We start from the raw sequence: 61438 nt of genomic DNA, 5'->3' as shown, positions 1-61438 counted from the left end.
TCCAATTTTCGCCATGATAAGGCCTTGGTAAACCCATCAGCAACTTCATCACCTGTGGGTATAAACCGAATGTCCAGTAGCTTGCTAGCTACTCTCTCTCGAACAAAATGATAGTCAACTTCTATATGTTTAGTTCTTGTGTGAAACACTGGATTTGCTGACAAATATGTGGCACCAATGTTGTCACACCAAAGACGAGCAACTGGCGAATGAGCAACTCCAAGTACACGCAGACGAGTTTGGACCCAAATAATCTCAGCAGTTGCATTGGCTAATGATTTATACTCTGCCTCAGTACTTGACCTTGAAACAGTAGCTTGCTTACGTGCACTTCAAGAAATCAGGTTGGGACCAAAGAACACACAGAAACCTCATGTTGATCTTCTGTCATCAGGACATCCTGCCCAATCAGCATCTGAGAAGGCACTAACAATGTTGCAAGCTGACTTAGTGAATTTTAGGCCTGTACTCATATTACCTTTGAGATATCTCAAAATCCTTTTAACTGCTGTCATGTGTTGGGAGGTAGGAGAATGTAAATACTGACAAACTTTGTTCACTGGGAAACAAATATCCGGTCTTGTTAATGTCAAATATTGCAAAGCACCTACCATACTTCTATACCTTGTTGATTCTTCGGCCCCCAAAGGTTCTCCTTGTTCCTTTGATAGCTTTTCAGAAGTTGAGAGAGTCATGTTTGAAATCTTGCAGTTTGTCATGCCTGCACGTTTCAATATATCCATGACATATTTTTCTTGGGTGAGAAGGATGCCATCTTTTACCTTCTTAACTTCAATTCCCAAGAAATAATGTAGATCTCCTAGATCCTTCAAGGCAAAATCTCTTCTCAAATCTGCCAACAAAGCTACAGTTGCATCTTGTGATGAGCTAGCAACAATTATATCAGCAACATAGACTAACATAAACATAATAGTCTTTCCTCTTCTAAAAAAGAATAGAGAGGTATCCCCTCTTGATGGTTTAAAACCAAGTGCTTGAAGTTTGTCACACAACCTGGAGTACCATGCCCGAGGTGCCTGTTTTAGACCATACAACGCTTTGTCAAGTTTGTAGAGATGATTTTCCTTGCCTCTAATTTCATAGCCAGGTGGTTGTCTCATATAGACTTCTTCCTCTAGAACGCCATGGAGGAACGCATTCTGAACATCCAATTGCCTGAGGCTCCAGTTACTGGATACTGCAACAGAAAGAACAAATCTGATAGTAGCTGCTTTAACAACAGGACTAAAGGTATCTTCATAATCTATATCGTATCTCTGTTTGAAACCTTTTGCTACTAGCCTTGCCTTGTATCTGTCAATTTGACCATCTGCCTTTCTTTTAATCCTATAGACCCACCTACAATCAATGATATTTTTATTTTTTATTGGTGGGACTAAGTGCCAAGTCTTATTTTTAATAAGAGCATCATACTCATCATTCATAGCCCTCTTCCAATTTGTATCATTCAAAGCTTCTTGCAAGTTATGAGGTTCACCAGTAGTTGTCAGACCACCAAAACGAGGTTTGAGCTTGTCATACCTAATTGTGCCATCTGTACGAATTTGAGGTTTTAAAATGCCATGTTGTGACCGTGTTCGCCGGGTTGGCACATCATGAGCTGCAGGTGCATGCGGCACAGAAAATCCGCCGGAGGAGGGAGGATCCGCACGCGATCCCATGTCAGCGCGCGATCTCGTAGCGGATCTGTCGCCAGCGACAAAGGATATCTCATCCTGTCGGGGCAGGTCGACGTGGGAGCCCGTGCGCACGTCTCCCTCGCTTGGTTGGCCCACCTGGCGGCCCGCGAGAGCGGAGCCGATTGGCCCACCTGACGATGCGCTGTCGGGAGATTCAGCGGGCGGCCCAGCGCGCGCCACGCGTCATTCCCGTGGCGGCATCTGCGCAGTGGAGGCAGATTCGCCCCCTGGTCCACCTGCGTCGCCTGCGCCTGCTGACGCTGCAGGCTCGGGATCGCTGCCCGCAGCACCTGAATCCTCCTCGTGTTCTGCAACAGTTTCGTCTTGTTCTGGCTGCATAAAATCATGCACAAAAACTGGATTTTCTCCACTGTTAGCAACAGGATTAGGGCGAAAATTAGCCTGTTGATCAACTACAGGTTCGTCCCCATGATCAAAAGGTGTACACTCAGGAAGTAAAAGGACTTCTGACCGGAGAGGGGTGCCTGCATTACGATTTAGATTTGCAAAGGGAAAAACAGTCTCATCGAAAATAACATCACGGGATATGTATACTCATCCAGCAGCAACATTTAGACATTAAAAACCTTTGTGAAGATTGCTGTAGCCAAGGAACACGCACTGTTTGGAACGAAATTCTAACTTTTTGGAATTATAAGGGCGAAGATTCGGCCAACATGCACATCCAAAGACCCGAAGAGAATGATAATTGGGTTGTTCTTGAAACAAATGTGTCAGAGGAGTTTGAAAATTAATCACTTTGCTAGGGGTGCGATTTATCAGATATGTAGCAGAGAGGAAAGCCTCATCCCAAAACTTCAAGGGCATGGAGGCATGGGCTAAGAGAGAGAGAGAGCCCTACATCAACAATATGTCGATGTTTTCTTTCTGCTGACCCGTTTTGCTGATGAGCATGGGGACATGAGACATGGTGAGTGATTCCTAATTGACGAAAAAAGGAATTTAGACGTTCATACTCGCCACCCCAGTCTGTTTGCATAGTGATTATTTTCTTATTGAACAACCTTTCAACAAGGGTTTGAAATTCATGAAAGACTTTAAACACTTCGGATCGGTGCTTAAGGAGATATATCCACGTGAATTTGCTGTAATCATCAATGAAAGACACATAATAGTTTTTCTTATTGATAGAATCATGGGCAGGCCCCCATACATCGAAGAAAATTTGCTCTAAAGGAGCTTTAGACACACTGTTTGAACTAGGATAAGGAAGTTGGTGACTTTTGCCCATTTGGCATGCATCACACACTCCTTCTTTATTCAACTCGCTACTAGAAAAGGGAATATCATTCTGGCTAAGAACATGACGCACTATGGTAGATGACGGATGCCCTAGCCGACTATGCCACCTTTCAACAGGTAGTTTATTGGCACCAAACGCTTGCTTGCTTGAGCTAAAGGAAGCCGATGATACGGGGTAGAGACCTTGTCTACACCTGCCGCGCAGAAGAATTTTCCTCGTTCCCTGTTCCTTGACGAGAAAAAAAGTTGGGTGAACTTCAAGGAAGTATGATTATCAGTGGATAAGCGATGGGCGGAGATAAGGTTTTTGGCGGCATCGGGTACATGCAAGATGTTCTTAAGATGAAGATCACGAGTAGGGGTACGAACGGTAGTGTGACCAATATGACTAATTTCCATACCTTCTCTGTTTGCAGTGTGGACTTGATCGTTGTCGTGGTACTTGTTGTGGACGGTCAACTTGTCGAGTTCGCTGGTGATGTGATCGGTGGAGCCAGTGTCCAGATACCAGTTGGTATCTACTCCATAGGACGAGGTTGTGGCAGATCTGGCGCTCTTCTCGTTCTTGGTGTAGGAGATGTCGAAGCGCCGGTAGCATTCGAGGGCGGTGTGATTCGGTCTCTTGCAGATCTGGCAGACGACCTCAGGAAGATCATCGGCTCCTCCGTTGCCGTTGCCGTTGCCGCGACCTCCATTGCCACGACCACCGCCTCCATTGCCACGGCCTCTGTTTCCGCGGCCACCTCCTCCATTGCCGCGGCCACCGTTACCGTGGCCAAAGCCACCGCGGCCACGAGAGATAGTGTTGGTGGAGGACTGGGAGGAGTGGTTTCCACCTTCGAACATAGCAAGACGCTTTTCAAAACCGATCAACTGAGAGTAAAGTTCAGCTACCTTGATTGGTTCAGTCCTCGCGGCGCAGATGGACGAGACAAACGAGATGTAGTCGTAGTCTAGTCCGGCAAGGATGTAGGAGACCATGTCATCATCGTCGAGCGGCTTGCCTGCTGAAGCCATCTCGTCGCCCAGCGCTTTCATGCGCCCGATGTAGTCGGCGATGGTCGCGGTGCCCTTTTTGGTGGTGGAGAGGGCGATCCGCGTGTTGACGATATTGGCCTGTGTCTGGGAGAGGAACATCTCCCTGATGGCGGTCCATGCCGCGGCGGCCTTGGTGCAGTGGGCGACTTGGATCATCACAGGTGGCGAGATCGAGTTGAAGATGAAGCTGAGCACCTGTGAGTCTTGCGCCACGGTGACAAGATACTCCGGGTTTGGCGCATCTGTCGGCTTGCCGTCTTTATCGGCGAGTTTGGACTCCGGGAACGGGTGATCAGGGTTGAGGAGATCGACCAGCTGTGCTCCACGGATGGCTAGGGCTTGCGCGCGCCAGACCAGGTAGTTGCCCCGGTGCAGCTTGTCAGCGATGGGAATGAGGGCAAAGGCGGCGGTGGCGGCGGAGCTGGAGCTAGCCATGACTAGGTTTGGATGTTGGAGAGGAAGTTGGCTCTGAATACCATGAAAGATTGGATGAAGCGTATGCCTCTGGCAGGGACGCGTTGCATGTTATATAGGCAAAGAGGTTTACAATATTTGGTAGTTAGGTTATGTTGGATTGATCCTCAAGAAAGAAACACAAGATGAGGATGAATCCTAACAACCACAACTACCGGTTACAACACCACGCAACACGCTAGCCTACCGGGCATACCGGGTGTATATACGGTTTATACTTATACCGTATATACATGTTACAATGTATTCTAACAAGGAGAAGGAACTTCAAGCCATCAGAGGGGTGGCCAGAACAAAGGAAACAAGATGCAGCTGATGACTCATAATATAAGTTGTGTATTTATTTTTCTACATCTGACAAATTGTACTTGACACCTTTTTTTCCTCTTATTTTGCGATGAGTCTCCATATATGCTTTACCAATTACCCAACTAGCAAGAAACAAAAGGAGAGTTGGCTTAGCTAGCAAGAGTTAAATTACATGTTACCACAGATACAAACAAGAAATGCTAGCTTCAAGATTAGGAGACACCGGGAAGTAGGATGATGCAGCTGGGTCTGCTGGTGCAGTTTTTTGTTTGGTGTCAGACCGCTGTCTACTGGCTAGTGGCAACGGCAAATTGCATTTGTACTGTGCGAAATTAGCAGTGGACGTGATCGACAGAATTTTTGTATGCATGTGTGTTGAGCATCGATGCGGGTGTAGACTACTGGGCCGTATGTCCAACCGAAATTGAGATGAATCATTTCTATTCTCCCGATACGGAGCCGCGGTGTATATGTTTATCTCGTGCAATATCGTGCCAGGAATGTTACAACATAAGGGTTACAATGTGAGGATCGAAGAAGATAAAAGAAAACCAAAATAGAGTCGGTTTGGTTTATATCGCACCAAATCTTGTTTAACATGATGAGAATAACCTTCTCAAACATCCTCCCTCAATCATAATTTGTGCAAGTTGAGATTCTTCAATGCTCGGAGCCAATGGATATAGTCTTTGGGTTGCTCCTCTTCGACCGTGTTCCGTGCTAATACCAATTTGTGCTTCATGAATCTTGGCCCAATCCCTCATCCATTGTCGGTTCAACAAGATCAAGTAAATGTTAAATATGAGGTAGAATAACATTCAAAGAAAATATGAGGTAGAATCGTTGAACCGGGCGACCTTTCTTGGCTAGCGACTTTTCAGGTGCTTTAAGGGAGATCTCTATTTTCTCTCCTTCTATTGATTGTATCTCTAGATAGTCGGCGAAAATGGCACCCAAAGTAGCATCAACAAAGTGGGATAGAATAGGTTGTTTGCTTACTTTTTATGTCCTTGTTTGTTTGGATACAACTCTAGTATACAACATGTCGTCTCAGTCGGTATGAAAAAGCCCATTGTTGGTGAGTAATCATGCCGTCTAGGTTGGGGGTCAGTGATCCTAGGGACATTCACAGTTGGGTGAAGAGCCGATCAAGAAAGCAATATGTCAAAGGGATCACAACAAGAGCCTGTAGTAATAACCTCCATCACATGCGGCTTTTGGTGAATATTCGTCTGTGAAATAAGGAGCATAGTCTGTTATATGTGTATCAACCATCTGCTTTATGTTTATCGCAGATGGATCTTACAAGCATGAATATATCACATTCATATATATATATATATATATATATATATATATATATATAATGACATATCACGTTCATTTGATTCTCAATCTCTGGATTGGTGGTGGTCTAGTTGTGAATATTGAGCCTCGGAGATCATCATATTTGTCACAAAGTCAACTGAATTCCGGACCGGCAGTCTCTTCGGTGAGCAATCCATGGTTGGTTTGAAGAGTATGTCGTCTTTTGGTCTTTGATAGGTACCCCTTCTATGGTAGTGTGATCTTTTAGTTGGTTTTCTTTGATTTGTGTTCCACAAAATATTGATCTTTGCTTCATCAATCCCAGTTCAATAGAATGTTCATATTAGGATATCATTATTGAACGAACCACCTTTCTACGCTACCAACTTTTGCAAGTGCTTCTAAGGGGCATCTCTATTTTCTCTCCTTTGAGCATTTAGGTGTCTAGGGCCTGTGACAGTTATGTCTAGAGCAACTCCATTTATGAGTTGGCTCAACAAATTAAAAATATCAGTGTAAGTCTAGGCAATGCTTAAATAGCTTGGAAGTGGAAACTTTTGATGAACACGTACATAAAAATTTCACCAACAATGCTTTACATGGCTAACAATTAATGTACACGTATACATATACACAACCATCTGACGATTGTGTGTTTTTCAAACTCCTCACATCATTGAGTATCAACGTCGTAAGTAACCTTCTCCTACACCAATCATCAGAAGAAATGATGCAAGAAAGAAGAAAATAAATACTGATAAAGAGAATAGGTAGGTTGAGAATAGGAGACACCAGGAAGGGAACACTTCGAGTGCATTAAGCATGCTGCACTCTAATATGTGTTGCTCCGGCACGAGATCATTTTATACTCTCTGAGAATCAACATAGAACCTTGTCAAGTCAGGCAACTGAAAGCGATGACATCTGTGTGGCAAAAAGATGCACAATGACTTTTTACTGTTACAATTTTCTCTTGGGATTGAACTATGAGATGTCGTACAAGTCTCGGAATTCCTCCCACCAGGGACGGGTTCCTACCCAAAGATCTGTCCAGAAGCGGGCTGACCGACCGTCGCCAACCGAGAATTTAGCCCCCATGACAAACGCCGACTTGATCGCCTGGAGGTCATTCCAGAAAGGTGAGCCCCTAGCTCTACACTCAAAGAAATAACTAGAATACTAGGCTCGTAAGGGTTCGATTTATCTGGTTTTTTTGAATTTTTTTCACGGTAGCTGTAAAAATTACGCGTGTGACCGAAGTGCTTCGTTTGCCACGTTTCTATCCTAGAGTGTGTACTTGACGCGTGTGACGCATGGTAGAGCCTTCTCGAGGCTGTAGCGTTTTCCACGTGTGTTTTCTTAAGCGGTTTGCATTTTGACCGGGTCTTCTGGGCTGTACGTGTCCTGCCCTGCCATTCTGTACATATTTTTCTTGTCGCTCTCGAAACCTCGAGCCAAATCCCGTGACACCGCTACGCCGCCCTTTCCCGATATAAATGGGCATCAGACGGACTCTCGCCTCATCTCTCTCTCTCGGTGCCCGCTCCGGCCGCGTTGCATCCCCATCCCCTTTTCTCTTCTTTGCGGATGCGCCCGCCCAGGTCGCCGGTGACCCTCATCATCGGAGACCTCCCCCCAGGTCGTCGCCGGAGGGAGTTGTCTCTTTGGCTAGGCTAGGGTCGTTGCCGAGTCGTGGAGGCGCCCCAGTTCCCCATCTCCCCTCCTCAATGATGGAGAGGTGCGAGATGGATGTGGGGAGGAGCGGGCATGGTGCAGCGGCCGAAGGAGGCGTTGGCCTGGCGGCGGCGGCGGGAGCGGTTGGAGGCGACCACGGGCATCTGGTCGTCACGGCAGGGGGCGATGTGGCTGCTCGAGGTCCGGTTCATCTTGGATGTCACGGAGGTAACCTATATCCGAGCAGTACTTCACTCCAATCGCATGACACGCTGCTCCCACAAGTGAGGCTAAATCCCCATATTATCCATCCAAATCTGTCGTGTTCTTTTAATGATGTGCTGTGAGATTCATGGTTGGGTGCAGACTCCTGCTTAAAGTTTTCGATCTACACAGTTTCCGGGATGGATGAGTGGTGTGACTAATTTGTTTCTGAAAATTCCAAGGTTTCCATGTGGTTTCAGTAAAATTTGTTGATTGGGATAAGTTTGATTAGTCTGATGATTTTGTTGTTTCTTACTGTCAAGAAAAGGTTGATCTCATGTTGTTTATTTTTTAGTATATGGGATTTATTTTGTAGGACAGAATTTTGCAGTGGGCACGAGTGGTAAGAACTGACAATTAATTGACTTAATTAATTACAAGTGTTTGCATTATGTATCAGTTCAGTTTTTATGTATGCCTACGTGCAGTCCTTGCCTCATTGGACATGTTTTCACTCTCATATGGTGAGCCTCAGTGGCCTGTAGCCGCCAGCGTGCCCTCTCGGTGCCTGCCGGTGCAAGCAGGCGTCAACGGGGCAGATGGCGGCCATGTACACTGGTTTGTGCCTGCTCTGCCTGAATTTTGAAAATAAATTTTCATGAGTTCTTCAAGTTCAGTAGATTTCGTGTATGGATTTCTTTCCATTTAACTTTTACTTGTGTTTATTCGGTTTGTATGCAAGAGTTCTAGAGCCATGGATGCAAGAAAATAAATTTGGGTCTGGTATTCCAATATGAGTCGTTTTGAGAAGTGAAAAATGAAGACTCTTAATTGCAAACCAGTAACGGAACAAGAAATAAAATTTTATTGATCCCAAATGACAATGTATCTGCTCTCTGTTCCTATAAGTTCATTTCCTTCTGCAAGCTTCTCCAATAATTACCTATAATTTTTCAGATATAGCATTGCCAATCGTCTGAACTATCGCTTGTGAACATTGCAGGCAGCGCCAATATTCATGCACTTGAAAAACCTCGGACAGTGAAGAACATTGGAGTGCATGGGTACATTCTTTATTCTTGATATAATGGTAGGAAGTATGTAAATAATGTTTTTTGTATTGACACTGACAAAGCTTATGCATGAGATAGAGCTTCATTGTACATTACTTTGCAGGTTTCAAGCCTTTTGATGGAAGCTCATGTATCTTCCTAGGCTGATGGACTCTGGTGCTTGATGAATGTTGCCCAGCCCTAGACCTCTCTTAAGTTTTGCATAAATACATCATCTGGGCTAATCAATTTATATGAAAACAAATCAGTAGTGATTTCGTCAAATATATGGGTTATTTTGATGACAGTTAGCTCCTCTCCCTAGCTGATCAAATCAACTATTTTAATCTCATTGAACAACTAGATGAATTGAGGTGCTAATTAAATTAATATGCGCCCACCAGTTTATTAGGTACTAATTGAATTAATATGCTCTCACAGGTTTATTAGAGGATAACTAAAACGAACATTCTTTGGCTGACATTTGAAGTAAGATTTAAAACAACCTACAGAACAAACTGGAGAGGGTACACATCAGATGGCTCCCTCCCATGGAGAATGAACTGAAGATTAATATTGATGGCGCTTTCCACCCTGAACCAAACACCGGTGGTTGGGGTGCAGTCATCAGGAATCATAAAGGAGAGGTAAAAGTACGTGGATTAGGGAGATTGGAGAATGTTATTAACCCCTTACATGCCGAGATCAGGCTGTTATACGGGGTGCCTAGCTAGGAATTGATAAAGGAGTGAGAGCCATTGGCCTTGAAACAGATTCAGTGCTGCTGAAGCAAGGGGTAAACAATAATGAATGTGGCCTCTCTGCTGTCTACCTAGGCTTAGAGGAGCTCAAGGAATATCTGAAGCAAAAAACTTTGAAGTGTGTCGTTTTACTTCTGCTAGGAGGAACTGTAAATAAGTAGGCCATTGTTTTGCTAGCTATGGTAGTACCTTAAGCATGTATGATCATCTTCAAACAGATCATGTAATTCCACTTGTATCGGACCTGGTGGCGACTCTTCTCTAATTTCTGCATACATCTCCCCTAGATATGGACTACCCCGCTTTTGCATTACCTGTTTTCAAACAAGAAGAAACTTAGTTCACTAAATTCATAGAACTAATATGCCAGCTAGAATGCGCGAGTATATGCACCCTTTGCTTTTAAATAAAAGTTGTGTAAAAAAACTGATGTGTAAATTCTAATTTGTGTTAATTAAGTACATATGTACATTATTGAGGGGGTGGTCTAAGGTAATGAAGTGTAAGGGGATTAAGTAAAGTTTTACTGTATTTAGTAGTTGTGATCTGTCAGAGGTAGTGAAAATGACAATTGCTCATGCATTGTTTTCATGAAAACAAGATTCGCATCATGTCATCATTTTGACATTCTGCTTCGGTATATGTCGATGCAGACAGAAGGAGCACGAGCACCTGGCTGATGAAATTGCCTGGCTAGCGGGTATTCTGAGTTATTGTATTAAAGATGCAGATAGTTACCTCTTCAGTTCTATATGCACATCCGCGTAGGTGTGTGCCAGTATTGGATCAACATTTCATTGAACATTCTGTTTGCAAGATATATGCTCATGTGATAATTGTTTCAAACTACTAACGCAGTGGCTGTCAATCTAATTATATGTTGTTGTCTAATATCATCCTCCAGCGAGCGCAACATAAGAAAATGAGCAGGCCTTCAGGCGTTAATGGGCCATTTATGTCGATGGGCTCTGGCCCAAGTTATCTCAGCCCAGTATAAATGATTTACTTTTCTGGTTTTAGCTACTGCACTGGGCTCTCTAATGGGGTTGCCGTGGGTATTTTGGACTAAAATATTACTGGCATTTTTCTGTCTTCCGGTACATTTCAAGTTCTTTGCCCAAAAAAGTACATTTTATGTTTTTGCACTGTTTTATATATAAATTGCCGAAAATACCATGGACTAAAATTGTCATTTTTTGCATCAAATTAAACAAATGAGATATTTTATTCAGGTTTTATGAAGTGTTAATTAAATTTGATGTTTAATTCGAGAATTAAATGACAATAAATTTAATTTTAAAAAATGTTGTTTTATTTTTATTAGTCATTACATGAGTTTGCACAAGCTCTTTGCAGCACTAATCTGGCAGGTGGTCATAAAAATGATCTGGATCATCAAAGATCACCAAATCAGCAAATTTGGTCTTTTCTATTGAAATGTAGTTACCATTGTATGAAATGTATCTCTTGTTTTATGTAATAAAATCTCTCTTTTCAAGATGCCTTATTGTCTATCCTAGCTTAACTCCACTATAAGATATCCATCCAAGTTCTCCATCATTTACCATGGTAATTCTGCATCCAGTACGACTATCACTACATGATTTACATCACTTATGCATGTATCAACTAGATGTACCATCTTCTTGTATGAACTACTTTGCAATGAGTCAAATCTTAAGCATTACAAAGAAACTTAATAGCTTATCAATTCATGTGGCGCGGCGTGCCGCCGTGCACTACCCGCTAGTTCCCATTAGGGAAGTACTTGGCCCTAAGAAAATCAGCCCACAGACCTGTTGCCCCTGGACAATTTTTCAGATCCACTTACACATCATAGCAATGTTAAGCAGTCTCGAGTTGGTGATCCCAAGGCTCCCCAAGTCTTTGGGTTGACACACCTAGGCCATTTAACCATATGGTATTTATGGTTTGGGCTAGTTCCTTCCCAAAAGAACTTAGCGTGGGGTGTGTCAAACTTTGCATGCACCCTCTCTGTAAGCAAAAACAGGCCCATAGTAAACATTGGCAAGGAGGAGAGACTAGAGTTCGTGAGAACTAGCCTGACCACTTTTGAAAGGAATTTACCCCTCCAAGGGCAAACCCTCCCCCTCACCTTAGCACATAGAGGTTCCCAATCCTCTATCGTGGGCCTTTTGGTGTCAACTGGGAGGCCGAGGTATGTGAGCGGGAATTTGCCCACCTTACAATTGAGCAGATCGGCAATGCGCCTACCTTCCTCCAGCTCAACCCCCATCGTGAGCACCTCGCATTTGTGAAAAATTATTTTGAGCCCCGACATGAGCTCAAAACAAAGAAGAATCGCCTTGACCGACGCAATGCTGTGAAGGTCTGGGCGAGCCCGACATGAGCTCAAAACAAAGAAGAATCGCCTTGACCGTCGCAATGCTGTGAAGGTCTGGGCGAAACAATAGCAGCGTGTCATCTGCATATTGTAAATGCGTCACTCCTCCTGGAATGAGATGGTCTACCAACCCTTGGATGTGACCAGCCGCGGCCGCCTTCCGAAGCATAGCGGACAGCGCGTGCACAACAAAATTGAACAGGAGAGGGGACATTGGGTCCCCCTGCCTGAGCCCGCGTTTGTTCCGGAAGAAATGCCCTATTTCTCCGTTCACCGAAACTGCAGTTTGACCTCCCGACACCAATTGCATAATTCGGTGTACCCAAACAGCGGAAAAGCCTCTGCTAGTAAGCACCTGCCGCAAGAAATCTCAATTCATGCGGTCGTACGCTTTTTCGAAGTCTAGTTTTAATAAGACAGCCGGTTCCTTCGTGCGTTTAAGTTCATGCACAATCTCTTGAAGGGCGAGCCGGCCCTCCAAAATGTTGCGACCGCGAATGAAAGCGGATTGGTTTCGATTAATCGAGCGGTGAGCGATCGGTCCTAGTTGAGTGGCGCATGCTTTAGTATAGATTTTAAAAGGCACATTAATGAGCGCAATCGGCCGGAATTGTCTAATGTTATCTGCCCCTTGGATCTTCGGAATGAGCGTTAAGACTCCAAAATTAAGGCGCGCTATATCTACCGTCCTATGCATAAAACCATTGTAGATCTCGAAGATTGGTCACTTAAGGAGAGGCCAAAAACGCTTGAACATAGCCACCGGCCACCCGTCTGGGCCTGGAGCCGTGTCCACTTTCATACCTGATAGTGCGGTGTCTATTTCTTTCGGCAGGAACGCGAGCCCCAACTCGTTGTTCTCACATTCCAGCACTCGTTGTGAGGCCTCCCAAATGTCCGCACGTAGACCCGCTCCCTGGGCCTCACACGTCCCCATCAAGTTGATGTAAAACTCATAAATGTGACAGGAAATGTCCTCTTGACGCAACAGGAGCCCCTGCTCTGATTGCAATCTTAGGATAGAGCACTTCCGACGACGCCCGTTAGCATAAGCGTGGAAATACTTAGTGTTGGCGTCGCCCTTCAGTGTCCACTTCAGACCACTTCGCCGGCGCCAGTATTCTTCCTCCGCGCGAAGTGATGCTTCGACCTAACCCTCCAGATCATAGCGATGAGCCCATTCCTGCTCCGAAAAGGCCCGAGCATCTGCCATATCATCAATCCTTGCGATTTCCACTAGGATCGCGGCTCTGTGCTCTTTATTGCTCCTCCCAAGGTTTGCGCCCCATCCCTTGAGGCTTGCCATGAGCCGTCCCCCGACAACATTCCAAAACTCCATCGGGCCCCTCTGGGGTCCAATCGAATTAACGCACGCCCATCATTTCTCCCCGAAAATCTCCTCGAAGCCTGCTACTTCAAACCAAGCTGTTTCGAAGAAAAAGTGTAAGCTGTGCCGCACCCGTTCCTCCCTTGAGGAATAGACGAGTGGTACATGGTCAGAGCCAATACGTGTCTCCGCGACCAATGTACATAGAAGGAAGCCCATTTCCCACTCCGGCGACATGAACACCCGGTCCAGCACCGATCGAACCGGATCAAGCTGTTTGTTAGTCCATGTGAATCTCGCGCCCGACCTGGCCACCTCCCTTAGGGTCATGGAAGCAATTGCGGTGTTAAACATGGCCACCCGCGGCCAGTTTATGTTGCTATTGTTTTTATCGGCTCCCGATCTGATCAGGTTGAAATCTCCACCCACCAGGACTGGGACCGCAGCCGCGGCCACCGTGGTGACTTTAGCTTGAAGTTCTCCCAAGAACTCCGCCGAATGGGAGTGATCGGCCGGTCCATAGACTTGAATGACTACTAACTCGTGAAGCGAGGCCCGTATGCGAAAATGTGCAGCGATAAAAAACGAACCTATATCCCAGGTGATAATCTCATATAAGGCTCGACTCAAGCCTAGCAACATACCACCTGAGTGCCCTACAGCAGGTACATGCTGCCACTCGAAACGCTCCAACGGGTCTAGCGCAAGCAGTTCGTGAAAACGAAAGTCCACCTTGATCGTCTCCTGTAATGCAGCTGATGACTCATAATATAAGTTGTGTATTTATTTTTCTACATCTGACAAATTGTACTTGACACCTTTTTTTCCTCTTATTTTGCGATGAGTCTCCATATATGCTTTACCAATTACCCAACTAGCAAGAAACAAAAGGAGAGTTGGCTTAGCTAGCAAGAGTTAAATTACATGTTACCACAGATACAAACAAGAAATGCTAGCTTCAAGATTAGGAGACACCGGGAAGTAGGATGATGCAGCTGGGTCTGCTGGTGCAGTTTTTTGTTTGGTGTCAGACCGCTGTCTACTGGCTAGTGGCAACGGCAAATTGCATTTGTACTGTGCGAAATTAGCAGTGGACGTGATCGACAGAATTTTTGTATGCATGTGTGTTGAGCATCGATGCGGGTGTAGACTACTGGGCCGTATGTCCAACCGAAATTGAGATGAATCATTTCTATTCTCCCGATACGGAGCCGCGGTGTATATGTTTATCTCGTGCAATATCGTGCCAGGAATGTTACAACATAAGGGTTACAATGTGAGGATCGAAGAAGATAAAAGAAAACCAAAATAGAGTCGGTTTGGTTTATATCGCACCAAATCTTGTTTAACATGATGAGAATAACCTTCTCAAACATCCTCCCTCAATCATAATTTGTGCAAGTTGAGATTCTTCAATGCTCGGAGCCAATGGATATAGTCTTTGGGTTGCTCCTCTTCGACCGTGTTCCGTGCTAATACCAATTTGTGCTTCATGAATCTTGGCCCAATCCCTCATCCATTGTCGGTTCAACAAGATCAAGTAAATGTTAAATATGAGGTAGAATAACATTCAAAGAAAATATGAGGTAGAATCGTTGAACCGGGCGACCTTTCTTGGCTAGCGACTTTTCAGGTGCTTTAAGGGAGATCTCTATTTTCTCTCCTTCTATTGATTGTATCTCTAGATAGTCGGCGAAAATGGCACCCAAAGTAGCATCAACAAAGTGGGATAGAATAGGTTGTTTGCTTACTTTTTATGTCCTTGTTTGTTTGGATACAACTCTAGTATACAACATGTCGTCTCAGTCGGTATGAAAAAGCCCATTGTTGGTGAGTAATCATGCCGTCTAGGTTGGGGGTCAGTGATCCTAGGGACATTCACAGTTGGGTGAAGAGCCGATCAAGAAAGCAATATGTCAAAGGGATCACAACAAGAGCCTGTTAGTAATAACCTCCATCACATGCGGCTTTTGGTGAATATTCGTCTGTGAAATAAGGAGCATAGTCTGTTATATGTGTATCAACCATCTGCTTTATGTTTATCGCAGATGGATCTTACAAGCATGAATATATCACATTCATATATATATATATATATATATATATATATATATATATATATATATATATATATATATATATATATATACGTTCATTTGATTCTCAATCTCTGGATTGGTGGTGGTCTAGTTGTGAATATTGAGTCGCGGATATCATCATATTTGCCACATAGTCAACTGAATTCCGGACCGGCAGTCTCTTCGGTGAGCAATCCATGGTTGGTTTGAAGAGTATGTCGTCTTTTGGTCTTTGATAGGTACCCCTTCTATGGTAGTGTGATCTTTTAGTTGGTCTTCTTCGATTTGTGTTCCACAAAATATTGATCTTTGCTTCATCAATCCCAGTTCAATAGAATGTTCATATTAGGATATCATTATTGAACCGAACCACCTTTCTAGGCTACCAACTTTTGCAAGTGCTTCTAAGGGGCATCTCTATTTTCTCTCCTTTGAGCATTTAGGTGTCTAGGGCCCGTGACAGTGGTGTCTAGAGCAACTCCATTTATGAGCTGGCTCAACAAATTAAAACTATCAGTATAAGTCTAGACAATGCTTAAAATAGCTTGGAAGTGGAAACTTCTGATGAAGACGTACATAAAAATTTCACCAACAATGCTTTACATGGCTAACAATTAATGTACACGTATACATATACACGACCATCTGTCGATTGTGTGTTCTTCAAACTCCTCGCATTATTGAGTATCGTCATAAGTAACCTTCTCCTACACCAATCATCAGAAGAAATGATGCAAGAAAGAAGAAAATAAATACTGATAAGAGAATAGGTAGCTTGAGAATAGGAGACACCAGGAAGGGAACACTTCGAGTGCATTAAGCATGTTGTACTCTAATATGTGTTGCTCCGGCACGAGATCATTTTATACTCTCCCAGAATCAGCATAGAACCTTGTCAAGTCAGGCAACCGGAAGCAATGACATCTGTGTGGCAAAAAGATGCACAATGACTTCTGGACGTGTAGTATGGACCTTTCGCATGTTTACTTACCGTTGCAATTTTCTCTTGGGATTGAACTATGAGATGCCTTTTTAGGGTTGCCTTGCCACATTGATTTCATTGATGTTATAGACACACATAAACCACATGAGAAAACACGCACGGACAATTTGTCGGAAACTAAAAAGGTTTTAAAATGTGAAGACACGCGCTTGTAAAGGAAAAGTGTGCGGGTGGGTGGGATGATTTGCTTGGCCTCATTGATGTCTCCTCCTGCTAGCAGGCATGTTGCCATCGACCACCTCGCATGCCTGAAAATTGCGTTTGCATATTCCGACCTTCCTCTGCACCTTCACTTTTCACCTCAAGCTTTGCCCATAAGATACACCCCCCACGCTCAATTGTTAACACAGGCTCTCGCAGTAGAGATGCTCGCCAAAGTATAGTAACTAATCAACATATAACTAAGTGAGTTGGCTCTCCAATTTGAAATGACAAGCATAAGTTTGGGCCAAGCTTAAAATAAAAGGCATCCTCTTGCTCTTCATCTCATCACATTGGATCTTGAAAAAAAAACATTTCATAAAATCGACATGAGATGAATATTCTCACCAACCACGTATTTGTATGACTTACACAAATAATACGAACATCGGTCAAATGGGTTCTCTAATTGTTCCGTGAGTCATTTAGTTTCACCACCACAATTTATATACCACACGAAAAATTCTCCTACACTGCCGCAAAAAAGACAAAAAACAACAATGCAATTGAAGAAAGAAGAAATAGAAAAAAAAGAGGCATTGAGACACCGAACATTTTAAAATAGACATGGGGGAAACCTAGAGATTCGTGCGGAATAACTTGAAGATTCGTGCGGATGCTTAGCTGCCATGTGACTGAGAGGTTGTGACGGGATAACTCCGAGAAAAAAAAAGGAATACAAGAGGACATGCTGTGCTCGGCCTCGTCGCCGCCTCCTCCCGCCGGCGGGCATGCCGCCGCCGACCACCACGCGCGCCTGAGGTCCGCGGCCACGCGCTCCGACCTGCCGGGCGCGCTCGCCGCCTTCGCCGCCATGTCCAGCTCCGCGTCCGCCAGCCCCGTCCTCCGCACCTTCACTTCCCTCCTCAAGCTCTGCGCGGCGCGCGCCGACCTCGCGACCGGCCGCGCCGTCCACGCGCAGCTCGCCGCGCGGGGGCTCTCCGCGGAGTCCCTCGCCGCCACGGCGCTGGCCAACATGTACGCCAAGTGCCGCCGGCCGGGCGACGCGCGCAGGGTGTTCGACCGTATGCCCGTGCGGGACCGCGTCGCCTGGAACGCGCTCGTGGCCGGGTACGCGCGGAACGGGCTCGCCGGGGCCGCCATGGAGATGGTCGTCCGGATGCAGGAGGAGGACGGGGAGCGGCCCGACTCCGTCACGCTCGTGTCTGTGCTGCCCGCCTGCGCCGACGCCCAGGCGCTCGGGGCCTGCCGCGAGGTGCACGGGTTCGCGGTCCGCGCTGGCTTCGACGAGCTCGTCAATGTCTCCACGGCGATCCTTGACGTGTACTGCAAGTGCGGGGCGGTTGAGGTTGCCAGGGCTGTCTTTGATCGGATGCCGGATAAGAACTCTGTTTCTTGGAATGCCATGATCAAGGGGTATGCTGAGAATGGGGATGCTACTGAGGCTCTCGCGCTGTTCAAGAGGATGGTGGGGGAGGGCGTTGATGTGACGGATGTATCTGTGCTGGCAGCATTGCACGCCTGTGGTGAGCTTGGGTATCTTGATGAGGGGAGACGTGTCCATGAGCTACTCATGAGAATTGGGCTGGAGTCAAATGTGTCAGTGATGAATGCGCTGATCACCATGTACTCCAAGTGCAAGAGGACCGACCTCGCTGCCCAGGTTTTCGATGAGGTGCGCTACAAGACACGGATCTCCTGGAACGCCATGATCCTCGGGTGCACACAGAATGGAAGGTCAGAAGATGCAGTCAGGCTCTTCTCTAGGATGCAGCTGAAAAATGTGAAGCCTGATTCGTTCACTCTCGTCAGTGTCATTCCTGCACTTGCCGACATCTCAGATCCACTGCAGGCAAGATGGATCCATGGTTACTCTATCAGGATGCACCTAGATCAGGATGTGTATGTTCTGACAGCCCTTATTGACATGTACGCAAAATGCGGCCGTGTCAGTATAGCTAGAAGTCTCTTCAACTCAGCAAGGGAGAGGCATGTTATCACATGGAATGCGATGATCCATGGGTACGGCTCACATGGTTTTGGCAAGGTTGCAGTTGAGCTGTTTGAAGAGATGAAAAGTTCTGGCAGAGTGCCCAACGAGACGACATTCCTTTCGGTCCTCTCGGCATGCAGTCATGCTGGTTTGGTTGATGAAGGGCGGAAATATTTTTCGAGCATGAAGGAGGACTATGGGCTTGAACCTGGGATGGAGCACTATGGTACCATCGTGGATCTTCTTGGCCGAGCTGGGAAGCTAGATGAAGCATGGTCTTTTATCCAAAAGATGCCTACGGATCCTGGCATTAGTGTTTACGGTGCAATGTTAGGCGCTTGCAAGTTGCACAAGAATGTGGAATTGGCAGAAGAATCAGCGCAGAGGATCTTTGAGCTAGGGCCAGATGAAGGTGTGTATCATGTCCTCCTAGCTAACATTTATGCAAATGCTTCAATGTGGAAGGATGTTGCAAGGGTTAGAACTGCTATGGAGAAGAAAGGCCTCCAAAAGACTCCTGGATGGAGTATTGTGCAGCTCAAGAATGAGATTCATACCTTCTATTCTGGAAGCACAAATCACCAGCAGGCAAAGGACATTTATGCAAGGTTGGCTAAGCTAATAGAAGAGATCAAAGCTGTGGGGTATATGCCGGACACTGATTCTATACATGATGTAGAAGATGATGTCAAGGCACAGTTACTCAACACCCACAGCGAGAAACTTGCCATTGCATATGGACTCATCCGCACATCCCCTGGTACAACAATTCAGATAAAGAAGAACCTCCGCGTCTGTAACGACTGTCACAATGCAACCAAGTTAATATCTCTGGTGACAGGACGGAAATAATCATGAGAGATATTCAACGATTTCACCATTTTAAGGATGGTAAATGTTCATGTGGAGACTACTGGTAGTGAAGTGTTGAAGGCAGTCTGAATATGGATTTTGAGATGATAAAACTTCGCACAGCTACTATACAAGTAAGCCTATGAATTCGGACTATAATGTGGACTAAACTAATTGGAAGATATATTAAGGCAGTCGCTAAGTTTTATTTGTGGCACACTTTTGTGTGACCATAATTTCAGATCATAATTTGAGATCTGAATTACCTTGCCATACTTTGTCACGGGTCTAGCAGGTGCCTTTTCTATTGGCATCATGGCTAAAATTCTGAAGCACCAGGCAGCTCTTAGCCTCTTATGGTCATCTAACCTTCTCAGCGAACATTCTGTAGATCCAGTCCATTTACATTGGTATTGTAATGCATTTAACAATTATGATGTTTCTACCTTCATTTGAAATAGTGCACATGGAAGTTGTTGACCACAGAAAACACTTCTATTTTATTCTCGTCTGGAATCAGATGATGTACATGATGAGTGCAAACTGTTGATAACTAATAAACACTTAGTCTTACCATTTTGCATACTTGAGACTGTGAGATGAGTATGTAACAACATCTTGTATTCTGTAATGAAAATCAAGGACTGTAACAACATTCTGTCTTTTATTCACCATTTTGTTCCCGCATTATCCCAAAATCCCATTAAAAATGGATTGACATATCCATGTTTACAATTGAGTATACATTGAATACTTAATTCTTCCGTTGAAAGTTTTGTGTACTTCGAAGCTAAGGATCACTTCTCAGTCTGATTTTAGTTTCCAATTGCTGTTTAAAACTATTCTACTGTTCTGCTCCATGGACATAACAGCTCTCTTTTGCCTCAGTTTTTTGAACTTTGTGCTGATGGTGTTGACATCTGCCTGCCAATTGTAGCAATGAACTCCACTGCCACTTTGAGTGCATTAATAGATGCCAGGTTCATCAGGCTTGTTGATGACCATGTTGGTTCCCCTCCAGCCAGATCCGATACTCCCCGGAACACAATCACAGGTACGCCAGGAGATGTTGTTGTCTGTTGAAATATTAAGTGCACTTAATTAGTGATATCTTAGATTTTATGATTGAGTCGATATTGTGGAGCGCAAATGTTGCCACATATATTTAAGTAAAGACTATGAGAGATAAGATATGGAACCCACCATCACCACTGCTGCGCTTTCCTCATCTATTGTTGACACTGCAAATTCTCTGAAAAGGAACTTCCGGTATTCTGCATTGTCTAGAAACATGTCAGCTGATGCTCCTTTTAGCCCATGAACCACTTGTGGCGTTTTAGGTAAACAAAAAGTATCATTACACCTTTCAAGGTTGACCTACAGAAATTTACAAGTAGTACAAATTTTAGGCTGTGTTTCTATGCATAAGCCTGTACTTGCTATACAGCTGAAATATAGTGGTATCTCTCACCTTAAGTCCTTCTGCTATTTTGAACCATGCTGAATCTACAGGTAACCAGAAAACTTCTTCCATGGGCTTGCCAACTGAGTATAGCTCCTCATTTCTGTATTTCAGAGACCCTAGCAGGTTCTCTCCTCCATTCGGGACGTTAAATTGTCCAAAGTTTAGTTCTGTTGACTCTTCTTTAAGTGATTTGTACTTCTGGAAAAATCAAAATCAAAATACCAGAGGTCTTGTTAAGTAGTGAGTTCAAATGTGAGATGGTTGATGGTAAATTATCTTCTAAATTCTAATGATGTGTGGTTCTTAAATTATCTTCTCTTTGGAGTCCAGATGTGTTTACATTCTACTAGTGTGATTCCCCTTGTTTTAGTGTACCACACAGTTTAAACTGCACATATGCTTTTAGAAGAACTATTTACTTGGTTTCTTCTTCTTTGAACTAATTAACTTATATTTTATCTCAGCGCAATAAATTTTGTGTCCTCGCAAGGAAACTGGATTTAAAGATGACCAGATTCCAGTTTTTATCTGTATCTGCAGTTCTGCACTCACCAGTATTGCAACATGAAATGGGGAATTAAAGCTAATTACAGTAGGAGGGTACCTTCCATGTCCAAGCGCCTGTATAAGCAACTAACTTGGGGACACTGACATCTCCAAATGACATTGAATCATTAGAGCTGCCTGCTGTGCCATAATGGACAATACCAGACACGGTAAAGACATCGAGGAGAGTTTGTACAGTGACAGCTGCATTCAACTGGAATAACAAAGAAACAGTGGTTACGGGTAAGCACAGTACAATTCGTATTTGAATTCCTACGATGTTGCTTTACTGCCTACAAGTGTTTTTTTCCTTGATTTCCTTTTATAAATGAAAAGGAGCTCCTCCATATAACAGCAGGAGTGATAAATGCAGAAGTTCAGGTTTTAGTACCCTGCGTTGTCCTGTCAATGCGTATATAACATTCACACCTCGAATACTCCCGATGTGAAACCTCCGTCCTGAAATAATATGAGGTGAGACTACTCATGAGACCATAGGAAGATAAATACATATATGCATTAAAGACTGAAATACTTAGTCATGGAGCTTGAATGAGAGCTCAGTCCTATCAGGAGAATAGCAAAATCAGTTAACATGTAAAAAGGAATACGGTACAGTGGAGAACTTGTTTCTGATTGTATCTTCCTTTTCCATTTTCTTTTTCTAATGGAGTATATGTTATCTTCTTGTCTGTCATGTTTTCCTTCTAGTCGCTTTCTGGACCCCCCCCCCCCCCTCTCTCTCCATAGGTGTTATCCAAAATGTGTGAATGGGTCAATCTGCATTCAGGTATGGTTTGTCATGTGCACACAGCTTCAGGCATCTCTATAAAGACCACACTATCATGTCTACCTGTTGCCCCACTCTGTTCTGTGGTGTCTGGGTTCAGTTAGCAGCAGTTCAGCACTCAGTGCTAGCTGTCTTGTAACAACCAAAAAGTCAACTAGGAATGCCCAAACTCACCCACTGTTTGCTCAATCTACAGGAAAGCCGAAAGCGATTCGGATCAGAAACGGGTGGCGGAGACTCACCGTAGAGGTCAACGAAAGGCTGGACACGCCAAGGCCTGAAGTAGCCGGAGGCCTGGAGCGCGGTGTCCTCGGCGACGTACGACATGACGAGACCAATGGACGGGCCGTGCCTGTTCGCCCTGTCGACCTGCTGCCGCACCCGGTCCATCCCGGCCAGCGCCGGCAGGGCCGTCGTTGACGAGCTGGCCAGCAAGCAGAGCAGCAGGACCAGCGGCAGGCGGGAGAGCTCCATGGCCATGGCTGGCGTGGACAGGGAGCAAGCAAGCCAGCAAGGAGCAAACTCAGAAGCACAACGGTACGAGAGGATGGATGGGGCAGTTTAATTAGCTCCGCCGGTCTCTGGTCCGCGATGGTGATTGGGTTGTGTTGGGTTGGTGGAGAACGTGATGAGCGTGCTCCCATTTTTTATACTCGGATGTGATTCCGGATGTCTCTGTCCAAGGATTTGGGCCACCAAGCAAAATCACGTGTTGAATGTTGTACTGGGAAAAACATGGCAAAACAGAGGAGGGATATTCATAGTTTTTATTTGTTTTTGTTTTTGTTATTTATTTTTGTTTTTGGGTACCTGAGCACTGTTTATTTCTGTTAGTGGAACCGGGGTTGCCCTTGCTTAAGAAAATGTAAATATTGCTGAAAATCATTCGTGGAGTTGGTTTTCTGGATCACAAAGTCCGACATCTTATCTCGGACTTCACGAAAAGTGAAACAGAATGGTAGAATATGCATGTGTTTAAATGGAAGCCGGGCCGCCTATCTCTACCCGGTGCATTTTATTAATCTCCCCACCTACTTTCACGTGACATATCGACATGCCTAAAGTACACGGACCCGCTCCTACATATTTCACCCCCATGTTCGCATGAACGCGTAGGAAAGCCCATCATCTCGTTCATCCATCCATGCATTTTACATTTGCACATTTCTCTTTCACCATTTTCATTCAATAAGTAGATTTCAATACACATAAACATAGGACATGATGGTGATGATGGTGGACACATAATCAAGATGATGTTAGCAAACACGTATGACTGGGAGGCATCAGGAAAGAAACAGATATGTGAATGTATTGTTCTGCACCAAATAGTGATCATGTTGCCACGTCCAAGGAGAGCACTCCTCCATTGATAGTTGGACTGGAAACATGGGAGCTCCTAACTGGCGCCTTTAGCCCCGGTTAGGCCGCGTTCGGTTTGTAGGATTTTCGCAGGAATCTAGACGGAATACTGTTCATGAAGGTTTTTTTTATGATGTTCGGAATGCAAGAATCTCCTACAGTAGTTCTGAGGAAATCTGCCCTTTCAATGCTCATTCCAGAGGAAATGGAACATCTGCGTGGATCTCATTTTTTCGCGGAAGACCGAGGCGAGATGCCTCAACATTGGCAGTTAGCATACCCCAAATGCTACACGTACCAACTGTTACATGACCGCTACGGATCCTTCCTTAACTTCTCTTCACCGCCCCCTGATTTCACCTGGGTGGGGGCCAGCCCTCACCCTTAATCCAATTAAAACATGACAACTCAAGAATCAGCCTGTAAACTTAAGTAAACATTCGTACGACGTGTAGCATTTCTCGTTAGCATACAAAGCTAATTAAAATAAGTTGATCTGTGACGCAATGAGGTGAGAAACAGAGATAAAGCTGCCCTTGTTCACCGCTGTTGCCATGCTTTCTCATCGTTTTTCTATGGCCACTCAAGGGTGATCCGAACAACCTACTCCCTCTGTCCAGAAATAGATACATCCCCTTTTATCCATTTTGATAACAAGTATTTTCGGACGGAGGGAGTACTTTTTTAGATTCCCATGTTCCTAGACCCTCTAGGTTCTCTGGTAACCTTCAGCCCTATTTCTGTGAAGAGTTTTTTTTTCTTTGTCTTTTCTCCCTACGTACCGAATACAGCGTTAATAGTTACATCGCATAGGGGCACGCGGGCATGGGCCAGCCCATGAATCGCCAAGTCTGTTCCTCACTCGCACGAGTCGCACCTGTTTTCCTTGGTTTGCAGAGCGGCACAGGGGCATAACTTGCCTTTTTTTTCACTCGTTCTCTAGAAATCTATTGGTCTAGGGAGAAAAAGAAGAATAATTTTCTAGTATTTAAAAATTTGTGAATAGAAAAAATGTTCGTGGGTTTGAAAACACTCAAGAATTAGAAAAAAGGTTTGTGAATTTACAAAATTCATGATTTAGAAAAAAGTTCATCAATTTTGGACTTTGTTTTCAGAAATTTGAAAAAAGTTCATCAATTTTGAAAAAACTTCACCGATTTTGAAAAAGAGTACTGTATATCAATTTTGAAAAATCTCATCAATTTTAAAAATAAATTGCTAGCTGTTTGAAGACCACCAAGAAGTCAACCTAGTGCTTCATTTGCACAATCTACAGGCAGGCGATTTGGATCAAAAACGGGAGGCCCAGACTCACCATAGAAGTCAACATAGGGCTGGACCTGCCAAGGCCTGAAGTAGCACGGTGTCCTCATCGAGGTACGACATGACGAGCCAATGGACGAGCCACGTTTGTTCGCCTTGTCGACCTGCTGTCTCACTCTGTCCATCCCAGGCAGCGCTGACAGGGCTGGTCGTCGACGATCCCGTCATTAAGCAGAGCAGCAGGACTAGTGGCAGGAGAGCTCCTTGGCCGATGCTGGCTTGGATAGGGAGCAACCAAGCCAGCGAAGAGCAAACTTAGAAGCACCATAATAGGAGAGAATGGGGCAGTTTAATGCCTTGTACAATGGTAGGTGCCTACAGAGGTGCATAGATAAAGAAATCGAATTTTCTGAAACACCAGTGCCTATTTCTATAGAAGAGACATCTAATTAAGGACCTATCATCTACAAATAAGTATCAATGCTTAAATAAAGACTACTTAATTTCTCTAAGCACCTCGCTCAGCGTCATGCATTGTACAAGGCCTAATTAGCTACGCTGGTCTGTTTTCTACGATGGGGATTGGGTTGGTGGAGAACGTGATGAGTGTCCTCCCATTTTTTATACTGGGATGTAATTGGGGATGTCTCTGTCAAAGGATTTGGGTCACTAAGCAAAATCACGTGAGTGTTGTACTGGAAAAACATTTTCGAAACGGAGATGATTATTTGTTGTTTTACCTTTTCTTATTGTTTTGTGGTAGCTAAAATACTGTATGTTTGTGTTAGTTAAATTAAAGCTTGGGTGGTTATTAATGTGAGATTTTCTAGCCTATTTTTTAATTCTATTTTTCTTTTAGTATATATACATATCTAATTCTATACCTACTAATAAAAAGAGAACCATTTCTTATCACCGTAATTTCGTCCGTCAGTTGCTCATTTTTTTGCGCATGTATGTAAACCGGTTTGTTTCTTCGTTATCTTTCCAGCTCGGCCAGCCGTTTTGGGCCTGTTGTACGGCCCAACCCATGCAGCCCAGAAAAATAAAATAGGCGCTGCGTTCCATGATCAAACGAGAGGTCCTATCGGACGCTCGCAAGCGGCAAAAGAGCAGAGCATTCACGGAAGAGCGTGCATAAAGGGCCGGCCCATTAGTAAGCACTGAACGTAAAAAATCAGTGAAACTAAAAAGCAGGCGCCTGGACTCTAACTCCTGACCGCACGCTAGAAAGTACAGTTCGTAACCGATCGAGTTAACAACTGTTGTTGGCCGCAGCGCAGCGCAAGTACTTAGTAATAGCTACAACAGTTTTTTAAGGAATACCTACAGCGGCAGACCCGTTTTCTAAAAAAGCTTTCAACATTTCGTGGGAAAATGTGAAAAAAATTCCTTATAAAAAGCGAATATTGTTTGAAAATGTAAAAAATAATCAAAATTTGAACAACTTCTAAAACTCGAACAATAATGAAAAAGTGAACAAAAATTGAAAAAAGTGAAAAAAAATTATATACGACGAATTTTTTTAATACACATTGAACACTTTCGTAATATACGCCGAACAATTTTTAAAAACAAATTTAAAATTCTTGTGATATACACTGATTTTTTTGCCAAAATACAGAATGAAAATTTTGTAGTATATGCAGGACAATTTCTTGATATATGATGAACAAGTTTCAAATACAAGGTGATAATTTCTTAATATATGATGATTTTTTTGTAATACATGATGAGTATTTTTATAATGCATGGTGAACTTTTTAATAATATAAGGTGAAGATCTTCTTAATATATTATAAACATTTTTAATAGACAATGAACTTTTTATATTACAAAAATAAATACAGAGAAAAGAAACTGAAAAAATAAAAAATAAAATAAAAAAAAGAAATAAGAAGAAAAATTAATAAAACCGGGTTAAATAACAAAACAGGAAAAACATGTTCATTCTCGCAAAAAAAGGAAGGACCGGTTCAGGGAACCTTCTACCAAAACCAGCCAGCCCCCAAACAGGGATCCCGCAACGAAGAAACAGGAGCGAAGCCGAATCGTGGGCCGGTCCAAGTGGAAGCGATGGGGTTGCTCGCTCTCAGCGAAGCTGTGATGATTTGATGCTAACAGACGTCATATAGGAACCACCGGATCGAACTCTTGACCTGCGTGGTTCCCCAGAGCTACACCATCTTTGTATGCATACCACAAGATTCGTGCATCTATGAAATAGTCCCACCTCGCTAGCTTACACCACCAACCCATTGATTTAGATATGTCTGTGATTTGAAATTAGTAAGCAGCCTCAAGAATCAAAGTAGAGGGTAAGGAATCTGTCCCGTTTGCTCACAAGTAATATATGAGCACCAAGGAAGAAAAGGATCTAAAAGGAAAAAAAAAAGCTTTCAAATGTGCATATGGACTGTATGGCGTCAGTTGGGGCTGGAGGGCACTCGTATGGAACTGGAAAGCACAAACAAACTCAGCCGCGGAAGGGCGCTACATAGTGTAGAACTAACTGAGAGGTGATCCATTTCCACTGATGTCCATCATGGGAAAGGAATTTAAGCTGGCAGGCGCCGGCCAGCTGATCACGCACCGGACGCTCCATACTCAGTGAGTGAACGTCAATCAGTAATAAAGCCTCATGATTAACCCTAAAAAAAGTACTACACTCCAAATCCAATTAATACGTTACTCACAGGAAGTGTCCACCAGTTTCAACTTTTTGTGTCATCTAAAAATTGTTTGCTTTTGAAAAATGTTAGTATGTAATTTTCAAAAGTTATTCACGCATTTTTAAATGTCTGTATAGTTTTAAGAAAAGTGCTCACATATTAAAATAATGCTCATATAACCTGAAAACTGTTTACCCTTTTCTCACAAAAAAATTTATGTAATTCTAAACATTGTTCACATGCTTAAAAATATACCTTTCGTTATTTAAAAAATATTTGTAAAAGTACATGTGTAAGGGCATATTTATCCCTAAGGTGTTTTGGTGATTGATGACAATGCGTTTGCGGACTAATCGTGTGCCTTGAGTTTCCCAGACGTTTCATCGCTAAGCACAAGACGGTTTAGTGCCCCTCGAAGATTGTTGAAGACGGCGTCTTTTCTACGTTTCTTTTTGGTGGATTTGAGTCGTAGGAAAGCCGTACTATTAAGAGGGGGTCCGCGTCGAAAAGGTTTGGGTGGAATCATCACGTACACGTTTCTTTCTAGTCCCCTCCTTTTCCCTGCACCTTGGAGCATCCTCCGTTGTTATCTCTTCACTTTGTTCTGGCTGCTGTGGTGGCTTGCGGTAGTATTGCTCCCAGGTGAGCGGTAGTACCGTAGCCACCAGCGGTAGTACCGTGCTATGGCGCGGTAGTACCGCTCCTCTGGAGCCGCACTACCGTGGCCCCCAGGCCAAGTACCGTTTCCTCGGGGTAGTAGGGGCGGATGTAATGTTTTACATCCGCACTACCACGGTAGTACCGCAACCCTTCCGCAGTAGTACCGTGCTCAGCTGCCAGGCGGTAGTACCGCCCGTCTGCGGTAGTATTGTGTCGGGTTTTTGCGTCTTCCGTTTTTCAGCGGAAGTAGGCATGGATGTACCCTTATCCGCGCTCTTCCCAGGCTAGGGGTTTCCTGCCTTGCGGTAGTACCGCAAGGGGGAGCGGTAGTACCGCGCCCGCGGCAGTACCACTCTCAATACTTGTGCTAACAGGTCTGCCCTTGCTGCTGCTTGTGCTGCGGTAGTACCGCGGGCCTGCACGGTAGTACCGCGTGGCCTTGCGGTAGTACCGCTGATCAGCAAGCGGAAGTACCGCGTGGACCTGCGGTAGTACCGCTGTCCTGGAGTGGTAGTACCGCTGGTTGCGGGCTGGTTGGTGGACAATGGTTGGATTGTTGCCCCCACTATAAAAGGGGGTCCCCTTCTTCCCCGTTGACTTATCTCTTCCAACTCTAAGCTCCATTGTTGCTCTAAGCTCCATTTTCGCCCGATCTCAGTCCCTAGCCAATCAAACTTGTTGATTTGCTCGGGAGTGGTTGAGAAGGCCTCGATCCACACTTCCACCAAGAAAAATTTGATTCCCCCCACTAATCCCTTGCGGATCTTGTTACTCTTGGGTGTTTGAGCATCCTAGACGGTTGAGGTCACCGCGGAGCCATAGTCCATTGTGGTGAAGCTTCGTGGTGTCGTTGGGAGCCTCCAATTGAGTTGTGGAGATTGCCCCAACCTTGTTTGTAAAGGTTCGGTCGCCGCCTCCAAAGGCACCAATAGTGGAATCATGGCATCTCGCATTGTGTGAGGGCGTGAGGAGAAAACGGTGGCCCTAGTGGCTTCTTGGGGAGCATTGTGCCTCCACACCGCTCCAACGGAGACGTACTTCCCCTCAAAGGGAAGGAACTTCGGTAACACATCCTCGTCTCCACCGGCTCCACTCTTGGTTATCTCGTGCCTTTGCTTGTGCAAGCTTATTTGTGTTATATCTCTTGCTTGCTTGTGTTCCTATCCTTGTTGCATCATATAGGTTGCTCACCTAGTTGCATATCTAGACAACCTACTTTGATCAAAGTTTAAATTGTTAAAGAAAAGCTAAAAATTGTTAGTTGCCTATTCACCCCCCTCTAGTCAACCATATCGATCCTTTCAATTGTTATCAGGGCCTCGTCTCTTTATTAAGGACTTTACCGTCCGAAGAGTATGGTTGATACCGTAGACGGTGTGGAGGAACACTCCGGTGTGAATCCGATCTCGTCTACGGGCAATGGGGGAACCTCGGTCTCTCGTGAGGAGTTCAATGTGGCCTTGGAGACATTGAAAACCTCCATGACGACCGAGGTTGAAAGCATGTTTACTAAATTCCTTGAAGGGCTTAAACTATCCACCGCACCGTTGAAAGTGGGTAATCCCACCGACAAGGTGACGGATACTACCTCCGATAAGGGGGAAACTAGTAGTGAAAAGGCTCCTTCTTCTAGTGGTAAGAATGGCACCGACATCTTTGCTCATGTGGAACCACCACTTGTTTATGGTGGACCGGTTCCTTCCACTCATTTGAATCATGCCGGTCCTCCCCCTAAGATTGTGAAAAATGAGGACTTTGATTCTTGGGTTTACCGCTTTAAACGTCATTTAAATCATGTGAACACTAATATTTGGAGAATCATTGAAGAAGGTTTCTATCCGCATGATCCAAGCACCTTCACTCCTCGAGAAGCCGCGGATAATCAATTCAATGAGAATGCTCTCTTCATCATTCAAGATGCAATTCCACCCGAAGACCTACCTCATCTTCGGCCCTTCGCCTTGGCCAAATACGCATGGCTTTGTGTTGTCTCTCTCTACCGGGGAAGCGCAAGCATTCAACGCTCCAACTATGAAGTGGTGCAAGATGAGTCCGATGAGTTTGCAATGAAAGAAGATGAAGAACCTCGTGAGCTTTATCGGAGAGTAACCAAACTCGCGGTCTCACTCCGAGATCACGGGAGCAAGGACACGGATGACAATTGGATCAAGCACAAATTCCTCAAGGCAATGATGCCCTACCACAAGGCCATGTCCTCCGTCATTCGTCAAAGGCCGGACTTCCACACTTTGACCTCAAGAGAAGTGTTGGATGAGTTTGTGGCCATGAACATTTTGGACAAGACTGCCAACAATGCGGTGCTTCGTTCTCAAAGGGCAAAGAAGCCCAACCTTGCATTGAAGGCCAAGCTCTACGTTGAAGAAGAAGAAGAGGAAGAAGAGGAGAGCAACCCCGAAGATACAAAGTATGCATATCATGAACACATGGCACTCGCTTCAAGGCAATTTTGGAGCAAGAAAAACTCGAGGCCAAACTTTAACAAAAACAACTCAAGTGGCACGAAGAGCAAGCAACGTGTAAGGACTTGCTACAATTGTGGCAATGTGATTCATTTTGTTGCGGAGTGCCCGTATGAGAAGAGGGAAGACAATGGTGGCAAGATTATCCGAAAGGACAAGGCCAGGTCGTTCCCCAACAAGAGCAACTTCACCAAGAAGACTCCTCCCAAGGCATTGGTGGTACAAGAAGAGTACAATGAGGATGATGATGATGATGAAGATGGTGAGTTGGCTGCCATGGCCTCAGTTGCCATTGCAACGACTCCACGGGTGTCTCTCTTCGACTCACCCAATGAGAGCATCACCGCCAAGTGCCTCATGGATAAAGCCACCAACAAGGTAACCCCCAACATCAAAACTACCATCATTAATTATCCTTCTTCAACGGATAGCACTGATGAACATGAGGGAGCTAATGTGGAGGCGAATGAGTTTGATGCCTTTATGGGCAAACTTAAGGGTAAATCCAAGAAGCACTTTGTTGCTCTCTTGGAACAACTTGGTGAAGCCAATGACATGATCGAGGCTCACGAAGATACCATCACTAAGATGGAAGGGCATAGTCGTGACTATGCCGATGAGATTTCAGATCTTTCCAATGCTCTTGAGGAAGAGCGTGGTCTTCGTTTGGCTCTTGAGGAGTCACACAACGTTGATCATGCTTAGTTAAAGAAAGATTATGATCATGTTCTCATTGTTTCTCATGTGCTAAACTCCGAGAAGGCCGAACTTGAGGTTGATCTTGCTAGACTCAAAGAGGAGTTTGATCTACTTGACAAGGCTCACAAGGTCTTGCAAGGTGCTCATGCTAGCCTCAAAGAGTCTCATGATCAACTTCAAGGAAAGCTAACCAAGGAAAAAGCCACTTTTCCTCGTATGATGTTAATTGATAATGCAAATGCTACTAACCCGTGTTGTGAGCATGTGCATCTTGTTGAGGAGAATACTAAGCTAAAGGTGCAACTTAAGAGAGGTCTTGCGACTTGCATACAAGGCAAGAAGAACCTCAACGACCTCTTGATCAACCAAAAGGGAGTTGTGGCCAAGGAAGGGGTTGGGTACGTGCCCGAGTCCAAGAACAAGAAGAAGAATGACAAGACCAAACGACCTCCTCCTCTCATGCAAACATTTGTGAAGGAGGGAGAGAGTGCTTCCAAGGAGAAGAAGAAAAATGCGAAGGGTGGCGTTGTCAAAAAGGGCAATGCCACTCCTCTCATCAAAGTCGGCGACTTTAATCCTTCTTATATGTTATGTCGTGCTAGTGATGGGCATGTCTATGCCAAATTCGTTGGTTCTCCTCATGAGTACATTGAATGGTCTATTTGGGTTCCAAAGACCCTTGTTACTAACATCAAAGGACCCATTACAAAATGGGTACCTAAAACCAAGCATTGATCTCTTGTAGGTGTTTGCTTCCGGTGGGGGATCATGGTTGCTCGATAGCGGAGCTACAAATCATATGACCGGAAGCAAGGACTTGGTGGTGGACATGCACAAGATTCCATCCATGCCCACCAATGTCGAGTGGGGTGACGCCTCATCTTCTAAGGTATTGGGACTTGGCAAGGTAGTCATCTCTCATGATCTCACGATCGAGAAGGTCATGCTTGTTGAGTCCCTTGCATACAATTTACTTTCCGTTCGTCAACTTGCAATCATGGGCTTTGCCACTTTCTTTGATATCGATACCGTGGCCCTCTTCTGGAGCAAGACTCTTAAAGTAGCCTTTGTTGGGCATGTCGAGAACGGTCTATATGTGATTAACTTTTCGGAGCGGCTCACTAAGACCGCGACATGCCTAATGGCTAAAGTTGATGTGGGATGGCTTTGGCATCGCCGTATAGCCCATTTCAATATGAGATCTTTGCAAAGTCTTCTCAAGGGGGACCATGTCCGTGGACTAACGAATGTTAGTTTTGCTAAAGATCGTGCTTGTATCAAAGGGAAGCTACATGAGAAGGCTCACCCTCCCACGACTATCATTTACTCAAAGAGGCCTTTGGAGATCCTTCACTTGGATCTCTTTGGGCCTCCATCCTTCGATAGTCTTGAGGGTAGGAAGTATTGTTTGGTGATTGTGGATGACTACTCAAGATACACTTGGGTGTATTTCTTCAAGAGGAAGAGTGAGACCCAACAAACCGTCACTGACTTTGCAAATGAAGCACAACGTCAACACAATGCAAAGATCTTGACTATAAGAAGTGACAACGGCACCGAGTTCAAGAACTACACCTTGGATGAGTTTCTTAGTGATGAGGGGATCAAGCATCAATATTCCGCACCTTACACCCCTCAACAAAACGGTGTTGCAGAGAGGAAGAACCGGACGTTGATGGATGCGGCAAGGACCATGATGGCGGAGTTCAAGTCTCCATACAACTTTTGGGCCGAAGCCATCAACACCGCGTGTCATGCATCCAATCGGCTCTACCTCCGCAAGGGCTTGAACAAGACTCCATATGAGATACTCACCGGTAACAAGCCCAACCTCAAGTACTTTCGGGTGTTCGGGTGTAAGTGTTTCATTCTCAAGAAAGGTGTTCGGTTGTCTAAATTTGAGGCTAGAGCTTATGAGGGCATTTTTGTTGGTTATGCTACAAACTCTCATACTTACCGTGTCCTTAATAAATCCACGGGACTTATTGAGGAGACGTGTAACGTGGAGTTTGATGAGAATAACGGCTCCCAAGTGGAGCAAAGTGGCACTTGTGATGTAGGTGATGAAATTCCTCCTCAAGCCATAAGAAGAATGGGTGTTGGTTTTATCCTACCCATTGAGGAACCCCTTGTGGACGAAGGAGAAGGACAATGCTCCACTCAAGTGGAGCCATCACCAACCCAAGGCCCACACGCTTCCGAAGAACAACATGAAGGCCCTCATCCTCAAGAACAAGACCAAGGGCAAAATCATGCTCAAGACGGTGTTGACACACCAAGTGATGCCCAAGGTCAAGTTCTCTCCTCCGAGCAAGTTCAAGAACAAGAACAAGCTCAATACGATGCTCAAGATGATCAAGTGACCACTCCTCGTCTCACCCCCGAGGAGGAATTGGAGCGTCGTGCCACCAAGGTTGCTTCCAAACTCTCCACCAAGGATCATCTCATGACGAATATACTTGGAAGCTTAAGAAAGGGGGTAAGCACTTGTAGACAATTAGCAAACTATTGTGAGCATCACGAGTTTGTATCTTGTGTCGAACCCCACAAGGTCTATGAGGCGCTCGAAGATCCGGATTGGCTCAATGCCATGCATGAAGAACTCAACAACTTCGAGCGCAACAAAGTGTGGAGATTGGTGCCAAGACCGACGGGGAACCACAATGTCATTGGAACCAAGTGGATATTTAAGAACAAGCAAGATGCCCATGGGATTATCATTCGCAACAAGGCTCGTTTGGTAGCACAAGGCTACTCCCAAGTCGAGGGTATCTACTACGGTGAAACCTTTGCTCCCGCTGCTCGTCTTGAATCCATTCGCATGTTGATTGCATATGCTTCTCATCATAACTTTAAGTTACAACAAATGGATGTGAAGAGTGCTTTTCTTAATGGTCCTATTAATGAATTGGTTTATGTCAAGCAATCCCCCGGGTTCGAGGACCCCTACTTTCCTGATCATGTGTATCAACTCGATAAGGCACTCTATGGCCTTAAACAAGCCCCACATGCATGGTATGACCACCTTACCGAGTTGTTACAAGACCGTGGTTTTGAAGTTGGGCTAATCGACCCCACTCTTTTTACTAAGAAGGTCAAAGGGGAGTTGTTTGTGTGCCAATTATATGTTAATGATATTATCTTTGGTTCCCCTAACAAAGGTTTCAATGAGGAATTTGCCGCTCTCATGACCTCAAAGTTCGAGATGTCTTCCATGGGAGAGTTGAAGTTCTTTCTAGGGTTCGAAGTGAAGCAAAGAAGAGAAGGAACCTTCATCAACCAAGACAAATACACTAAAGACATGCTCAAGAGATTCAAGCTAAGTGATGTCAAGCCGGCTTCCACTCCAATGCCCACCAAGTGCCAACTTGACATAGATCCCAATGGTAAAGCGGTGGATCAAAAGGTATATCGCTCCATGATAGGCTCCTTGCTTTACCTTTGTGCATCTAGACCGGATATCATGTTGAGTGTGGGAATTTGTGCACGATTTCAAGCCGCACCTAAGGAAAGTCACTATGTGGCGGTCAAACGAATCTTTTGATATTTGGCTCATACCCCAAACTTTGGCTTATGGTACCCAAGAGGAGCAAACTTCAAGCTTGTAGGGTATTCAGATCCGATTGGGCGGGAGACAAAGTGGATAGGAAGTCCACTTCTGGAGGGTGCCAATTCCTTGGTTGCTCTTTGGTAAGTTGGTCTTCCAAAAAGCAAAGTTGTGTGTCTCTCTCGTCCACCGAAGCGGAGTATGTGGCGGCCGGTAGTTGTTGTGCACAACTCTTATGGATGAGGTAAACTTTAAAGGATTACGATGTCATTTGTGACAAAGTGCCTCTTTGGTGTGACAATGAAAGTGCCATCAAGATCTTGTTGGAAATATGCCCTAGAGGCAATAATAAAAGCATTATTATTATATTTCCTTGTTCATGATAATTGTCTTTATTCATGCTATAATTGTGTTATCCGGAAATCGTAATACATGTGTGAATAACAGACACCAACATGTCCCTAGTAAGCCTCTAGTTGACTAGCTCGTTGATCAACAGATAGTCATGGTTTCCTGACTATGGACATTGGATGTCATTGATAACGAGATCACATCATTAGGAGAATGATGTGATGGACAAGACCCAAACCTAAACATAGCATAAAGATCGTGTAGTTCGTTTGCTAGAGTTTTCCAATGTCAAGTATCTTTTCCTTAGACCATGAGATCGTGTAACTCCCGGATACCGTAGGAGTGCTTTGGGTATACCAAACGTCGATGAGTAGGAGTGCTTTAGGAGTGCTTGCAACAAAAATTAGAGGACGTCTAACTTGTTTTTGCAGCAAGTGCTTTGTGATATGATATGGCCAAAGTTGTGATGAATGATGAATGATATATATGTGATGTATGAGTTGTTCATGCTATTGTAATAGGAATCACGACTTGCATGTCGATGAGTATGACAACCGGCAGGAGCCATAGGAGTTGTCTTTAATTTTTGTATGACCTGCGTGTCATTGAGAAACGCCATGTAAATTACTTTACTTTATTGCTAAACGCGTTAGCCATAGTAGTAGAAGTAATAGTTGGCGAGCAAATTCATGGAGACACAATGATGGAGATCATGATGATGGAGATCATGGTGTCATGCCGGTGACAAGATGATCATGGAGCCCCAAGATGGAGATCAAAGGAGCTATGTGATATTGGCCATATCATGTCACTATTATTATTTGATTGCTTTTGATGTTTATCATGTTTTGCATCTTGTTTGCTTAGAACGACGGTAGTAAATAAGATGATCCCTCATAATAATTTCAAGAAAGTGTTCCCCCTAACTGTGCACCGTTGCGACAGTTCGTTGTTTCAAAGCACCACGTGATGATCGGGTGTTTGATTCAAAACGTTCACATACAACGGGTGTAAGACAGATTTACACATGCAAACACTTAGGTTGACTTGATGAGCCTAGCATGTGTATAGACATGGCCTCGGAACACAGAAGACCGAAAGGTCGAGCATGAGTCGTATAGAAGATACGATCAACATGAAGATGTTCACCGACGTTGACTAGTCCGTCTCACGTGATGATCGGACACGGCCTAGTTGACTCGGATCATGTTATACTTAGATGACTAGCAGAGGGATGTCTATCTAAGTGGGAGTTCATTGAATAATTTGATTAGATGAACTTTATTATCATGAACTTAGTCTAAAATCTTTACAATATGTCTTGTAGATCAAATGGCCAACGTAGTCCTCAACTTCAACGCGTTCCTAGAGAAAACCAAGCTGAAAGACGATGGAAGCAACTATACGGACTGGGTCCGGAACCTGAGGATCATCCTCATAGCTGCCAAGAAAGATTATGTCCTACAAGCACCGCTAGGTGACCCGCCTGTCCCACAGAACCAAGACGTTATGAACGCTTGGCAGACACGTGCTAATGACTACTCCCTCGTTCAGTGCGGCATGCTTTACAGCCTAGAGCCGGGGCTCCAAAAGCGTTTTGAGAGACATGGAGCATATGAGATGTTCGAAGAGCTGAAAATGGTTTTCCAAGCTCATGCCCGGGTCGAGAGATATGAAGTCTCCGACAAATTCTTCAGCTGTAAGATGGAGGAAAATAGTTCTGTCAGTGAGCACATACTCACTATGTCTGGGTTACATAACCGCTTGACTCAGCTGGGAGTTAATCTCCCGGATGATGCGGTCATTGACAGAATCCTCCAGTCGCTTCCACCAAACTACAAGAGCTTTGTGATGAACTTCAGTATGCAGGGGATGGAAAAGACCATTCCTGAGGTATTTGCAATGCTGAAATCAGCAGAGGTAGAAGTCAAGAAGGAACATCAAGTGTTGATGGTCAATAAAATCACTAAGTTCAAGAAGGGCAAGGGTAAAAAGAACTTCAAGAAGGACGGCAAAGGAGTTGCCGCGCCCGGCAAGCAAGCTGCTGGGAAGAAGAAGCCAAAGAATGGACCCAAGCCCGAGACTGAGTGCTTTTATTGCAAGGGAAGTGGTCACTGGAAGCGGAATTGCCCCAAATACTTAGCGGACAAGAAGGCCGGCAAAACAAAAGGTATATATGATATACATGTAATTGATGTGTACCTTACTAGTACCCGTAGTAGCTCCTGGGTATTTGATACCGGTGCAGTTGCTCACATTTGTAACTCAAAGCAGGGGCTGCGGAATAAGAGGAGACTGGCAAAGGACGAGGTGACGATGCGCGTCGGGAATGGTTCCAAGGTCAATGTGATCGCCGTCGGCACGCTACCTCTATATTTACCTTCGGGATTAGTTTTAAACCTTAATAATTGTTATTTAGTGCCATCTTTGAGCATGAACATTGTATCGGGATCTCGTTTAATTTGAGATGGCTACTCATTTAAATCCGAGAATAATGGTTGTTCTATTTATATGAGAGATATGTTTTATGGTCATGCTCCTATGGTGAATGGTTTATTCTTAATGAATCTCAAGCGTAATGCTACACATATTCATAGTGTGAGTACCAAAAGATGTAAAGTTGATAATGATAGTCCCACATACTTGTGGCACTGCCGCCTTGGTCACATAGGTGTCAAACGCATGAAGAAGCTCCATGAAGATGGACTTTTAGAGTCTCTTGATTACGAATCATTTGACATGTGCGAACCATGCCTCATGGGTAAGATGACCAAGACTCCGTTCTCAGGAACAATGGAGCGAGCAACCAACTTATTGGAAATCATACATACTGATGTGTGCGGTCCAATGAGTGTTGAGGCTCGCGGTGGCTATCGTTATGTTCTCACCCTCACTGATGATTTGAGTAGATATGGGTATATCTACTTAATGAAACACAAGTCTGAAACCTTTGAAAAGTTCAAGGAATTTCAGAGTGAGGTTGAGAATCAACGTGACAGGAAAATCAAGTTTCTACGATCAGATCGTGGAGGAGAATACTTGAGTCACGAATTTGGCACACACTTAAGAAAATGTGGAATAGTTTCACAGCTAACGCCGCCTGGAACACCTCAGTGTAATGGTGTGTCCGAACGTCGTAATCGCACTCTATTAGATATGGTACGATCTATGATGTCTCTTACCGATTTACCGCTATCTTTTTGGGGCTATGCTTTAGAGACTGCCGCATTCACTTTAAATAGGACTCCGTCGAAATCCGTTGAGACGACACCGTTTGAATTATGGTTTGGGAAGAAGCCTAAGATGTCGTTTCTAAAAGTTTGGGGATGCGATGCTTATGTCAAGAAACTTCAACCTGAAAAGCTCGAACCCAAGTCGGAAAAATGCGTCTTCATAGGATACCCTAAAGAAACTGTTGGGTATACCTTCTACCTCAAATCCGAAGGCAAGATCTTTGTTGCCAAGAATGGATTCTTTCTAGAGAAAGAGTTTCTCTCGAAAGAAGTAAGTGGGAGGAAAGTAGAACTTGATGAAGTGTTACCTCTTGAACCGGAAAATGGCACAACTCAAGAAAATGTTCCTGAGGTGCCTGCACCAACTAGAGAGGAAGTTATTGATGATGATCAAGATACTTCTGATCAAGCTCCTACTGAAATTCAAAGGTCCACAAGGACACGTTCCGCACCAGAGTGGTACGGCAACCCTGTCTTGGAAATCATGTTGTTAGACAACGGTGAACCTTCGAACTATGAAGAAGCGATGGTGGGCCCGGATTCCGACAAATGGCTAGAAGCCATGAAATCCGAGATAGGATCCATGTATGAAAACGAAGTATGGACTTTGACTGACTTGCCCGTTGAACGGCGAGCCATAGAAAATAAATGGATCTTTAAGAAGAAGACAGGCGCGGATGGTAATGTGACCATCTATAAAGCTCGGCTTGTCGCTAAGGGTTATCGACAAGTTCAAGGGGTTGACTACGATGAGACTTTCTCACCGGTAGCGAAGCTGAAGTCCGTCCGAATCATGTTAGCAATTGCCGCATTCTACGATTATGAGATATGGCAAATGGACGTCAAAATGGCATTCCTTAATGGTTTCCTTAAGGAAGAATTGTATATGATGCAGCCGGAAGGTTTTGTCGATTCTAAGAATGCTGACAAGGTGTGCAAGCTCCAACGCTCGATTTATGGGCTGGTGCAAGCATCTCGGAGTTGGAACATTCGCTTTGATGAGATGATCAAAGCGTTTGGGTTTACGCAGACTTATGGAGAAGCCTGCGTTTACAAGAAAGTGAGTGGGAGTTCTGTAGCATTTCTCATACTATATGTAGATGACATACTTTTGATGGGAAATGATATAGAACTCTTGGACAGCATCAAGGCCTACTTGAATAAGAGTTTTTCAATGAAGGACCTTGGAGAAGCTGCTTATATATTAGGCATCAAGATCTATAGAGACAGATCAAGACGCCTCATAGGTCTTTCGCAAAGCACATACCTTGATAAGATATTGAAGAAGTTCAATATGGATCAGTCTAAGAAGGGGTTCTTGCCTGTGTTGCAAGGTGTGAAATTGAGCTCAGCTCAATGTCCGACCACGGCAGAAGATATAGAAGAGATGAGCGTCATCCCCTATGCCTCAGCCATAGGTTCTATTATGTATGCCATGCTGTGTACCAGACCTGATGTAAACCTTGCCGTAAGTTTGGTAGGAAGGTACCAAAGTAATCCCGACAAGGAACACTGGACAGTGGTCAAGAATATCCTGAAGTACCTGAAAAGGACTAAGGAAATGTTTCTCGTTTATGGAGGTGACGAAGAGCTCGTCGTAAAGGGTTACGTCGACGCTAGCTTCGACACAGATCTGGATGACTCAAAGTCACAAACCGGATACGTGTATATTTTGAATGGTGGGGCAGTAAGCTGGTGCAGTTGCAAGCAGAGCGTCGTGGCGGGATCTACATGTGAAGCGGAGTACATGGCAGCCTCAGAGGCAGCACATGAAGCAATATGGGTGAAGGAGTTCATCACCGACCTAGGAGTCATACCCAATGCGTCGGGGCCAATCAAACTCTTCTGTGACAACACTGGAGCTATTGCACTTGCCAAGGAGCCCAGGTTTCAAAGAAGACAAGGCACATCAAGCGTCGCTTCAACTCCATTCATGAAAATGTTCAAGATGGAGACATAGAGATTTGTAAAGTACATACGGACCTGAATGTAGCAGATCCGTTGACTAAACCTCTCCCTAGGGCAAAACATGATCAACACCAGAATTCCATGGGTGTTCGATTCATCACAATGTAACTAGATTATTGACTCTAGTGCAAGTGGGAGACTGTTGGAAATATGCCCTAGAGGCAATAATAAAAGCATTATTATTATATTTCCTTGTTCATGATAATTGTCTTTATTCATGCTATAATTGTGTTATCTGGAAATCGTAATACATGTGTGAATAACAGACACCAACATGTCCCTAGTAAGCCTCTAGTTGACTAGCTCGTTGATCAACAGATAGTCATGGTTTCCTGACTATGGACATTGGATGTCATTGATAACGAGATCACATCATTAGGAGAATGATGTGATGGACAAGACCCAATCCTAAACATAGCATAAAGATCGTGTAGTTCGTTTGCTAGAGTTTTCCAATGTCAAGTATCTTTTCCTTAGACCATGAGATCGTGTAACTCCCGGATACCGTAGGAGTGCTTTGGGTATACCAAACGTCACAACGTAACTGGGTGGCTATAAAGGTATACTACGGGTATCTTCGAAAGTGTCTGTTGGGTTGACACGGATCAAGACTGGGATTTGTCACTCCGTATGACGGAGAGGTATCACTGGGCCCACTCGGTAATGCATCATCATTATGAGCTCAAAGTAACCAAGTGTCTGGTCACGGGATCATGCATTATGGTACGAGTAAAGTGACTTGCCGGTAACGAGATTGAACGAGGTATGGGGATACCGACGATCGAATCTCGGGCAAGTAACATATCGATTGACAAAGGGAATTGCATACGGGATTGCTTGAATCCTCGACATCGTGGTTCATCCGATGAGATCATCGTGGAGTATGTGGGAGCCAACATGGGTATCCAGATCCTGCTGTTGGTTATTGACCGGAGAGTCGTCTCGGTCATGTCTACATGTCTCCCGAACCCGTAGGGTCTACACACTTAAGGTTCGGTGACGCTAGGGTTGTAGGGATATGTATATGCAGTAACCCGAATGTTGTTCGGAGTCCCGGATGAGATCCCGGACGTCACGAGGAGTTCCGGAATGGTCCGGAGGTAAAGATTTATATATGGGAAGTCCTGTTTCGGCCATCGGGACAAGTTTCGGGGTCATCGGTATTGTACCGGGACCACCAGAAGGGTCCCGGGGGTCCACCGGGTGGGGCCACCTATCCCGGGGGGCCACATGGGCTGTAGGGGGTGCGCCTTGGCCTACATGGGCCAAGGGCACCAGCCCCAAGAGGCCCATGCGCCTAGGGTTTCAAAGGGGAAGAGTCCTAGGAGGGGAAGGCACCTCCTAGGTGCCTTGGGGGGGAGGGAAACCTCCCTTGGCCGCCGCCCCCCTAGGAGATTGGATCTCCTAGGGCCGGCGCCCCCCTTGGCCCTCCTATATATAGTGGGGGAAGGAGGGCTTTTCATCCACGCCTTTGGTTGCCTCCTTCTCCCTCTCCAACACCTCCTCCTCCTCCATAGTGCTTGGCGAAGCCCTGACGGAGTACTGCAGCTCCATCACCACCACACCGTCGTGCTGCTGCTGGAGCCATCTTCCTCAACCTCTCCTTCCCCCTTGCTGGATCAAGAAGAAGGAGACGTTACGCTGACCGTACGTGTGTTGAACACGGAGGTGCCGTCCGTTCGGCGCTAGGATCTTCGGTGATTTGGATCACGTCGTGTACGACTTCCTCATCCCCGTTCTTTGAACGCTTCCGCGCGTGATCTACAAAGGTATGTAGATGCAATCCAATCACTCGTTGCTAGATGAACTCATAGATGGATCTTGGTGAAACCGTAGGAAATTTTTTGTTTTCTGCAACGTTACCCAACAGATCTCTCTCAACCCGGTGCAACACTTCAAGACGAAGCATATTGAGATTCAGTATCACTTCATCAGGGATCACATTAGGCGAGGAGAGATCGAGCTCAACTATGTCAACACTCATGATAACCTTGCAGATATTTTCACGAAGCCCTTGGATGAAGCAAGATTTCGCGAGTTAAGGCATGAGCTAAATATCATTGATTCGAGCAATGTTGCTTGAACCCTTGCACACCCCACCATACTCAACTTGTTGTCTTGTTTATATGTAGGCATGGACATAGGGGAGTGTTGTTCTCTCAATGAACTCTCCCTCCCCCCATTATGCATAAATTGATCAAGTCTTTCACATTAGCCATGTTTGATGGTACTTGTGCTTCAAAGACGAGTTTTGGTCATGGGCCCAAGGATAATTCTTCGCGGTGCCATACCAATTGACTCAAACATAGGTGGCTCCGGCCACCGCCTTCTCTTTGGAGAGGTTGTGTCTCGTGGTTGTTTCGTGTTGTCGTTTGCCTTTCTGCCTTCGTGTGTCGCGTGGTCTTGTGGTGTCGTGTTGCCTCGAAGTTTTCGTGCAAAGACCTCTTTTTCGTGTGCTTGAAACATGCAACATCTTGAGCCCACGGTACTACCGCGTTGAGAGGGCACGGTACTACCGCGCCGGCGAGTGGTACTACCGCTCAGGTGTGGTACTTCCACCGAGCGGTACTACCGCGATGATGCACGGTACTACCGCGCCGTCGAGTGGGCGTGGGGGTTATGACTCGGGCAGGGGAGTTCCAACTCCCCATACCCATTCACTTGTCTCTCGCCCCATGTCTCTCTCTCTCTCGCTCAAGAACGACGCCGGAGGTCCTCGCCGAATCTCCTTCTCTGGCAACTCTCCTCGGATTCCGACCGGTGGGATCGTTCCCCACCACTTCCTCTTGCCATGGAACAAGGTTTTTCCCCAAATCCCTCTCTTTCTTGGTTGTTCTCTCGCTTCTAGGTTTTTGGGGAGATGCATGTTGTTCTTGAGATTTTCGGCCAAATCTGTGCAAGAGTAGGATCTAGGAGAGTCGTGTTGCGGAGGAATTATACTTGATATGTTGCCCTGTGATAGATTTGTCCAACCATAGTGCCGCCGTGGTTTCGCGGGCTTTCTCAGATTTGAACTTGTTCGGATCTAACGTGGTGCAGTACTACCGTGTCTCATGTGCGGTACTACCGCTCGTGCGGTACTACCGCCCATCAGGTGCGGTACTACCGCGCTAGCTGTGGCACTAATATCCTACTACCGCTCCCAGACCCGGTACTACCGTGACCTTACACGGTACTACCGCGACTAGGAGCGGTACTACAATCTTAGTACCGCAGCACTTGGCAATTCTACCGTAGGGGTCAAATCTCTCTCATGGCAATTATCTTGTGTGCTTCCTACATGTTTCTTTTGCTTTGTTGTGGTCTTTGCATTGATCCTTCTTGCTTGTCATGTGTGTTTTGCACTTTGTGTCTCAGGTGGTGGCTCTCGCCGTTCCAATCCCAGTCGTGACACTGGATCCAAGCATCTGCGCAATCCCCAAGATGAAGTACCGGAGGGCTCCAATGCCCCCAAGCGCAATGTCAAGACCACTGCCAGCAAGCAAAAGGAACCTGCTAAGGGCATGGACGAGATTTCCCTCAATGAGTATGTCGAACGCCGGAAGATCAACCCCTATGTGAATCCTCGTGCTGTCCTCAGAGGCACTGAGTTGTTTTGGACCAAGCAGCAGGCTCTCATTTATCTGGATGTGATCAAGAACAAGAAGAATACCTTCGTGGATGTCAAGTGGATAGACATGAATCACATGAGGAAGGACAAGTTTCGTGACTATTTTGGAGAAGCTCTGGACTTGGTGGAGCAGTTTGCTATTGAGCCTGTGACTCTGAGCTTGTTTGTCAGTTCTTTGCCTCAGTTTACTTTCACCCCGGGGATGAGCGGATGATGACCTGGATGACCAACGGCCGTCAGCTGTCTGCTACATGGAAGGAGTTTATGGATCTGCTTCACATTCCTGATGACGGGCTTCACACACCCGTTGGTGTTCGCCCCCACGCCAACTCTGAGTCTGCTAACAAGAACTTGCTTCAGCCATTCCTTGTTGAGAAGGTGCTCCCCAATGGCAAGTCGACTTGGGTGCTGAACTCCTTTCTAGATATCATGCATCGCATCTTCCGCAACACTCTGTTCCCACGCATTGGCGACAAGGACAAGGTTCATTCCTATCTAGTGTACATGTTGCTCCTGTGTGCGGAGGCACGTTCGTCTCAAACTTAGCCACTTGATGTCTCACACATCATGTGGTGTGAGCTTCGGTTTGCGGTGTTCACCCGCAAGGTACCTATCTATGGACCATACCTGTTTCTGTTGCTCTCCACAACTTGGGAGAAGATGTACCCTGATGATGAGTTCCTTGCTCCAGACTGGATTCTGCATGAGTCCATCAGTCTCCGCGTCAAGCCCAACTGGGCCAACACTACTACCCGTGTTGAGGCTTCTACTGCTAGGAGGCCTGTTGGTGAGGAGGAGGCTGGTGCAGAGAATGTTGCTGAGGACCGTGCTGCTAGATCTACCACACCTTTCTCTGAGCCGTCGTGGGCGAAGAAGTTAAAGGACAAGATGAAGACTCTGTTCTGCATGCAGGCAAAGGGACAGTACAGGACTCACGTGGCAGACAAGGAGAGTCGCCGCCGCGATAAGAAGGTCATGAGGCTCTTTGGAGAGGATGTCTCTGGCAGTTCTGAGGATGTCATCACGCCAGAGGCTGCATGGATGGCGAAGCAGGGGTGCAAGTGGACTAGTTCTGAGGAGGACATCGAGGAGACCGTCCCCGTCGCTGAGTCTGACGAGGAGCACGAGGAGCAGTGGGATGACTTCTCTGCCTGAGCCACCTCGTGTGTGTAGGTGTCCTCTCTGTCTTTTTGGCGTCTCGATGCCAAAGGGGGAGAGAGTGTAGGGATTTGCGTTGTGTCCTGCTTGGTGTATTTGCTTTGTCGTTTGAACCTCATTTGCCTTTGTTTGGTTTGTGCCTTCGAGACTTATCCTACATATGGTGTAAGACATATGCACTCTAGTCTATCTTAGTTAACTTATGTTTGTGCTATCTTGTCTAGTGTTAACCTTTCTATTGCAACATATGCCTTGTCTCTATAATATAGGGGGAGCTTTGATCCTAGTATTTGTGCCGTGCAGTCCAAATCACCCATCTAATTGCACACATCTAGGGGGAGCCCGTCTATATTCTAGAGAGGAGGGGTTTGCATTTGCATAATATTTTTCTTCCCTTGTGCAAATCCCGTATTGTCCTCAATCCACCAAAAAGGGGGAGATTGTAAGGGCATATTTATCCCTAAGGTGTTTTGGTGATTGATGACAATGCGTTTGCGGACTAATCGTGTGCCTTGAATTTCCCAGACGTTTCATCGCTAGGCACAAGACGGTTTGGTGCCCCTCGAAGACTGCTGAAGACGGCGTCTTTTCTACGTTTCTTTTTGGTGGATTTGAGTCGTAGGAAAGCCGTACTATTAAGAGGGGGTCCGCGTCGGAAAGGTTTGGGTGGAGTCATCACGTACACGTTTCTTTCTAGTCCCCTCCTTTCCCCTGCACCTTGGAGCATCCTCCGTTGTTATCTCTTCACTTTGTTCTGGCTGCTGTGGTGGCTTGCGGTAGTATTGCTCCTAGGCGAGCGGTAGTACCGTAGGCACCAGCGGTAGTACCGTGCTATGGCGCGGTAGTATCGCACGTGCCTGCGGTAGTATCGCTCCTCTAGAGCCGCACTACCGTGGCCCCCAGGCCAAGTACTGCTTCCTCGCGGTAGTTGGGGCGGATGTAATTTTTTACATCCGCACTACCACGGTAGTACCGCAACCCTTCCGCGGTAGTACCGTGCTCAGCTGCCAGGCGGTAGTACTGTGTCAGGTTTTTGTTTCTTCCGTTTTTCAGCGGATGTAGGCACGGATGTACCCTTATCCGCGCTCTTCCCAGGCTAGGGGTTTCCTGCCTTGCGGTAGTACCGCAAGGGGGAGTGGTAGTACCGTGCCCGCGACAGTACCGCTCTCAGCACTTGTGCTAACAGGTCTGCCCTTGCTGCTGCTTGTGCTGCGGTAGTACCGCGGGCCTGCACGGTAGTACCGCGTGGCCTTGCGGTAGTACTGCTGGTCAGCAAGCGGAAGTACCGCGTGGACCTGTGGTTGTACCGCTATCCTGGAGCGGTAGTACCGCTGGTTGCGGGCTGGTTGGTGGACAACGGTTGGATTGCTGCCCCCACTATAAAAGGGGGTCCCCTTCTTCTCCGTTGACTTATCTCTTCCAACCCTAAGCTCCATTGTTGCTCTAAGCTCCATTTTCGCCCGATCTCACTCCCTAGCCAATCAAACTTGTTGATTTGCTCGGGAGTGGTTGTGAAGGCCTCGATCCACACTTCCACCAAGAGAAATTTGATTCCCCCACTAATCCCTTGCGGATCTTGTTACTCTTGGGTGTTTGAGCATCCTAGACGGTTGAGGTCACCGCAGAGCCATAGTCCATTGTGGTGAAGATTCGTGGTGTCGTTGGGAGCCTCCAATTGAGTTGTGGAGATTGCCCCAACCTTGTTTGTAAAGGTTCGATCGCCGCCTCCAAGGGCACCAATAGTGGAATCACGACATCTCGCATTGTGTGAGGGCGTGAGGAGAATACGGTGGCCCTAGTGGCTTCTTGGGGAGCATTGTGCCTCCAGACCGCTCCAACGGAGACGTACTTCCCCTCAAAGGGAAGGAATTTCGGTAACACATCCTCGTCTCCACCGGCTCCACTCTTGGTTATCTCGTGCTTTTACTTGTGCAAGCTTATTTGTGTTATATCTCTTGCTGGCTTGTGTTCCTATCCTTGTTGCATCATATAGGTTGCTTACCTAGTTGCATATCTAGACAACCTACTTTGATGCAAAGTTTAAATTGTTAAAGAAAAGCTAAAAATTGTTAGTTGCCTATTCACCTCCCCTCTAGTCAACCATATCAATCCTTTCGACATGCAATCTAAAAAGTGTTCATATGTTTTAAAAAGAATGTTGATGCATTTTGAAAACGTATACACAATTTAAAAGGGAGTGGGCTTATAGACTACATGTAGGCTGTAGCTCGGGAGGCGAGGCCATCACACCCAGTTCAACTAGATTAGTTTTAAAATTATTAGCCGTTCACTTGTGATAATATGTTCAATGATAGGTGTACCTGTGGTCCAAGATCATCACCGTGCGATTGACCACATTCGAACGCATTGCGATCAGGTCGACACCATGACCTATTTTCCATGAAGGCGAGGATGACAAGTGACAAGACGAATTAGGTGCTATGTTGATATAGATAATGTGGACCTGTGGAGGGGTCTTGAGTTGTGCTTAATGTGCTAGGATAATGCAATTAGTTTTCTTCCATTGCAATGCATGGACATGTTTGCTAATACTAATATAATGGATAGATAGAAATAGAATAGCTTGAGATCAACTAAAAAATAAATGAGCTGAGTTTGAGCTCCTTACGTAGCTTGATCTAATGACAAGCTGATCTCTGACACCTCCATGGCTAACATAGTATAATTATGTATAATGATCTCGTTATATATACTAAAAGGAGCCAGACATCGTGTACGTATATTTATTACACCTACGGTGTAGGTTGTTAAAGTAATGCTCATATAAACTGAAAATTGTTTCCCTTTTCTCAAAAAAATTATGTAATTCTAAACAGTGTTCACATGCTTAAAAATACACTACTCCCTCCATTCCAAAATATAGTGCGCCCGCGCTTCCCTAGGTCCAACTTTGACCATAAATTTAACCAACGAGACCAACTGCGGCGAGAGAAAAAATTATATAATTGAAAACTTTTTTCGAATACGAATTCACTGATATAATTTTTGCTCCCGCCGCAACTGATCTTGATAGTTGAATTTATGGTCAAAGTTGAAGCACGTGGATAGAGGAAGCACTACATTGTGGAATGGAGGGAGTATTCGTTATTAAACATATTTGTAGAAGTACATGCAATCTAAAAAGTGTTCATATGTTTTGAAATGAATGTTGATGCATTTTGAAAACGTATACAATTTAAAAGGGAGAGAGCATATGAGGTTTTATAGACTACGTGTAGGCCGTAGCTAGGGAAGAGTGGCCATTACACCCAGCTCGACTAGATTAGTTTTAAAACTATTAGCCATTCACTTTGTGATAATATGGTTCATTGATAGGTGTACGTGTGGTCCAAGATCATCACCATGCGATTGACCACATTCAGACGCATTGGGATCAGGTCGACACCATGACCTATTGTCCGTGAAGGCGAGGAGGATAAGCGACATGAGAATTAGGTGCTATGTTGAAACAGATAGGTCTTGAGTCGTGATTATTATGCTAGGAGAATGCGTTTTTTTTTCTCTCGTTGCAATGCACGGGCATGTTTGCTAGCAGTAATATAATAGATAGATAGATAGAAATAAAATAGCTTGAGATCAAATAAAAAATAAATGAGCTGAGTTTGAGCTCCTTACGATAGCTTGATCTAAGATCTTTGACACCTGCATGGCTACAATAGTATAATTATGTATAATGATCCTGTTATATATACTAAATGGAGCCAGACATCGTGTACATATATTTATTACTCCTACGGTGTAGGTTGTGTATGTATATTTTCTCTCCCTTTATATCTGAGAGCAAACATGGAAAGTTAATTAAGCATAGAGAAAATTAGGTGTCAATATGGTATGTGGTTAGGACATATGCTAAATATCATGTTGTGGTCTATCAAATATAGGAAATTAAGTTGTAAAATTTCGATCGTCTAATTTGAATTGAAACTAGCTCGAGATCTGACTCGCAATCATTGTATGTGGTTTGGGTCATTCAGCAAAATCAATTTGTACTAAATATAATTTGTACTCATGGCAACTTTTTCTAATTTTCTTGGCAACTTTTGGTTTTGTACTTAATATAATTTGTACTCATGGCAACTTTTGGTTTTGTACTTAATATAATTTGTAAAATCAATTTTTTTGATCACAATGCCAGAATGTGAGACCCCATGAAAAGTGAAATAGAACTGTAAAATTTGCATGTGTGTCTGTAAGAAACCAAGCTGCCACCTCTTCCCAGTGTATTTTATTAATTTTGCCACCTACCTTCACAGGCATGCAACATCACTTTGCATCTCCTATATATTTCACCTCATTTTCTCGTGAACACACAGACAGAGCCATCATCTCTCATTCATTCACCGTTACACTTGCGCATAACTTTGTCTTGGTTATCTTCCTATAATTGGTACATCTCAATACACACAGGCAAGGGAAACGATAGACATAAAACCAAAACTGTCAATAAACACATATGACTAGGAGGCATAGGGAAAGAAACAAATACGTGCATGATCCCTTTGACAACCATAAACAGCCATGTTGCCATGAGTGAGAAACACACTCCTGCATTGATGGTTTGGATTGCGACCTCATCGGCTATGCTTAGGGCTGGATGAGCCGAGCGGGCTTTTGGGCTCAGCCCAAGCAAGAATTAGCTTGGTGCAGGCATGGCTCTTCTTGAGAGATATGAAGGCCGAGCCGAGAGTCAGCTTGTTTGACTTGTTCCTGCCACGTGCCGAGCCCAATTCAACCTGAGCTAGCTAATCAGCTTTTAGCCTGAGTGCAGCCCAACATGCCAAGACTCGAAAACTTGTAGGTTATGTCTTCAACACCTTGTAGGCTACGTCGTTATACATTGTATCACTTAAAGTATGTTCATGGGTAAGGTCTACTTCTCTCTTTTGTTCTTTCCCACCACAAAGGTCTCGATGTGTGGTGTTTTGGTAAAATCTGGCGATTACTATGGATTTGTGTACGGGTCATTTGCCTGTTTGTGCAATTTGGATCCGGGGTAAATGTTTCATTCCAAACCAACATGAGTGGCTAACAATTCTTATATATATACCGTTGGCCCATTTCAACACACTGATCTACTACACAGACAATGCAAGGTAAAAAGAAAGTTGACTTAAGAAGGGGGAGACATTATGAAGTATCTGTAGTATCAGCAGTCTAAGTGTAGTAGTGTGTGACTTGTGATGAACATGTACTGGTTGTCTCTTATTTTGTAACTGAGTATGTCACCCTCCCACAACTTATTCGTTGTAATAATAATTTCATGAATAAAGTATGCTTGAGCTCAAAATAATCAAATATAATACTGGATCGATTAATCATTATTGGATTGTGGAGCATATGTTTTCGACTCATAGCTGTTCATGAGAGACGTCGGGCCGCGTTGGCCGGTCTTCTGGAGCAAGCCAGCACGGAGGATGGTATTGCTGAGAAGATTTATTCCAACCGGGCGTAGCCTGGTACCCATGCAAGCGATGAGTTGTTGACATCTAAAGGCATTTCTACTCAATCCCCAAAAACCGATTAAAAGAGTAAAAAATTCGGTTTACTCCTTTAACCGGCACCTGGCCATAGTGGTAAATCAAATAGTGAAATAATTATTTTACTCCGAGCGGCCACCGAGGAGCAAAACACTCGCCTAACCACACCACTGCCCAAATCCACCACCGCACGTCTCCTCCTATGGCTGGATCCGGCCAGCGCGGCTCGCAGCCACCCATCCGTAGCGTTTGGCCAGCGGATCGACGCCGGCAGGGATGAGCCCGCGAGTAAGCAAAGCAGCAGGACTAGCGGAAGGCTGGAGAGCTCCATGGCTGTGGCTGGCATGGACAGCGAGCAAGCAGCCAACAAGGTGCAAACTTAGGCCCTGTTCAGATCTCCTCTGCTCCCCAACTGCAGCTCCCGGAGGGGAGCGATCGCTAGCACAAAAGCAGAGAGCGGCTCGTATCCAGCTCCTCGAGCGAAGCGGAGTTACGAGACAAGAGAGCTTCCGAACAGGCAGTTAGAAGCACAACAATACGAGTGGATGGAGCAGTTTAATTAGCTCCGTCGGTCTGTGGTCCGCGATGGTGATTGGGTTGGGCTGGTGGAGAACGTGATGACCGTGCTCCCATTTTTTCTACTAGGATGTGATTGGGGATGCCTCTGTCAAAGGATTTGGGCCATTAAGCAAAATCATGTGTTAAATGTTGCACTGGTCCATCGCAAAAAAAAATGTTGCACTGGAAAAAACATGGAAAAACAAAGGAGGAATATTTCTCGTTTCTATTTGTTTGTTTATTTTCCTTTTTCTTTTCGTTTGTGGTACATATAGTGGTGGAATTTGGGGGTTCCCTTCCTAAAGAAAATAAAAAGATTGCTGAAAATAATTTATTCAGTCAGTTTTCTTGATCACAGTGGCGGGCATCATATCTCATACCCCATGAAAAGTGAAGTAGAATTGTAGAATATGCATGTGTTTATATAGAAACCGGGCTGCCACCTCTACCTGGTCCATTTTATTGATTTTCCCACCTACCTTCACATGTCTAAACAACACTTGTCCTGTTGTCCACTCCTATATATTTGACCCCAGTTTCTTGTGAACGCTTAGGAAAGCTAGCCCATCATGTCTCATTGATCCATGCTTTTTTACATTTTCATATAACTCTCTCTTGACCATGTTCATACATTAAGTAGATTTCAATACAAAGAAACACGGGAGATAATGATAGATAGAAAATCAAGGAAATACACATATGACTGGGAGACATACGGAAAGAAATAAATACATGGACGGATCATTTGTCACCCAAGAGCGGCCATGTTGCCACACCCGAGGATCACAATCTTTACATGATGGTTAGAGCATCTCCAGCCGTTGGCCCCCCAGGACGCATATAAATCGTCCCCTGGGGGCGAGCCGGCGATACAATCGGTGCTGGGGACGGTTTTGCGCCCAGTCGTCGTCCCCAGGCGTCGAAATTGGTCCACTTTTTGGCCCACTTTCGGCGAATAAAGGGCCCATATGAGTGAGAATATGCCCATATTCGGCGTGGTTTGCCGTGGCTCGGCGTTGAATTATGAACATAAATATTTTTTTATCACATAGTTCATCACAGAAAAATCAAATAGTTCAACAAAATAGTACAACAACAAATAGTTCAATACAAATTATATAGTTCAACAAATTAAAACTCATATTTCATTACACGTCGCGCCCGGCGTCACCCTTGAGCCTTCATAGGTGCTCCACCAGATCATGCTGCAGCTGATGATGCACATGTGGGTCTCGCACTCCGTATGCAAGCATCCTCATCGCTGTCGTGCACTTCTGGATCGAGGTGAATCCAAGTTTTCCGGTGCAAACCATCTTGCACTTGAAGTAGTTGTCGACTCCCGGATGGAATTCACAATCCTGAGGAAGAGCTTTCGGCTCATCCGATAACGGCGCCGAAATGTTTTGTCGCCGTGAAGTGGAGCATCGGCGAAGTAGTCAGAGTAGAGCATGCAATAGCCTTCAAGACGATGCCGGTTCTTTGCTTTCACCCGCCCCGACACCGAGCCACCTCGCCGCGGCTTTTCATTGCTCGCCAGCAGCTGGGCGAGGGCGGCGAGCACCATGAGATGCTCTTCTTCCTGGACATCGGCCTCGGCTTCCTCCTCCCGCAGCGCGGCGAGCGCTTCCTCGTCATCTGAGTCCATCGCCGAGGCAGGCAAATCGCCGAACACCTTGCGTCCGGCGGGCGTGTACCCGCCGCTAAACTGCCCCTCTGCGGCCGGAAACGCCCAGCTGCTGTTGGAGGGGCTGCCGCGGCAAACCTCTGCCAGTTTTCCGGCGGGGAATGGCTATCTAGCAGTAAAGGGCGGCGGGCGGCGCCGAGATATAGCTAGTGGCGGCAGAGGGCGCGGGGGGTGGTAGGCGAGTCGGGGAAGAAAATCTTGACTTTTCGCCTGACGATGTGGGCCAGCCGCGCTTTTCCCTTGCGCCGGAGCCCCCGGTCGCCCCCCAGGGCGCCGGGTTCGGCCTATGACCGTCGGGCGGAAAAAAGGGCTGAACCGGCGCTTTTCAGCGTCCTGAGGACGCGACTGGGACGTTTTTTTGGCGCTGGCGCCGAAAAAATGACTTGGGGGGCCTGTTGGGGGTGTGGCTGAAGATGCTCTTAGAATGCAGACCTTGTACGCTATGCATAGGGTTGGCCGAGAAGAGTTGGCTTTTGAACTTGTCTCAAGCTAGAAATAAACCAGTGCAGTCTTGGCTAGGCCTGACAGATGAGCAGGTTTGTGTGAGTCATGTTGTTTGACACGTTCGTGCCAATGGATCATGTCCAGCACGATCCGAGCTCGCTGGTCGTCTTTTAGCCTGAGCGTAGCCCAACAAACCAAGTCCCAAAGACTAGAAGGCTATGTCCTCAACATCTTGTAGGATACGTTGTTAGATACTTTGTTCACATTCCTTGGTTGATATCACTTATTATTTCATATCGCAAAGGACTTGTCGTGTGATTTTTTGGGAAACATCTTGATTACTGTGAATTTGAGGATGGCTCATTTGTCCCGTTTGCACACAAAAAATAGGGTGTGCGTGTGTTCCAGGGGTGGTGGGTCACCCACATGAATATATCACTGAAGTTGTGATCTGATGTTAACTGATTGTTAGAAGGAAGAGAGAGGATTAAAGGAATATAATGGATTGTATTGCTTGAGCCTCGTGGGCATATATATAGGAGTACTCAACCCCCTCCCCCAGCAGTCTCAACGATAGCGACGCAGTCGGTGAGACTGGAGAAGAATCCGAAGGTAAGCCGACGGACACCCCCCACCACTACAAAAAAAACACTTCCGTGATGATACATATTTGTCATAGTAGGTCGCTTTTTATTGTCATGCATGTACACCCATGACAAATTTATGACATAATCAAGATAGTCATACTTGTGCTGTCGTAGAAGTGTTCCATGACATTAACAAAATTATCATCACGGAAGTGTCCACTTCCATGACGATAAATCGCGCGTCACAGAAGTGTTTTCGTCAAGGGTGACCGACACGTGGCATCCACCGTAACGGAACACCGTTAAGCTATCGAGTCAGGTTTTGGATCCGATAACCCGTTAACAGCCCCGACCAATGGGAAATTTCCACGTGTAAAATTCTTATTGGCCGGACGAAACACGTGTCAGCTCGTCAGTGGGTCAGATAGGCGCCTATGATACGTCGACACGTGGCACGGCCCAACAAAGGCCCATTCCTGTGAAAAGGCCGGCCCGTTTGACTTGGTCAAAAGGTGGCGGGCCGGCCTATGGAAAGCCTGTTAACGGCCTGTTCGCATATAGCCCATTTACAGCCCACTAACCCAAGGTCCGTTACGCCCTATCCGAATTAGGCCCAGTAGCGTCATCTGGGCCATCCAATATGATTCCAGCCCGTTTTCACTTCTGGCCCATGTATGGCCCATGACGTCTTCCGGCCCATATGAGGCCCTATGTAACTCTTGGCCTATTAACGACCCGTGGTGAAACTGGCCCGTAATGAACAGTGCATCACTTTATACCCATTAACGGCCCGTTATTCCGTTGGGCCGTTTCCAGCCCATGTTATCTTTCGGCCTTCTCAGAGCCCATTTATTCTTGGGCTCATTTCTAGCATTCGTTTACTTACGGTCCGTTACTATCATTTTCTGCTTGTGGGCCAAATTCAGCCCGTGGTTACAGTCGGCCCGTTTGTGATTCGTTAATACGTTGGGCCGTTTTCATAGTGTCATCAAATACGGCCTATTAACGATGGCCCGTTACGGTCGGCCCATGAACGGACGATTCCAACTCTAGCTCGTTTACGACCATAATGCGGCTTGTTATTGGCCCGTGTTTGACCAATCGATCATACGACCCGTATAAGGCCCATGGATGACACGGCCCGTAGAAGGCCCATTGTTTCTACGGCCCGTAGAAGGCCTACTGTTTCTACGGCCCGTAGAAGGCCCACTGTTTCTACGACCCATAGGAGGCCCAGTGTCACTACAGTAAATATTAGCCCATGGTTATTGTGGCCTAGTTTTAAAAAATAGGTTATTGCAGCCACTAGTTAACCGTGGAAAAAGAACTGCAATGACTACAAGCAAACAAATAAACAAGACAACAAGGAAATAAATAAGCAAGCAACTAACGCTAGGCTATCACGGCTATTACACATATTACATCCACTCGGCATCAAAGTTCGCCACCAGTGCAAATATAGGGAACAAAGTAGCATATCATATACACTGTCCGTCAAAATTGGCCACCAGTGCAAATAAACACGGCAGCAAAACAAGAGCATAACTGAAACAACTTCAGAAGAGCTCAAGAAACATTATCCTGGATATCCACCATGCTGGCAATAAGCTAAGCAAGCTGATTAGTTTTGTCCTGTTTGGCGCTAAAATCCTCCAATGCTTGCTGTTGCACTAGAAAGTATGCATCTGAATGCTCCAGGGACTTCCGCAGTCCTTCCGCTTCTTGTCGCAGCACAGCTGATCGATGTCTTTCAACTTGTAGTTGAGACTCAAGAAACCGAACTGATTCAGACAGTGAGTTTGAATAGCTTGTGCAAGCGGTAGTGGCCAGTAACTCCAACACTAAACCAAGACAGGATGTGTCACTATCCTGAATCTTATCTACATTACTTCCTTTACCGTTGCTTAATAAGGCACTCTTCCCCAATATTCTGTCAGCATTCTAAAAGAAGAAACAAGCAGACACATAACAAGTTTAGCATGTACTAGTATATATAACTCATTTCGGTGAACCAGTTCATTAGTAAGGTGGACATGATTAAACTACCAAGTCTTCTATTGCCAAGTACTAGTACATAATAAAAGCATCAAACAAACATATATCTATGTCCTATGGTAGCAATGGAATCTTAAATTAGAATAGTTGTTCTTCAGGTTTACATGAACAGAGTACAGTAAGATGCAAGAATATAATACTTAAAAATAGAAAATGAGCTCATAGACCTTACCACATTCTTGGTTCGGGACCAGTACAGAACAAGGCATTCCCAGTCATCGTCCAGTAAATGTGTCTCAGGAGAACGTAAGGGAATTTGATGAGTTTCTTTGCCAGTGAAGTACATTTTCTTCAGATAATTCCGATACTGCCACCAAGCATTCTTGAAGATAGCAGAGGTATTAGCACAGGTTACCTCATCCCGAGTTTCCAAATCGGTCCTTCTCTATAGAGAAAAATGGGAAAATTTGTTGTATTATAACCATCATGGAGGTAGGATGTATGGGACGAAGCAAAGTAATTGCCATGAATAACATTACTTACACATAAATCCTGGACAAACACCTGCAACTGGCATTTTCCTTCATCTTCAGTATAATATTTCCAAGATGGGAAGATACGCACATACGATTTAACAACATCAAATGCGATAGATGCTAAACTACGACTATCTGGTTGTGCTTCCTCCACAGGAATAGGCGTACTAACTGGTGGAGTTGGGGTTCGCCGTGATAGTACTGGCCCTTTGGGCACTGGAGATGCCTTACTAACTGCTCTTGTTTGGGAGCTCTGTGGTGGAGATGGTGCTGTGTCAACAGGAACTGGGTTACTATCGGCTGGGGTTGGGGTTAGATTGGGTGAAACTGGTTCTTTGTCCATCGTAGTAGGGGTACAATATGCGAGAGTTTGGGTTATGTGTGGCAGGGCTGGTTCTTGTGCATGTACAGCCGAGGTGCTATCTCCACCAATAGGTAGCACTGTTTTATTTGAAGACCGTGTTTTTAGTCCGCTAGATACTGGCATCACCCGCTCCAATTCAAATGGCTGATAAACAAGAAACATAGTTGAATGTACAGACATTGTATGAGAGACAGATGCAATAGATAGTGTGGAAAAAAGGGCATGAAATAGTTGACATGTATATTGTTTAAGTAAAACAGATAGCATGACATAATTTCACATATATGATGTCTATCTAAACTGGATAGCATAGCATAACATAATTCAAAGATATGATGAATAACTAAACAGGATCGCATGACATAATTCACCTACATGTTATCTAAGTAATCAGGATCACATCATTTAATTCACATATGTGATTTATATGCTAAACAGAGGGCATTCGATATGATGTCTGAACTAAGAACATGATGTTGAATATTGTGTATATGATGTCTAAACTATGCAATGCAAGACACCGTATGCATGATATGAGCAGTATAACCGTGCCAAGTTAGAGCATACACCTTAGTGGGGGAATAGGACTGGTCATCTGTCTCCGAATCCATCTATGAGGAGCTATCGGGACCCAACAAGAGATCTGCTTCGACAGGTAGCACTGTCTGCTCTGAAGGCCTTGTTTTCACTCCAGATTTTTCCATCTCCCACCCAAATGGCTGATTCACAGGAAGAGTAGTTTAATGTACAAACATTGTCAACAAATGGAAATGTAATGAAGAAAAGGATGGGCAAGATATCATTCAAATATATGATGCCTGGTTAAACAGGATGGCATTGCACATTCCACATATATTATGGCTGGCTAAAAGACATGAGACTGCATAATTCTCATATATGATATAGAAACTAAACAGGTGGCATTACAGAACATGTCTAAACTAAGCAGATGACATATATGATGTCAAAAGTAGGCACTGCAAGGCAACATATGCATGATATGACTAACATCATCATGCCAAGGTAGAGCAAACACCTTGGGGGGTAAATAGGAGTGGTCAGCGGCGTACGAATCCGCCTCAGAACAGATATCTTCCTCTGGATTATAATCTGGAGAGGGGTGGGGAGGGTTTGCCATTGAACCCACCATGGGGCGATGTCTGCATGACATTGTATTGCCGCGCAAAACTCTTCTCTTTTTCTCTACATGTTCAGCATGACTGTGTACAATATCTGACACGCATACGAAAAAAATATGATGAGATTATGTAAGGAGAGCATGCATAAATTTAGAGTGATGGTAACAACCAGTGGATCGATGTTTTTCCGTTGAACCAAAATAGCCCTAATGGATCGACGTGAATGTATAGTAATAAGTGATGCAACAAGTGTACAACCTCTTTGCCGTAGCCGTGTCGACCTCAACATCATTGGCTTGGTCGCTGAAGCAGTTGAGGCAGAGGTGGCTGTCGGAGGTGTGGAGGAAGATCTGAGGAATCTGTAGACGGCGTCTAGGGCACTGCTCTGTTGTGACGGATCATTCTGTCGTTGGAGCAGTTTCGGTGAGCCGTAAGACGTCAAGGCTGAAGCAGCACAAGACAGACATCGTCAATCTCAAGTGGGATTCTAATAGCGTCTCCAATAGATGATGTAAAATGGATGTAAAATTAACATCACCAAAAACCACTTGACTACAACAGATGAGGTAAAAACTGTTGACTCTGAACTTAACTGTCGAAACTGAAATTTACTGTGGAATCTGAATGCTACTGTCGAAACTGAACGCAATGGTAGCAGAGAGGCACTTGACATGTAGTTTAGGGAGGGCCTATAGTTCATCTTCAACCTGCACCCCCCTGAGCCGCCAGCCACCACCGGCCGAACCGCCGGCCCCAGCGCCGCCTCACTGCCCCGAAACAACTCGCCACCGCCGCCCCGGCCAGCCCTCTAGGCCCCCGCCCCCACCTTGAACCCTAAGATAGATAGTGGGGGTACCTCTCCGGCGAGCCCCCGTTCCCGCTGCGGGTGGTTCTTCCTTTACTCCGGCGAGCCCCCCAACCCCTGAAGATCGACTGACCCAAAAGTCGATTCAGTCGACTGAAGTGTGGCTTAATCGGAGCAGAGCAGCAGCACGAGCGAGGGGGAGAGCAGCTGCAGCAGCTGGGCGAGCGAGCGATCGAGCGAGAGCCAGAGCAGCAGTAGCAGATCCGGCTGGTATGGACGCCGCCGCCGAAGGGGCCTCCCACTGGGGGAGAGCCGCCGTGGAGATGTCGCCCGCGGTGCCGGCTTCAAGGTAGCCGCTTCATGGGGGTGCGGGATGGAGCACCGTCGGCGCCGGGAGGTCGAGTTAAGGTGAAGGTGTGATGCGATGAGTGTACAACCTCTTTGGTGGCGCCGAGTAGGCCTTGGCTTCGTCCGAGGAGTCGGTGAGGATGTTGCGGTTCCGGTGGAGCAGGTTAAGGCGGCGCTGTGGGGATGGAGCAGCCGCGATAGACGAGGCGATCGTCGGAGCAGCTCCTTGGAGGTGGAGGACGGGGCGGCTGAACCGGCGGGACGATGAGATGGACGACGGATCCTCATCCAGGGAGGTGGACAAGGGACGTCGAGCTGTTGCGGTGGACGACGTCGTCGGGGAAGAGGCTCCGGCTGGGCAGCGGTGACGTGGCGGACGGAGGAGGGTGGGGTTTCGTGGCTGGAGCGGAGAGGTTATGGCGGCCTGGGATTTCGAATGGCGAAAAGGGGGCGATGGGAGGGGGTGAAGCATGACTTAGGAACGCGCTTGTCCAAAATATAGGATGTGTTACAAAAGTACCCCCCACCGATTTGAACTAGCGGCCCTTTCGGCTCAGGGTTAGAAGGGGGATTTCACGTGTCGGGATTTGGCAGTTGGAGGGAGTTTTCGCGCGCGTTGTAATTTCGGGATAGCAAGGCGCGGATTGTGAAGGTGCCAGTTTTGGGAGCACGATATCTGAATTTTCGGGATATAACAAAGACGCGGGTTGAATTTTTGGGACATGCTTAACGTGTAGTAATATTGTACTTGTACGTACCAAATCAATTCGCACTTTCCTCAACCAAAAAGAAAACAAAAAAAATAAAACTATTCACACCACACAAAGAGGGAGAGTCTTGCCCCGTTTTACTATACAAATGCTATTCAAAACTACTTCCTCCTTTCATCTATATAGGGCCTAATGCGTTTTTCGATGCTAAATTTAACCAAATATTAGAGCAATGATATATGACATGCAACTTACACAAAGCACACCGTTAAATTCATCCGTGAAAGGTTCTTTTAATGATATAATTTTCACATTATGCATGTCATGTACTATTAATCTTGTCAATAGTTAAAGGCGGTCTTAAAAATCTCGTTACGCCCTATATAGATGGAAGGAGGGAGTATGAATCCATGTTATGTCCGATTAAATTTTTTCGCATGCTGTATAATGCATGTAACCTACTCATACCAATATTTTAGTGCATTCCAAATGTCTATACTACCGCTGTAATTCGAACTAAATTTGAATTCGTTTCTCTATTTCAATAAGAATCTACAATCATGATTGTTGCCAACTTCAACCATCATAGTTTCCTTGCTATCCGCCAGATATAAATCAGACGGCCTATAATGCAGGATGGCAGGCACACCATCATCAACAACTCCGTTTTTTATAAGAGTAGAGATAAAATATATTAAATGTAGTATACCATGTTCATAACTACACCATGTGTATCACCATTATATATATTCACACATCCATCGGTTTGAAACACTATGATAAATTCTTCAAATATCCTAATTCGCTTTTTATAATGAAGTATGTATGATCTCTATTCGTCTTTTACACCCACACAACCCTCTTATCTTTGTAGCTAGCGCTAACTTTCTCTTGTGCATGCACACGCCCGCATCCCTCTCACCCTCCCTCAGCATTCTCTAACTCCATCGTGCAAATTCGTCTTTTCACTTTAGGTCATTCACCCATGGTGTGTGTAGGCCCCCAGCTCCTTCTTTACGGCACACATCGATCGATATGCCTCACTAGCCAGATGTGCCTAGCACAAACACAAGCTTCCCCTCTTCTCTTGTCACCGTCCATGCCTCACTCCCACCACTCTTTTCATCGTTCTCGTACTCGCACACTCCTCCCCCTCGATATAGTATGCCTCTCATACCCCTCCTACATGCATCCCTCTCTCTCTATCCTTCTCCTCGTGCCTCATTTGCTTCTAACACACACATGCATGTATACCGATCAATCTCCCAACATATACCTAGATCGACTTTAACTACCCCCATCGATCGACGTACCTCACAAGTTATGTCTCTCCTTTCTCTTATAAAGGGCGATTGATCTTCCTATGTAGTTACGTCTGCTTACCACAGCCACATCGTCCTCCC

The 61438-nt window shown here is 45.3% G+C and overlaps 2 protein-coding genes, 1 long non-coding RNA gene and 1 pseudogene across 5 annotated transcripts; 2 read left to right on the top strand and 2 right to left on the bottom strand.

Annotated features, from left to right (window-relative positions):
* Positions 1–3820: 3820 nt before the first annotated feature.
* Positions 3821–3962, bottom strand: LOC125526122 (annotated as a pseudogene).
* A 3334-nt stretch (positions 3963–7296) lies between these two features.
* LOC125524477 lies at positions 7297–10069 on the top strand. Of its 2 annotated transcripts, XR_007290765.1 has the most exons (3): positions 7608–8588; positions 8974–9060; positions 9147–10069. It is a non-coding gene; the product is annotated as an uncharacterized LOC125524477 (long non-coding RNA). The 2 variants fall into 2 exon arrangements; XR_007290764.1 differs by having other exon boundaries at positions 7297–8588; positions 8974–10069.
* A 7310-nt stretch (positions 10070–17379) lies between these two features.
* Positions 17380–23134, top strand: LOC125525649 (pentatricopeptide repeat-containing protein At1g11290, chloroplastic-like). The gene is made up of 4 exons (XM_048690651.1): positions 17380–19697; positions 20501–20617; positions 21493–21817; positions 22561–23134. The coding sequence occupies exon 1, from the start codon at positions 17446–17448 to the stop codon at positions 19561–19563; it is 2118 nt and encodes a 705-aa protein (XP_048546608.1). The 5' UTR covers positions 17380–17445; the 3' UTR covers positions 19564–19697; positions 20501–20617; positions 21493–21817; positions 22561–23134.
* LOC125525650 (bark storage protein A-like) lies at positions 20209–22881 on the bottom strand. Of its 2 annotated transcripts, XM_048690652.1 has the most exons (6): positions 22607–22881; positions 21966–22033; positions 21633–21788; positions 21035–21226; positions 20767–20940; positions 20209–20639 (listed from the first exon to the last, which is right to left on the bottom strand). In XM_048690652.1, the coding sequence occupies exons 1-6, from the start codon at positions 22842–22844 to the stop codon at positions 20448–20450; spliced, it is 1020 nt and encodes a 339-aa protein (XP_048546609.1). In that variant the 5' UTR covers positions 22845–22881; the 3' UTR covers positions 20209–20447. The 2 variants fall into 2 exon arrangements, with proteins under 2 accessions (XP_048546609.1, XP_048546610.1); XM_048690653.1 differs by lacking the exon at positions 20209–20639 and having other exon boundaries at positions 20767–20837.
* Positions 23135–61438: the final 38304 nt, after the last annotated feature.

The sequence above is a fragment of the Triticum urartu genome, chromosome 7 (genome assembly GCF_003073215.2).
Source record: "Triticum urartu cultivar G1812 chromosome 7, Tu2.1, whole genome shotgun sequence".
Taxonomy (NCBI): domain Eukaryota; kingdom Viridiplantae; phylum Streptophyta; class Magnoliopsida; order Poales; family Poaceae; genus Triticum; species Triticum urartu.
Note: the sequence above shows the minus strand (reverse complement) of the source record. Positions and strands in the feature narration are given on the sequence as shown.

Excerpts from the sequence above, each read along its gene's own strand:
- LOC125525649 (XM_048690651.1), top strand. The coding sequence starts at position 17,446 with ATGCTGTGCTCGGCCTCGTCGCCGCCTCCTCCCGCCGGCGGGCATGCC.
- LOC125525650 (XM_048690652.1), bottom strand. The coding sequence starts at position 22,844 with ATGGCCATGGAGCTCTCCCGCCTGCCGCTGGTCCTGCTGCTCTGCTTG. Across the intron at positions 21,227-21,632 it reads CAGGCGCTTGGACATGGAAG|AAGTACAAATCACTTAAAGA; the intron begins GTACCCTCCTAC and ends TGATTTTTCCAG. Across the intron at positions 20,941-21,034 it reads AAATAGCAGAAGGACTTAAG|GTCAACCTTGAAAGGTGTAA; the intron begins GTGAGAGATACC and ends AAATTTCTGTAG.